We start from the raw sequence: 72,089 nt of genomic DNA on the forward strand, positions 1-72,089 counted from the left end.
GACACAGTTTCAGAAATACTTTCCCTCAAATTTCGATTCTAAAAAGGTAAGTGGGGTTCATAAACCATACTCAACTAAAATAAAAAACATCAGTCATCTGCCATTAAAGAATTTGCTGGGTTATCAAGCAACATAGGTTTAAAACTTGAATTTCCTAGAAAACCCTTACATGAATTTTGGCTCTGGATTAGAACAGAATTTCAAAAAAGTTGCGAAATGGTCCTAAACTTAATTCTGCAATTTTTTACTATGTATTTATGTGAAGCAGACTTCAGCATGGGTGATTATAAAATGAAAATATGTTTAAGATGTTTTACATCCTTCTGTATCAAATATTCTACCAAGATTTAATTCTTTAAGTAAAAATAAACAAGCACATCCATCTCATTAGTATTCAACTTTACTTTCATCTTTAATAAATAGGAATCATATGTCTACCAAAGAATTATTTTGAAATAAATTTCTTTATGATTTATTATCAGTAAATGTTTAATTTTTACACCTATTTTATATGCCTATATATCCAGGTCACATAAAATTTCTATGGTGAAAAGAGGTCACATGAGGAAACAGTTTAAGAAGCATTGGTATAGACAAACATCTCATATCATCTACCAAGATAAGGTCAGTTGTTGATTAAGCAGACCTCAACCTGGAAGTGTTTACTCTTTACAGGGACTAAATTTAGTTCCTGGGATTTTTCTTCTGATCTTCTGGGATTGTTCCAGGAGGGCCCCTGTTATGCCCCTATTCTTATTTTACTTTTACCTATGCTTTGTTCTCTCAAAGCTGCTATTTTATCATTTTTGTGGCAGACAATCTTGAGAGCTTGGAATTTTCTGACCTACTCTGTCATTTTTCCAGAATCCTCCCCCTCCAACCCACATGATATTTTGTAAACTTACTTCATTTCAATGGCATATTCTGGGAGCTTCTAAGCTAGATCACTCCCTATCTTCTTATAATTGTTGGATGTCTGTGGAGTGGAGATGATATTTTTCAAATTCATAATTGATTTTTAATTTAAAAGAAGAAAATCTGTTTTATAATTCAAAAAGAAATTAATTAACATCAACAACAAACTTCAGTGAAGCATCTAGTTCTTGATCTCAAGATACTTGAGTTCTACATATGTATACAGAAAAAGGAAATGAATGATACCAAAGTATGTGCTAAAGATGAAATGAGGGAGGATTCTGGGAAGGTAGTGGAGTAGGTCAAATAATTCCAAGTCCTTCAGATTTCTTCTAGAATAAAGACAAAACAGCACCTCAAGATGAATATAGACAAGCAAAAATGAACAAAAATTGGGACAAAACGGTATTCCTTCTGGGACAAGTGGGGAAAGATTCCAGGATGGAGGGTTGGTCAAAGTGAAATATAAATACCTACAGGCTAGCTCTGATGAAAGAGCAAGTTGCAAGTCCTGGGGACAGCTATGTTGAGAGGTAGTCTTGACCTTAGTCAAAGGAATTTTCACCTTCCAGATAGTGTGAGGAGCTGGGCATCTGAGTGGGGGAAGATTGAAGGAGCTTCTGCTGACAAGGATAGTTAGGCCCAGCTGTGCTGAAGACATATGATCCTTGGTAAGAATAAACCAGCACATACCTTGTGAATGCTGAAGCAGTGGGACATGAAGTTGCTGGCTGTGGGCACATACAAGAGTGCTGAGTTCTTGGTCTTAGTTCCAGAGTAGACAGGAAAACTAAAAATCATAGCCACTGGAGGGCTCTCAGGGAGCAAAAACGTTTCCAGCGCAGTTTTTCCACGAGTCCTCAATGTGTCTTAGAGTGGGAAAGGAGTACAGAGGTTGGACTCAGGTCAACGCTCAAAAAAAAAATAGCAAGACAAACCTGAGGCTAAAGTCACCATCTCCCACACCCCAGGATTAGAGGTAATTATAATACAACACTGTTAAAATTTAGTTTTAAAAAATGAGCAGGCAAAGGGAAAAGAACTCAACTACAGACAATTACTATAGGAATACAGAAGACTGGGATTCATCTTCAGACGAGGATACTGAGGCAAAACAAATAGGCTATCCTACCACAAAGAGTAATGTCACATGGTCACTTGCCTAAAATGAATTCATAGAAAATTTTAAAAAGGCCTCAAAAATCAAATATGAGAGATTGTGAAAAATGTTTTTAAAAAATAAGAACAATCCAAGAAGAATGTGATTATGAAAAGAAAGTCAACTGACTAGAAATGTAAATCCATAATTTTACAAAGAAAATTACTACTTGAAAATTAGAATTGGGCAAGGGGAAGCTGAAGAACTCGTAAGAGACCAAGAGACAATAAAACAAAATATAAAGAATGAAAAAATAAAAGAGAATGTCAAACATAAGAGAAACAACTGATCTGGAGAACTGTTCAAGAAGAGAAAAGAAAAGAATCATCAGACTGCCTGAAAGCTATGATCAAAAAAATATTGATACAATAATATAAGACATATTAAAGAAATTGCCCTTAAATATTAGAATAAGAGGGGAAAGTAGACATAGAACAAAACCACCAATCTATACCTGAAAGAGATCCTCAGAGGAAAACCTATATAAATATTGACAAATTCTGAAACCCTCAGCTTAAGGAGAAAATATTGCAAGCAGTAAAAAATGAAATGGACATTTATTGCTTTATATTGAATCCTCTCTTATGTTCTACTGTATATGTGGCAATGTTTCTTTTTCTTATTTTAAAGATTAAAATAAATTAAAAAAACTAAAACATGAGTTGTTCCAACTCTAAGTGCCAGAGATTGATGGAAAGGGCACTGTGGGCTCTAGACATCAGGGTAGTCTTGTTTGACTTGGGTATTGAAGGAGGTATAAAGTTGAATGAACGGACAGAAGAGAGATGTTCTTCAGGCAGGAGTTGCAAGTGTTGAAGAAAAGCTTCAAAGATGGGAATAGGCTTGGTATATGTAAAAAAATAAAGAGGTCAACTTATCTGGGCCAGGGACAAAGTCAGAAGAGTCATAGGAGAGTAAGTACTGGAGGTCTTAGGACACAAAGAGGGAAGAGAAATGATATACAGGTGAATAGACAAAGGGTAGTCCAAATAGATGTTCAGATTCCTTGGGAAAAGAAGGAGTGTTATGAAGTCAAGGCAGTTTGGGAGGTGATATCCGGCATTAAAATCTAAGTCTGAATGGGAGGAAGGTAATTCATGGATGAAATGAGAAAGCTTGAAGTAGACTCTGAAGCAGATCTCTCTGAAATATATGTATATTGCAGGAACCTACATGATGACTGTTATAAATTCCCAGACTATAGAATGCATTACTTAGTACTCTTTTTCTGAAGCATAGGCTCCAGGAAGCTAAGAGCTAGAAAGAGTGACATAACAATTATTGCCTTTTTCTCAAATGAGGAGTCATGAGGATCAAATGCCAGAGGCCTCCAAACTAAGTAAATATTCCTTCATTGAACTGATCCCTATTGTTCACCTCTAAAGTCTAAGAATCCAGGCACTAGTCCCCCATTTCCATAAACTTCACTAGGGAACACTCATAGCTTATGATCTTCTCATGTTAAAAGAAAACTGACTTTTGAATTTCAGTTTGCTTTCATCTAAAGCAGAGAAAAAGACAAAACACTGATGGTTAAAATTATTTGAGATTATTACTGACTAGCAGGGTAAGAATTAAGGGAGCATAGATTTGTATTAGATAGGTTTTGGGAATATCATTAAAAAATGAGACACTACCTAGAAGGAATTTCACTTTTGTAAGGATATGGCAATGCCCAAATTATTGCCATCCAATAAGTATGTCCCAGGGGAGATTGTGAGAACTTTCACCATACAGAGGGAATTTCTAACCATAGACTGCATATGATTGAGAGTAAAGATATCCACTGTGGGATGGGAGAACATAGGATTCCATTGGTTGATCAGCTACCTGGCTTTCCAAAATTAAGTCTGACCTGGGGATGGATAATTACTCTATCTACTTAGGGCTAGATTCCTGGATATCAGAGTTCAAGGGTATTTTTTAATCATCTTGATTCTCATATACATTTTTATACTTATTGCCAACAATCCTAGGCTACATTGGCCAAACCCTAACTCAATTAGTCCAACCTGCTGTGGTAGAGATGAATATGAAAAAAGATTCCAACGTTATAGGGTAGATTGAGTAGCCATGGATCAGATTTGGCTCTGGCATGTTCCTCCTTGGTCTATAGAGTAATGCATGTTTGCATAAGGCACAACCACCTGTACTATAACTTGCCCATCTGTCTAGCTTTTTTTTGGCATAGTTATACTTCCTCTATGTGTTCTGAAGGTATTATTTTCTTGTAGATTTTGTATGGGTTGATTCTGCCACCTAATCTAGTATATAAAGGACAGTTCCAATGTTTCATGGCCTTCTGCTTACTGGGACTGAGTTGGACAGAGTGGACTAGCTGCATTCTGATTTCCTTAATGCCTAGAATATTCCCAGCAGATTTGTGCCTGTCCTTACCCCATCATTCTATGGCAACAAACAATAGACTTCAATTCTGACCGCCCACTTGTGGAGTGTATCACCAAGGCAATATTCATAGCACTGCAGGTGACATGAAGATGCCAGTGTAGTTCTCAATCACAAAGTCTCCATGTAGAAGACCAAAGAAAAACATTATGGGGAGGAGCCAAGATGGTGGAGTATAAGGACAGATTTGATCTAGCACTGCTCCCATAACCCATAAAATAATTGTTAAAAATTACTTTAAATAAATTCTGGAGCAGCAGAAGTCACAAAATGACAGAATGAAAGAGAATTCCTGCTCAAGGCAGCCTGGAAGGCAGACAAGAAAGATCTATTGCCCACACTCAGAGCAGAGTGCAACCCAGCCTTGGCTTCACAGCAGGGCACTGACAGGACTGGAACAGGCTTCAGGGGGCAAAATCACAGGCAGCAGCTGCAGTTCCCAGATTTCTCAATCCCAAAATGTCAAAGACAGCTTCGAAGTTCAGTGAGAAATCAAGAAATATAAAGCAAAACCAAAAGAATGAAAAAATAGAAGATATTGTGAAATATCTCATTGGAAAAACAACTGACCTGGAAATTAGATCCAGGAGAGATAATTTAAAATTATGAGACTACCTGAAAGCCATGATAAAAAAAGAGCCTACACATCATGTTTCATGAAATTATCAAGGAAAATTGCCCTGATGTTCTAGAACCGGAGTTGAGAGAATCCACTGATCACCTAAAAGAGATCTGAAAAGAAAAACTCCTTGAAATATTGTAATCAAATTCCAGAGTTTCCAGATCCAGGAGAAAATATTGCAAGCAGCCAGAAAGAAACAATTCAAGTATTGTGGAAATACAATCAGGATAACACAAGGTCTAGCAACTTCCACATTAAGGGATCAAAGGGCTTGGAACATGATATTCCAGAAGTCAAAGGAACTAATATTAAAATCAAGAATAACCTATTCAGATTATTGGGTATAATACTTCAGGGGAAAAAAAATGGTCATTCAGTGAAATAGAGGACAAGGATTCTTGATGAAAAGACCAGAGCTGAATAGAAAATTTGACTTTTAAACGCAAGAATCAAGAGAAGCATAAAAAGGTATACAGGAAAGACAAATGACAAGGGACTTACTAAAGTTGAACTGCTTATATTCCTACATGGAAAAATAATATTTGTAACTCTTGAAACTTTTCTCAGTGTTTGGGTATTTGGAGGGATTATATACATACATACATACATATATACATACATACATGCATACATATATATACATACATACATATATATATATATAGACAGAGGACATAGGATGAGGTGAATAGGAAGGGATGATATCTAACAAAATAAAATTAAGGGTTGAGAGAGGAATATGTTGGGAGGAGAAAGGGAGAAATGGAATGGGGCAAATTATCTCTCATAAAAGAGACAAGAAAAACTTTTTCAATGGAGGAGAAAAGGAGGGAGGTGAGAGGGAAAAAGTGAAGCTTACTCTATCACATTTGGTTTATGGAGGGAATAACATGCACCCTCAATTTGGTATGAAAATCTGTATTACATTACAGGAAAGTAGGGGAGAAGTGGATGCATGGGGTGTGGGAAGATAATAAAAGGGAGGGCAAATCGGAGGAGGGAGTAATTAGAAGTAAACACTTTTGGGGAGGGACAAGGTCGAAAGAGAGAATAGAATAAATGTGGAGTGGGTAAGATAGGGGGAAACATAGTCCTTCACAACATGACTATTATGGAAGTCTTCTAAATAAGTATACATGTATGGCCTATATTGAATTGCTTGCCTTCCCAGTGGGGATGGGTGGGGAGGGAGGAAGGGAGAGAAGTTGGAACCCAAAGTTTTAGGAATGAATGTTGAGAATTGTTTTTGCATACAATTGGGAAATAAGAAATACCACCAACAGTATTTAGAAATCTATCTTGCCCTAAAAGAAAAGAGAGAAGATGGAGATAAGGGAAGGGAGGGGTGTGAAAGAAGGGAGGGCAGACTGGAGGAAGGGATAATCAGAATTCACAGTGCCTTGGGGTGGGGAGAGGGGAGAAACAGGGAGAAAATTAGAAACTCAAATTCTTGTGGAAATGAATGTTGAAAACCACAAATAAATAAATAATTTTGAAAGAAGAAAAACATTTATTTAGACACCAGAAAGTCAAATTCTAGAACCAGAAAGCAAAATCAGTCATAGTAGCCAAGAAGTCAACACACATTATCACCCCAGGGCCCAAAGCCATTCCCAAGCTTCTCCCCCCTGCTGGGGAGTTCCCACAAAGAAACTCTCAGAAACCTAGCTGTGCCTGCCTGCCTGTGAACTTCTCACTTCTGACTAGCCTGACTAACTTCCTCCCAATTCTTCTCCATCCTTCATGTTCCACCTGTTCAGCAAGCTCTTCCTACCACATGTGACTTAGACTTCCATGTGATTTAAGCAGGTAGCGTGGGTGTATTAATGAATGGGAAAGAATTTCCTATTTAAGTTACCATTACAGAGAGGAAGGGTTACTATAGAAAGGTGAATCACTATGAACCCAGGTGGTCATGTTCAGACTGAGAATTAAAAACCAGAGGGAACTGAGGCAGGACACTGGTATGAATGATTGTAGGGCTGTACCATGTTTGAAGGATAAGAGACAGGGATATAATTGAGGTTAGTACTGCACGCCCTATAGAATTCACTAGGGGGACAGAATAAGAGTAGCTAAAAGTGACTTCATCAACATTGGCTGAAACGTTTTTGAGGTTTACAGCCCTCATCAGCTATCAAAGAGGGAAGGAGTCAAAACTTGAGCGATAAGGGAATATAAGGGGAAAAAAGTCTGAAGAACTCTGAAATTTCTTTATCCAAACATAATGTGTAATCATTTCCCTTTCCCTTTGCCTTGCAAATCCTGTTTTGTTCTCTCCGTGACCTTCAATTTCTTGATCCCTTGAGTCTGTCACAGGTTACACTCTCCATCCTCTTCTATATCTATGCCAACAGTTCAAATCTACACTGTCTTCTTTTCTTCAGTCACTTGATCTTGCCCAAGCAAGACTTCCTCCATCTGCTGCCTTTTTTCCTGTTTTTATCATGTTGCTCAATTGAACTGGAGAAAATCTCAAAAACCATGCTGACTGGGTCTGTTACAAATTTATGTCACATAATCTGTAGTGGGTTCTCACAGTGGTAAGACAATTCTTTTGAATTTCCCTTATAAATTCACTATTCCATTCACCACAGTATCTTTTCTGAACTTTTTCAATCTTCCTACAAGTTCTCATGATTCCTGTTGTATCCATCCTCTCAGTGGAGAGCTCTGTCTCATATTTCACTAAAAAAAATGAAGCCATTTGCCAATATCTTCCTCTCCTCTCCACCTCATCTGACATCACTCAGATGCTTTCCTCTGCTATTTCCTCCTTCACCCACTGTATTACAAGAAGTGGCCTTTCTCCTTGGCAAGGTTACCTCCTCCTTATGCACAAGTGACACCATTCCATTCTGTTTTCTCCAGCAGGTTGCCCTACAAACCATCCCCACTCTCTTACTATAAATCTGTAATCAATTGTTGCCCACTGTCATCTTCCCTGCTGTCTAAAAACATTTCTATACCCCCCCAATCCTCAAAAAAACCCCCTCCACTTGATCTGTTCATCCCTGTTAGTTATCATCCTATATCTCTCCTCCATTTCATTGATAAACTCTTTGAGAAGTTAATGTCTTCACTTTCCTTTTGCTTTTTTTAAAATTTATTACCATATGGCTTTCACCATCATCATTCAAGTTAAACTGTTTTTTTTTTTCCAAATTTACCAATGATCCTTTATTTGCTAAATCTCATGGCCATTTCTCAGTCTTCATTATTCTTAAATTCTCAGTAGCCTTTGAATCTCTCCCTGATGCTCCCTTTTCTCGATTTCCATGATACTGCTCTCTCCTGGTTCTTCTCCTGTTTTTATGACTTCTCCTTCTCACTCTTCCTCACTATATCTTCATCCAAGACAAGGCCATTAACATTCAGTGACCCCAAGGTTCTGTCTCGAACCACCTTATTTTTCCATACTACATCACTTTTTGATCTCACTAGCTCCTATGGAGTCAATTAGCATCTCCATGCGGATGTTTATTAGATCTATTTATCCAAGTCTAATCTCCCTTGACTTGCACTTTCAGTCTTCCATAACCAATGGCTTATTGAACATCTCAAATTAGATGTCTCAAATCTCAGACATCTCAAAGTCAGCATATCTAAAGCAGAACTCATTAGATGATCTCTAGATTTACTTTCAGTTCTTAAAATTTGTGAAACATATTTGTGGTGTCAAAAAACAGTTCTTGTCTTTGTTTTTCCTTAAATAATTGTATCATCAAGTACTATATGGTTCTTGCTTGTGTTATACATATGTATATGTACATATTTGGGTGTATAATATACATAAACATGTGTGTGCATATGTGTGCCTGTGCTGTTGCATTTTAAATATAATAATGGCTTGGCTCATGAGTGGCATGCATAGATACTTGATCTGGGATCAGGCCTTTCTTCTCCAAGGAAGATGGCCATTTCCACATTTTGGATGAAATTTGTGACTGGGTACTTATTGCACTAGAATTATACCTAACAACCAAAACTCAAGCATTTGTAATTGAGGATTATAACATTTTGAGGCCAAAGATTGATGCCATATTACCATCAACTGGAAGGTAATCTTTAGCTTACTATCTCTATTTTAAGTCCTTTCTACCATGTTGACTACAGAAAAAAAAAGTATCTCAAATCATTAGTAAGTCTCTTCCTCAAAGTAAGCAATAAGTAGAAATCAGTGACAGTATACAGATTAAAAAAAGACCAAAGAAAACACAAGAGGAAATGAGCCCATCTGGGAGTGAGAGTTAGATCCTGCAAAGAAATGAGCGAGAGAGAGAGAGAGAGAGAGAGAGAGAGAGAGAGAGAGAGAGAGAGAGAGAGAGAGAAAGAAAGAGAAAGAGAGAGAGAGATGTCACAAGGGAGGGAGTCTGCTTTTACCAGCCTCCAGGGATGCAAATGCTAGAAGTCATGGGACATGCTTAAGAATTCACTTCCTCTATATGTTTGCTGCTCTGAGACCTGTAGGGAGCCATTCAAACATTATGTACTTGCCTTCTTGACAACTTTTTGAAGTTCAATCATTTGTAAAGCTCTCTTTTCCACTCATAAAATTCAGCAATACAACCCCTAATATTCTCTCAACCAATAATGAATCAAATTTTCTTACACATACCTATTGCAGCATTGTCACCTGGATGATAATTATCAATTTATAATATAGTTTGAGATCTGGCATAGCTAGACAACCTTCTTTCACAGTATTATTTCTTCAGTGATGGCTTTGATATATTTAAGCTTTTTACTAGATGAATTTTTATTATTATTTCTAGCTCTATAAAATAATATTTTTTGTAGTTTCATTGGTATAATGATAAATAAGTAAATTATTTTAGGTAGAATTGTCATTTTTATTATATTGGCTCATTGGCCTACCCATGAACAAGTGATGTTTTCCCAATTATTTAAATTTAACTTTATTTGTGTTAAACATACTTTGTAATTCTGTTTATATAGTTTCTGAGTTTGCCTTGGCAGGTAGACTCACAAATATATTATATTGGCTATAGTAATTTTAAATGGCATTTCTCTTTCTATATCTTCCTGCTGAACATTGTAGAGAATATATAGAAATACTATGAGTTTGTGTAGCTTTTTTTATATCCTCCAACTTTGCTGAAGTGGTTAGTAATTTCAATTCAATTTTTAGTTGAGTTTTTAGGTTTTTTTCATTATGTCTTCATATCATCTAAAAAAGTGATAGTTTTGTTTCCTCATTACCTATTCTAATTCCTTTAATTTCTTTTTCTTCTCTCATTGCTTTACTTAGCATTTCTAGTACAATATTGGATAATAGCAGTGATAATAGCATCTTTACTACATTCTGGTCTTGTTGGGAAGGCTTCTAGCTTTTTACCATTGCAGATAAAGATTGCTGATTATTTTAGGTAGATAATGTTTACAATTTTAAGGAAAGTCCTACTTATTGCTGTGTCTTTAATGGCAGTAAGTGTTATATTTTGTCAAATGCTTTTTTCTGCATCTAGAGAGATACTTATATGATTTCTTTTGGTTTTGTTATTGATATGATCAATTATGCTGATAGTTTTACTAATATTGAAACAGCCGCACATGACTGGTATGAATCCCATCTAGTCATAGAATCTGATCTTTATGATATTTTACTAAAATCTCTTAGCTAGTACTTTATTATTTTTAAATTGAATCAATATTCATTGGGGAATTTTGGCTTTAGTTTTATTTCTCTGTTTTCACTCTACCTGGTTTATGTATAAACACCACATTTATATTGTAAAAAGAATTTGGTGACATTTCTTCTTTGTTCATTTTTCCAAATCATTATTGGAATCAGTTGTTCTACAAGTGTTTGATAGAATTAATTTGTAAATCAATCTAGTTTTGGGGATTTTTTTTCTGAAAGAGATCATTGACAATTTATTCAGTGCTTTTTTCTAAGATATTTAAATATTCTATTTCCTCTACAGCAAATTGGGGACGTTCATATTTTTTAACCCACTAGCTTCTGCCCTGCTATGTACAAATATTTCCATACCTCCCCCATCCTGAAAAAAGAAAACAAAACAACTCTCACTTGATCTGTTCATCCCTGTTAATTATTACCCTATATACTCTATGTTGTGGACAAATTCATTGAGAAGTTGGTGTCTTCACTTTCCTTCCTTTTACTCACTTTTTATATGAACCTGAGTAAGTACAGGGAAAGCAGGAAGTGAAGACAAGGAGAACATTCCACATTTAGAGAAGAGCTAGTAAAAAGACATATTGGGAGTGTGTATTGTATAATAGGAGATCAGTGTCTCAGGATTATAGAGCATATGTAGGGAAGTAAAGTGTAAGAAAACTGGAAAGGTAAAAAGAGAATATAGTGTAAAGGGTCTTAAAACCCCAAATCATTGCCTTCTGGAGACCCAGCTTATAATTTTGAGTGTTTGGTTGTAGAGATGTGCCTGGTAGTTAGGAGACTGAAACATAATTTAGGGGTCCTTCATAATTTGGGGGTCCTGTTAGAGAGTTTCTCCATTGGAGACTTTCATTACTGAATTACTCATTCTTCAGGACCCCATTAGATAAAAACAGCATTTTTCATTTTACAAGTCAACCAATTCCTTTAAGATAACTTTTGTTTGTTTAAACGCTTTGTACAGATAAATGTTTTATTATTCCACTCATTTGTTCAAGAACACCAAACTATTAGACATATGTTGCAGTTAGTATAAGCAAACAGTATGGGCTTTTGGTCCCTATGATATTGCTGTCTAGTAGTTTGCTTACAGCATACCATCATAGTTCGGAAATATTCATTTTTACTTTTAGCTTTTTAAGCAGACACTGAGTACTTGATTTACTGAGACCCTTCTAAAGTGTAGGTCTATATGATAAGTTTTGCCTACTGCCTGATTAACCAGCTCTAAGTACACAGTTAACCATGTGGATAAGACTTCCTTGACCCTGTTTTCTTTCCTTTTGAACTTTTCCTATCTGTGTTATTGAGGAAAGAGTTTGAAATTCCATTCAAATTGTGTTTGTGGTATAGTTCAACTGTTTGATTGACAAATGGTGCATGTTGGATGAGGGTTTTTAAACAACAATCCCAGAAACCTAACCTTCTCAGTGTTAGCCCTGGAATACTGGGGGTGGGGGTGAAGAGGGGGGATTTGTCAGCTGACTTCTGATAATCCAACCTGTTTATGCAATTATCTGTTGGGGAGTGAGCCCAGAAAGGAAGATATGTCTATAAGATATAAAATTCCCCAAGTAACTGCACTCCTAAATAAAGACAAGAAAAGGAACTTGAACTAGTTTGAAAGGAATTACAAAAATATAACTTTTTTCCAGATGAATATACTTAAATATTTGAATAACAGAGAAATTATTCTTAAAAATTGAGAAAGAATACTAACAAAAACTTTTAGTAAGATAAATATAATTCTTATACCTAAAGTATGAGAGGATAAAGCTAAGTAAGAAAACTAGAAGCCATTATGATAAATGATTATGAATTCATTTTTAAAAGAAAAATCCTGGCAAAAAGAATAAAGCAATTTATTCATAAAGTCATCCACTATGCTTAAATTAAAACTATCAAAGGCACAAAGATGCTTCCATGAGGAAACTTTAACGTAATCATATTAAGATGTCAAACAGCCAAGATCGCGTGATTATATCAATAGATACAATTAAAGCCTTTGACAAAGTACATTTGTTCATGAAAAAGTCATTCAAAGTATAAGTATAGAATGGATGCAGTTTTCATATGATAAAAGTATCTATCTTAATTCAAAAGCTAGTATTGTGTACAATGCAGGAATATCAGCTACTTTTCCAAGAAAGAAAAAAAAAGAAAGAAGCCTACTTTCTTTCCCTTCCATTAGTGCACGAAGTTCTAGAAATGCTAGCACTGAAGGTAAAGAAATACAAGCAAAGGAGAGATAAAACTATCTTTTTGCTGAAAACATTATGTTTTACTTTTAGAAATTCTACAAGATTGACACAGAAACCAATGGAAGCAATCCTTCAACAGAATTGCAGGATGGAAAATAAAATCATAAATCAACAATATTTCTGTATATTAATGACAAAATTCAGAAGCAAATAATAAAATTAGATAAGCATTTATTCAGTGTCTACTTTGTGGCAGGGACAATGTGAAGTTCTTTGTAAATATCTCAACTGACTCTCCCAACAACCCTGAGAGGTAGGTGCAATTATTATCTCCATTTTATTGTTCAGAAAGAATTGTTGCATATAATAATTGTTATATATAATATTGTTCAAGAACTGAGGCAGGAAGAGGTAAAGTGACTTGTCTAGGGTAATACAGAATAAGTGCTTGAAACTGGATTTGAACATACATCTTCCTGATTCTAGGCTCAGTGTTTTATTCACTGTACCAACTTGCTGCCTCTGAGTGATATAAAAAAGAGATCTTGAGAACATTAAATGGTCATGAGGATTTTGGGTTTCTCATCTTGCTATTGAAATCCTGGCACCATCACCCAGAGCAGCAGCAGCTGGCAGTAGGGTCTGCATTAGGAGCTGAAAAGAGACTGGACACAATTTTAGAAGGCAGATTCCTGGCTGGACAAGGCATTGAACAAAGAAGCTATACCACAGCTAAGGAAACTTTTTAACTTCATTAATGGGAAAAAGACTTTCGACAAACAAATTTTTGCCACATGTACCTTCTAAGTTTGAGTCAAAATTTCTCTGAGTTCTGTAGGTATTGGTGGGAGAGTGTGTTCCGGAATCTGGGAGGAGATATTACGAAACAACTCTTGTTAGCACATTACCTTAATAAATATCACTTCCTAAAGCCCAATTAAGTCTGACTGTTAATTTATGTTAATTAATAATAATGAAAAGAATGTCCTGGAATTGAGACTCATGCTGCTAACATTAGGAAATCACATATGACCCCTCCCAAGTAAAACTATGACCCTCATGGAAAGATGTAGCTTTGCTCTGGAGAGCTCACCTTGCCAGTTCAAAAGGAGTAGAACTTATATAAGCTATACACAGAAAAGAACAGAAAAACTCCAGAAGAATCACAGAGAGGTATCATGGCTTGAAAAGTTACATGTTATTTAAGTAGCAAGCTGTAAAAAGTAGATTTGCATTTCTATGTGTAATCATATTTTAATTATTCTACCGTCTTATAAATTCTTTTTTATTTCACAAATTAAAAATAAAACAAATTTCAAAAAAGAAAAGTTACATGTTGAATTTATTATTATTATAAAAGGTAAGCAAGGTGTACATAATAAACACCTCCATTTTCAATCACAATCTCATTTTTTATTGAATATATATGGATATGTCTGATTTATGCAGTGTTTATTAAATTCAGAATTTCAAAAAAAATGTTTTTAAAGAAAACACCAAGGATTCAAAGACATTGTCCTAAAATTTTAACAGTTTTTATATCGTGAAATTTGGTAAACAGTGACAAATATGGATATTTCAACATACAAAAATAGAAAAATACATTTGCATCTGAAGCTATTCTTTTTATTCTGTATTAACTTCAACACTTTAGAAATATATTGAGCAATGAAATTCAGGTATATTTTTAAAAGATGGAGAAAATTGGGAAGGGCTCTTCTGACAGGAGGAAAAGAAGTCTAAGAAAAGATTCAAATGTGGAAATGACATTGGTATGCACGTGGAAGACAATGAAATCCAGTCTTCAGAATGGTCACGGGAGATAACAAATCCTGGAGGTTCCATGACACAAAAGGGGAAGAGAAAAAATATACAAGAGCATAATCAGGGCTTAACTCAAACCCATGCTCAAATGCCTTGTGGGGAAAGAAATAGTTCTGGGAGGACCTGAAGACAGTTTGCCAGGCTTGACATCTGGAAATAAGATCCAGGTTATTCAAGACGAAGAGGTATCACATGACCATAGTCAAGGTGAAGTTGAATGACCCCAAGGATTGTGTGAAGCAGAGCCTCTGAAGGAATGCCCCTAGGAAATATATTGATTCCAGTCATCACAGTTTCCCTTAGACACCAGCTTTTCCTTAGTTGGGACATAAGACTCAGGAGGATAAGGGCCAGAGAGAGATGGGAAAATTAATCCCTTCTTGTTAAGGAAGAGTTATAGGAAGGAGATCCCACAAGCTTCCAAGTGGAGTAAATGTTATTCTCTCTTGCATCTCTGAACTCAGTACGTGCAAAGTGCCTGGTGAACTTTCACAAACTGGGGAGATTCCTACAAACAGTTTATCCTTTTCTAAATGGTATAGGGGATAAAATGCTAAACTGAAGAGTCAGAAAGAACAGGGTACATATCCTATCTCAAGTATTTACAAGCTGTGGTGCCCTGGACAAATCATGTAGCTTATCTTGGACTCAGCTTTTCATCTGTAAAATGAGGAAATTGGATTTAATTATATCAAAGGTCCCTTCCATCTCTAAACTTATGATCTTATGATCTCCTAATTCTTTTGCAAATTACTCCCAGGCCAGGTGAGAAGAGGGTTAATTTTGCTGATGTTTTGGTTTTAATCGTGTTGTTAGATATTATAATCTGCATGATTAAGATGCCTACCTTGACCTGCTTCCTGTTCCTGGAACCTCATTTTTTTTTTTTAAAGATACAAGGCTACATGTTAGAAGTCTGAGTATGGAATCAATGCATATCTAGTGAAAGGAATGAATCTCCTTCCCCCTTCATTTCCACAGTCTTCCAAGGGATTAAGTCATTGTCTAAACCAGACCAGAGGGTCCAGCAATGCAGATGTTACTGCTGTCAGTTCCATAAAGGAGAGGTATGAATGAACTGTCTTTTAGTAGTTGAATTGAGGATTTACAAAGGCAGCACATCACAATTCATCATTCTTCCTTAGTGAGAGGGTTCACACTTGCAGTGTCTAGGTCATTGCTTTGTCCTTTTGTGAACAGTAGTAAGACCAGCATAATTAGATAAGTGCTGAAAGTGTAAATGGTACTTTCTTTTGAAGGAGAATTTCTTTTAAGTGTCTAGAGAGCTTTGTGTTGGAAGGAACTCTGTAATAAATCAATGTATAAAGCAAAGAATTCAAATAAGCTTGTTTTAATCTGCATTTCTTCAAGTATTCATCAGATTCAGACTATTTCTGAACTGAAAAGCACTTGCTCTATTGCAGCCACCCATCGGGCTCAGAATTTCCTCCACTGCATTCCTTACAGCTAGTAATAATTAATAATGAAAACAATAACTGTTATTTGTATGTGCTTTAAAGTTTCTGAAGGGATTTATATTCAGTTCCTCACTTCAGCTTTACCATAAGCCAGTGGTAAAGGAACTAAAGTTATTATCTCTATACTGCAGATGGAGAAACAGGGGTTTAGAATTCAAATGACCTGTCCATGGTTATATAGTTAGTATCAAAGGTCAATTCAAACCCACTTCTTCCTCACTGCACTTCCAGCCCTCTCTTTTGTTCCTCTTGGTCAGATGACAGAGTAGAGAAAACCTTGAGACTGAAGTCAAGAACACCTGTGTATCAGTCTTGCTACAGATTATCTTTGTCCAGGCTGTTTTGGGCTAGATAGTTCATACTTCCCCAATCGATTATCTCAGGAGGTTGTTGTGAGGATCAAATGAAATGAAGAATGAAAAAAGTTCCACACTTTCAAGCACTATGAAATGATAGAAACTATTCTTTATATTATTGTCATTACTTTGTCACACTGTCATCTAGTCTTTCTGTACATTTCCAGATCTGAGAACACAGAGTGTGAGAGGATGAGTGATGGGAAATCTGTCTGGAAGGAGGTTGCAGTTAGGTTGTAAAAGGCTCTAAGTGTTCAGGAAGTTTGTATTTTATTCTGGATGCAATGAATCAGGGAAATTTTGTGAGCAAAATATCAATGTAGTCATATATATGCACTAAGAGTATGAATTTGATAATTATATGGAGTAGGGATGTTAGATGAGAGAGGCTGGAAGATCAGTTATTTGCTGTCATCTATGAATGATTTGATAAGAACTTGAGGCAGAGTGGTAGTCATGTATGTGAGTAGAAAGCTACAGAGAAATCACAACAAATGGGTTAATAGTTTCATTGTACTTTGCTCCAGTCATAACATAGCAGGAGTATTTTATCTAATTCTGGAAATAATATATAAAAATTATATTTGCAAAATGGAGCTTATCCAGGTAATAGGGTCATCAATATGATAAGGTGAGAGGCCTTAGGAGAGCAGATTGAAGAAACTGATGAGAAAAGATGTCTCATAATGAATCATGATAACTGTTTTGAAGGATTTGTAGAGCTGCCTTGTAGAAAAACAATTAGAATTTATTTTCTGCTAACACTTAGAGGACTGAACTAGAAGAAATGAACAAAATTGTTTGTTTGTTTGTTTGTTTGTTTGTTTTTGCTTGATATAAGAGAAACACTTCCTAAAAAAGTAGCTGTCCATGAATGAAATGGGCTGCCCCAGGAAGTTATGGATTATTCTTGACTGTAGGTCTTTAAATGAAGTCTGGATATTATAGAGGGTATTTCTCTAAGGTTCCTTCTGATGGAAATTTTTATAAAGCAATTACGTCTCAGAAACAAAACTGTGGTGCCCAAAACACTCATAAAATTTTCCCTCTATTATCCATTCTGAGTTTTATAATGTGAATAATATGAAAGGGAGAAAGTAATTCATCAAAATATTTTGGGTCTTAGCTGTCTCACCTGTAAATGAAAAAGGATGGGGATTATATCTAATCACCTCTAAGATGCTTTTCAGTTGTAAAATTCTGAGTCTCTATTTGAGTACCACATGAAAATTCATCATCCATGGCAGTTAAAGGCTCATAATTCCCAACACAAAGGCAATCACAGCAACATAAACTGTGAAAGTGAGTATCAGGGCTGAGATGGTCCTTGTAGGTTCTAATGGAGAAGGAACTATTTGAAGTGTTCAGTCTAATGTTATGAAAATCTGATTTTTTACTTCTGACCAAAATATAATTAATCTTGTGGGAAACAAGGTTGTCATACTTGATTTATCATTATTCCTAGTCACTATGTCCTGTAAATCCATTAAATCAATCCAGTAAACATATATTAAGTGCTTCCTATGTGCTGGTGACACTATGTTGTTGAAATGCCTTTTCTGCTTTAGTGTACAAAGCTGATTCAGTCTCCCATTCCCATACCAACTATTGACCCAGACTCAAATAGCTGATGGTGATCTGGTCTTCTTCACTGTAGAGGTAAATAAATGGAATCTTCTGATTCGAAATATTAAGTGGAAGTCTTAGGGGAACAGGTCAGACTTCTCAAGGAGATGAAAGATTTCAGAAACAAAACTAGTCACTAAGTGTTGAATGTGATGGGGAAGGTCAGGGAACAAGTATTTCTATAATGCCTATTATATGTCAGGAACTTTTACTCCATGCCTTACAAATACTTTGTGATTTGATCTTCATAACAGCTCTAGGAGATAGGAACTATTAATTTCCCCATTTTACAAATGAGGAAATCAAGACAAACAGTTTGCCCAGGGCCATTCAACTACTTAGTGTCTGGGACTGAATTTTAACTCAGGTCTGTCCTAATTTTAGGCTACTCCACCTAGCTACACATAGGATAGTGAGAATATATAAAAGTATTAATATTTTTCTCTCTATAGAAAAATACTTTGACACTTATGTATATTTTACATATTTTTTTTCATAATTTGGAGGTATTTTTACATGAACATTATTGATTTTCTTTTCTCTGTTATCGTCTTCTTTCCTCTACAAAAATTTTCTCTGCCAAATTACGTGTCTTCCTTTGTAGATGATTAACTTTTGTTTCATGCTGATAAGCCCAGAGGACCCCATATGGATTAAGAATGTAATAATCCATGTTTTTTACTTCAAACAAGTAAGTTACAAAGGTAATTCTTATGCCTTCCTAATGAATAATTGAAAAAAATGTGCCAATGTTCTGTGCCAAACACTTTTGCTGACATGTCTTTACTCTTGACTTGGAACCATCAGTCCAGTTAATAGATATGGCTTTGTCATAAGGCCCCAAATGAGCCCTATCCAGATCAAATGCATTGTTCTTCCTTTTATTTTCCTCTTCCCTATAGTCTAATACATTTGAACAATGTTGTGTTTTATAGTCACATTTGGCCTTGGAGTTGGGGCAAAGGAGAATCTCTGCACAGAATCACTGAGGTTGAAACGATCAAGTTGAGGTAAGGATACTAAACTGATAAGCAAAGTTTTAATGCTTCCATTGACATTTATGGAAAATCAGTCATGTGGAGAGATTCCCACAGATTTGTTGTTGTATCAGTATTCCAGGGCTTGGGGATCAAACTTATTTTATGCAAAATACAGTAATTTTATTTCACAGAGGATGGATTGCATTTATATCATGAGTATTCAAAAACATAGATTTCAGTTATTTGCACAGATATTTTAACTTTATTCCATAATCAGTACAGGTCTTTTGAGAGTTCTGAAGATTTATTCATATTTTTACGTAAGGCAGATACCTTGGGAAGCAGAATGAAGGGTAGATTAATAGGGAAATGAGACCATGAGGAGTAGGAGGATTAGTTAAGGGATTTGGAATTTTTGAAGTAATTCATAATGTACTGGGGGGGGGGGTGGCAGTTAGAACTAGAAGGAAGAAGAAGTGAGTCAAATTGTGGAGGGAGGTCTGACAGATAGTACATGATGATTAATTATATGACAGTTCGAAGCAGACAAGAGAATTTGAAGATAATTTTTCAATGGAGAATAGCAAATTTTTTTTTTTTGCAGTTTACAGAAATGGGAAGTCAGAAAAAGGTGCATGTTTTAAGGAAAAGATCATAATTTTGGTTTTGGCCATGTTGAACATGAAATACTAGTGGATATATATTCAGAAATCGATGTGTTACAGGGAGTTTGAGATTTATGTCTGGAGCACAGCAGGAACATCAGGAGTAGAATTATTGAGTAGGGAATCATTTCTGCAGAAATTTTATTTGAAGGAAATTACGAGATGGGGGAAGAAAGAAGAGAGAAACAGAAAGTCAGAGAAAAACAGAGAGAGGCAGTAATACAGAGTGAAGGAGAGACAGAGAATGGGAAAAGAGACAAACGCAGAGAAAGACAGATATATAGAGAGAAACAGACACACAGAGAGAGACAGAGAAAGGGAGAGAGAAAGTAAGAAAGACAGAGATACAGAAACATAGAGAGAGGGGAGAGAGAGAGGGAGGAAGAAGGAGAGAGAGAAGGAGAGGGAGTGAGAGAATGAGAGAGAGAGAAAGAGAGAGAGAGAGAGAGAGAGAGAGAGAGAGAGAGAGAGAGAGAGAGAGAGAGAGAGAGAGAGAAACAGAGAGGGAGGAAGAGAGAGAGGAAGCTAACATCAAGCTTTGAAGAACACTGCCATTAGGGGCTTGGAACAAATATGAAGAAACAATAAAGGAGGTAGAGAAGAAGCACTAAGAAAAATAGGAGGCAAACAAGGAAAATGTAATGTATCAGAAACCAAGAGAAAGAAGTATCTATGGAATAAGGGTAGGCCAGTGATGTTAAAAATCACAGAGGGATCCAGACTTTTGGATTGGGTGACAAAGTTATAATTAGTGGGTTTAAGTAGGAGTAGAAATCATATAGCAATGGATACAGGAAAAAGCAATATGCAGGAAAAAATAGCATAAGTACTTTTAAATACACAGAAAAAATAAACTGAAATTCAAGAGGTAACAATAACAAATATGGCAATTTTAATACTGTGTTAAATTTAACATAAACTTTAAAAGTTCTTCTATAACAAAAGATGATTTATTTACATGTAGTCATTTATTTCCTTCTTTATAAATTTGATCTTTTATGTCTGTGGGTAATTGTTAAATTTATAATAAAAAGGAAAAAAAAATAAGAGAAAATCTATATACCTTGCTGGCCTAAAATGCTTGTAATAAGAATCAAAAGTGATAGATAATGTAAAGCTCTTTGCAACCATAAACCTAATTGTTACATCAATAGATTCATAAACAAGATGGAAACCAGCAACCTCACCTCGGTGATTGAGTTCGTCCTCCTTGGCCTCTCCAGCCAGCCTGAGCTCCAAGTCTACCTCTTCCTACTCTTCCTCGTGATCTATCTGATGATCTTGCTGGGAAATCTGCTCATTGTATTGTTGATAGCCCTGAACACATTCCTCCATACTCCCATGTATTTCTTCCTCACCAATCTGTCCATAATTGAAGTCTGTTATACAACCTGTGTGTTCCCACAGATGCTTGAACACTTTTTTGCAGAAAGAAAATCTATTTCCTACTCCTGCTGTGTCACACAGGTCTACTCATTCCTGTCCTTTGGCATTGCAGAGTGTTGTATCCTCTCAGTGATGGCCTATGACCGTTATATTGCTATTCGGGACCCCTTGAGATACTCAGTTACAATGAACAGGGGTGTATGTGTGAGGCTGGTGACCGGGTCTTGGATGGGTGGCTTTGTGGCATCTCTGGTAGCTACAGTAGCAACATTCAAACTTTCGTTCTGTAGGGACAATGTTATCAATCATTTCTTGTGTGAAATGCCTGCCCTGTTCCGTCTCTCCTGTACAGATACATCCCAGGCAGAGATTATCACACAGATCCTTTGTGTCCTTACTCTTCTGTGCCCTGTCATATTCATCACTTTCTCCTATATCCACATCATCAACATTGTCCTTCGAATTCGCTCTGCCCAGGGGCGCAGAACAGCTTTCTCCACCTGTTCTTCTCACCTCCTTGTTGTCATCCTATTCTTTGTGACTGTAATGTCTCTTTACATGAGACCCAAGTCCCTGTACTCTCCAGAGAAGGACAAGATCATCACTGTGTTTTATGTTGCCTTCACACCTACCTTGAATCCTCTCATCTACAGCCTGAGGAATAAGGAGGTGAAAATAGCCCTAAGGAAACTCCTAGATAAAGGTAGAGACACATAAAAACATGTTCCAAAACCTAGACCATCTGACAGAAAAAGTTACCACCACTGTGTGTATAATGCCACCCCAAAGCTTCCCATCTCCACTTTGTACCTCTTTCTCAGGAACTGAAGTTGAAGTCAACATTAATTTTATTACTTTTAAAGAATGTGCCAATCTGTTGTCCTATGACTTTAAATTTCTGTGATTTTGACTTATACTGTGTGTAGATTGAGATACTCCTCCATGTTCAGCATTCCTAACTTCCTTGCACTCATCTGATTGAGTCTTATCCTTTGAATTTCCCCATTCCATTCTTCTATAGCCTTCCACTGTGCCTCCTCAATCCCTGTGCTATTTTATGAATTTCCCTTTAAGCAACCTTCCCCCAGAAATGAGTTGCATGGATTTGGTATTTATTGATATGTCTATATGTTTGCCTTCAATAGAAGTAAGCTCTTTGAGAGAAAGGGCAATTTTTTTTATCTTTCTCCCTCCAGGATACTGCCTAGTGCATGGTAGGAACTTAATAAATACAGTACTTGTTGAATTGAATTGAAGGTCTCAAAGATCTCTCCTTTTATTGATAACTCTAAGTGTCTCACAAAATTGAACCTTGTGAAAGTTATTTGCTTGAAGTTATATAAGTAGGACTTGTAGACGTCAAACACAAGTGCTCTGACTTCAAATCCAATAGTGTTTTCTATAAGCTATTCTGCTGTTTGGAAGAAAAAAAGTAATTCCCACATATAGTTAGATCTGGAAGTCATTATCTTTGTGAGGATATTCCTCAGGGTTTGGTCCTGGGACCTTGTCTCTTCTATCTGTATACTCAATTCTCATAGGTTCAACTATCACATCCATTCAAATGACTTCCAACCAGTCATGTTCCTTTTTCTGATTTTCAGTCCCACATTACCAACTCCTTACTGTGCATTTCAAATTGGATGAATCATAGACTTCTCATACTCAACATAACCAATAGAGAATTCCTTATCTTTTCCCCTAAACTCACCTCTCTTCCTCACTTCTCAATTTCTATTGATGATGCCACCTTCTTCCAGTCAATAAAGTTTTCAGCCTTGGAGTAATCCTCAATGACTCAATCTTTCTCCTACTTCATTTTCCATCACTTGCCAAATCTTCTTAATTCTACATTCACACTACATTTCACATTTGTTCCTTTCTCTTTCTTCATTAGAGCACCACCAAGTTCGTGCTCTCATCACCTTTCACCTACTCTAATAATCTTTCAGTTGATCTCCTTACTTTGTCCTCATCAATCTCTTCTCCATATAACTCCCCAAATTATTTTTCTAAAGCACAGGTTTGACTATATCAATCTCCTGCCCAAGAGGAAGCTAAGCTCCTTCTTGCCTCTAAGAAAAAATCATTTTTTTTTCTTTTTTGAAACCCTTCCCAATCTGGTTCCAGCCTACCTTCACAGTTACTTTAAAGGGTACTCATCTTCATCTATCCCACATTCCAGCCAAATTGGCCTACTTTTTGTTCCCCATATGTGACATTCTTTTTTTCTGCCTCCCTGTAATGAACTCATGTCTATCTCATATTAATTTCCCTTTATGCTTAGTTCAGGAGCTACCTTCTGCATGAAGCCTATACTGATATCCATACTTACTAGAGAACTGTTCCAAAGAAATGACTTTTCATCAATTAATCAAGTGATTAAAAATCATTGAGTATCTCCTACATTCCAGGCACTTATGTGAATAGTCAGTCATAAGTAAGGGGTTGCCTCAAGCCTTGCCCTCCATAGTCAAGAGAACAATGCCTGTTTGACTGTAATCTGCCATGAACAGATAGAGTTGGGTGCTGATCTCATTGTGATCCAAGTAATGACAGTCCATTATTGCACTGATGATGTCATCCTATTTGGGCTGAGTAAGGGAACTCCATCTTAGACTGGAGAACATGCTAACTGTTCTCATTGATAATGGTTGGGCCACTAATCCTGATAAGATCCAGGGGCCTATTCACCAGGTCTAATACTTAAAAAGGGGGAGCACTGGGGATCCCCTCTAAGGTGAGAGAAAACCTACTTACAATAAATTTCACCATTCTTTTTTTGGCTTCTAGAGCTAGCACCATCTCCCCTTTTCCTGCCACCCTACCCTGAGCCCCAAGAATCATCCTGCAGTCCCTCTGTATTAGAGATGATGGCAAAGTATGCAGTTTCAGTGAAAGGTGACTTAGGAACCTTCGAAAGTACAATTGGGATGCTTTGCCCCTGGGATCTCTGGTCTAGGTACTATGGAATTGCAAACGATTACTACACTAATGATGCCACCTGGGTCACAGAAAGAGCAAGTTAGTCACTGTAGACAAATGACATGTTCCACATACATTTTTGGTGAAGCCTTGCCCAATGATATTCCTTTTAAGAAGTAGCTCCAAGTCTTTTACCTGGCCCTGATAGAAGTAAAGCCCCTGGCCAGCAGCATTCCAACCATTTTCATCTTGTAGTAAGTGTTGTTTAAAAGGTCCCACAAAGTCAGCCACACTTGGGAAACCTCTGTCATCAAATGGAAATTATATATATATATGGAATAATAATATATAATATATTATATATATATATGGAATAATGGAAATTATATATATATCCAGTTCCGTGATACTTCCTAGTTGACTCACTTCCTAGTGGACTTCCTAGTTGATCAGAGTCTTCCATTGCTTCTGAACACCCACTTTCAAAATCCATTGTAAGGTGGGCACCTAACCTCACAGCCATCCCTGAGGGAGCAGAGATATTATTCATCTCTTGTACCTTTCAAATAAAAAATGGTACCTCCAATGGAGTTCCCTAAATATGCATGCATCTAATGGCTGGGTAAAGATGGGATGGGTCATTTGTTCTTCTGGAAGATGAATAATATTAACCCTTGACTTCCCCAATGAGGTCTAAAATTTATCCAGATTAGTATGGCCGCATATACTGGCTATGAAGTCACTACTTTGTGGCTTATCTTGATTTCAAATTAGTGATTAAATACCCTTGACTCTCTGACATTTGCCTTCAAATCAGCTACCTTAACCACATCTCTAATAGCAATGATACCTTTTTCACTTCAATAATTAGCCAAAGAAGAGCACAGGAGCAATCTATTCACTAGACTTCCCACCTTCAAACTAGAGCCATAATGGAAAGATGAAATAATCTCTAGAACTCTGAAACCTCATGACCAGGTTCTTTCTATTGTTTGGATCACTTGTCCCATTCACTGTTTTTTTTTTTTTTTGATTCCTCTATACCTTGAAAAGAGCAGTTCCTTTTGGTTGGATTTCTGGGGTACCTACTATTAGGTAGAGATCCTCCCAATACTAGGAACTGAGAAAGATGTAAGAACTATATATTTAAGAACTAAAGATGTAAGAATATAGAAAGACTATGCTGAGAAAAACTGTAAGATTATACCTGAGCCAGAATTATTTTGGGCATTCCTGGATAGACCATTATTTTTTCTGTCTAGACCAAGGCCTAAGAGAATGCTTTTTGCCAGTTGACCCTACATCAACATGGAATTCAGACTCTAATGTAATGCCATCCTCTCTCATGACTGTTGTTGATGATCACCTTAAACAATTGTGCTTCCATCTTGTTCTCATTCTCTCAAATCATCTTCCCCAACATTAAGAGTGTCCAATCAGGGAGCCCCATAGTATAATGCACCTTGTGGACAGACAAAATTCACCACAGAAATTTCCTCCCCTCTGAGCAAGGAGTAAACCTTAAACTAACAGTCTAGGCCTTCACTCCTAGCAATAAGGGCCCTGGTAGAAACACTGACATCATCTGAAAAATCTGCTGGCAGGAGATCTCTGGGGTTGTCCCTCTTATGATAAGCCCCTGTGAGAGAATGAGACACCAAGGCTCCCAAAGCACAGGGCCGTTTTTCACCCAAGATGGCCCAGTGCACGTGGTTAATGGGAAGAAAGCTCCTTGCCATTCAGTGAGAATGAATGTGTCTGTTCTCCTACATGGACCATCACCCTGACCCCTCTCCTTAATTACTGCTAATGTAAGTGTGTGTGGGTGTGTGGGTATATACACTCCTCTGTACCACTGGTCTGAACTGCTCTGTCATTCCTACCTTTGTAACTTCTCCTGCAAGGTTAATATTCCTTTGAGAATTCCTAACCCTTAACTGCATGGGAATGAAAGTAAGGACCTCTATTGTGGGTAAAGGAGACAGGATTACACTGGTTAGCTATCCACAATCCAGACTGACCTGGAGATGGATGATTTCTCTAGTTAGGGCTAGGTTGCTGGGAGGGGGCGGGGCATAGTTTGATAGTGTCTTCTCATCAGTAACCTTGATTCTCATACTGATTTTTATGATACTTACTGGAAACAGTCCTAGGTTACATGGGCTAAACTCTAAGTCAATCACTCCAAGCTGGTCTCTTAGAGGTTAATTCACAAGGAAAAACTAAGATTCTGGAGCTGTTGGGTGTATTGAGCACCCACAGATCAGGTTTGGCTCTGGAATGTTCCTCCTTCACTTATAGAGTATAAGGAAGAACTATACTCAGTGTACCATAACTTCCCCATTTGTTTGACTTCCTTTGACATAGTTAAAATTCCTCTTTGTGGTCTGAGGACACTCTTCCCTTGCTGATTCATCCATGTTGGTAGGGATTGATCCTGCCCCCTGCAGTAGCCCACAATGGCTCGTTCCAGTAGTTCAGAATTTTCAAGAGGATTACATTCATCCCATTGTGTGTCAGGGCTACCACAGGCATACTTGCCCAGTGGAACTGAGTTGAACGCAGTAGACTACAAACATTCTACCCTCCTGAGTTGTGAGTAATGAACCTTTGCTTCCAAACTTTGCAAGGTTCAGTGTGTCCTTTCAGTCTGAACTCTTACAATACAATAGAGATACAGAGACAAAAAATTAAGCAGGTTCTGCTCTCAAGAAACTTTTATTAGAAAGCTTGTGTCAATATATACATAATTTTTACTTTGCAAATATTTTGCAGCAAATTTTACATATATTCTTGTTTTCTCCAACAGAATATAAGATCCACAGGAGCAGGAATTCTTTAACTATGTTTTTTTCATATCCAGCACCTTATACAATGTGTGCTTGGTTCATAGTATGTATGTATGTACTCATGGAATGAAAGATTACATAGAGAGATATGAAGGTATATAGATATATCACTACTTAAATGTTCACTATGAGCCACACTTTAGGGCAACAAAATCCATCAAGCAGAGTAGGGGGAAAACAACAGTGAAGAAGGCTTGGAAGGAGTAGTGGGATATGTGCATTAGCATGATTTGGAGCTGTCCAGAAAGGGATATGGATGTTGACAAGATAAGACAGAAGTTCACTTATTAGGTCAGGAGACCTAACAGGGGAGTCCAAGTTTCAAGAAGGAGAGAGAAGATCCAAATAGAGATGGCCCTGTGTGGAGCTGGTTGGGAATGCATTGCATAATCTAGTAGAATCTCTTGTATAGTTAGTTAAGGTCCAGACGTGATACAGCCTATCCAAGATCTCAGAGCTAGATAGTGGCTTTCATACTCTAAGGTCACTCCTCTTTCTTGTGCATTTTACTCTTCCTCTTTATTCACTCATTCATTCTTTCATTATTTTATTCATTCATTCATGAATGCTTCAAGACTTTATTGATTATTTCATCTAGGTACCCCTTTTCCCAATTCACATCTCAATAACTCCATATCTCAGTAACAGTATCATGCATTGCTGTGGCCAAAACTATTCACTACCCAGTGTCCAATCTTACAATGATAAATCATTTTGAAATTAGCAAGTCTGTCTGTTGACAAGAAATATGCGATTGACAGAGAGTCTGTACTATAAAGCTTTTCTAGGTTGGGAGAAACAACCAGAGCTTTATGCCATGGACTTTGAGAAACAGGTATCATTTATACCAATGATCAACCATGATAAAAACAAAACAACTTTAATGTTAGAGTGAATGAACAAATTAATGAAAAAATGAAATAAAAACATTAGGTAGAACTGAGTTTTGAGAAGTGATCCTCTTCCAAAAATTCATTTACTCTATCAAAACCGATATATGACATTGATGGTCACATGATCAACAAAAGGCAGAAGAACGAGATATTTCCCTCAGTCTTTGCCAAGAGTGTTTGAGTAAATGTTTAACAACTTATTCTCAGGGGGGAAATGTCTTCATGACATACTTTCAAGTGTAATATGCATTATTTACCTTTATCCATTACTTTTTTTAGTCAAGGCAACAAAAAAAAAAAATCAAGCCCTGACTTGCATCATTTTGTGTATTTCTGAGGTATAAATGCTTATAATCAAAATGTAGTATTTGGCTCTTGTGAATCAGTTTGAGCTGGCTCCAGCATACCTCTGCAAGTCTGCATAAACTCTCAAAGAATTCTTAAAATAGGAATATACAAGAGGCAAAATAATTCTAGGTCTTTTTGCAGAACATGAACTCATGAAGTCTCAGAAAGTAACAACCTTCTAAATGAGGAGAAGAGAAAGTTAATATTTAACATGTTTGCGCAGAATCTTTTTCTCACCAGTCCCTTTACTATGGCAGGAAACAACCTGACCACAGTCTTACACTCTAGGATTCATTCATCAATTTCACGGATATCGCTATAATCTTTGCCAGCAACCCTGCCCATTCCCTTACCTCATCATTCTGTGCAACAAACAATAGACTTCAAATCTGTCTGTTCAATTGTGGAAGAGGGGAACTACAGAAAGGTGGAACACCATGAGACTTGGAGATAACCAGAGAGTTAAAAAACAGAGGGAACTGAATCAGGAGACAGGTGTGCATGAATGTTGGGCTGTACTAGCTTTGAACAAGAGACAGGTATCCAACTGTGGTTGGTAGTGACCCCCTACAGTGACTAAGGGAAGAGAGTAAGACTGGTGAAAAGTGAATTCATCAATTTAGGAAGAGGCAAAAAATAGTTTGGAGTTGTAAAGTCCTTACTTGTCATTAAAGAAGGAAGGAGTCAAAAATTGAGAGGTAAGGGAATATAAGGGGAAAAAAAGTCTGAAGAACTCTGAAATTTCTTTATCTGAAAATAATTTATTATCATTCCACCTCTCCCTCTGCTTGAACCTATGCCCTGTTTTTATCCTCTCTGTGACTTCCAATTTCTTGGTCCTCTGGGTCCTTCCCAGGCCATCACCATTTCATTTGGCTACACTCTCTTCCCTTCCCTACCTCTCTGAAACCAGTTCAGCTCTATACTGTCCTCTCCTCTTGAGTAACTTGCCCATTTATCCTTTCGCTGATATTGCCCTATCAAGACTCAGCCTTTGATTTCATCTGCTGCCTTTTCACCTATTATTGTCATGTAACTCAGTCAAGCTTTTAACACCCTCCAGCACTGCAAGTGCTAGAAGTCATGGGACAAGTTGGGCAGTTGATTTCCCCTACATGTCTATGACTCTGAGAGCTCTTTGCAGCTATTCAAAAGTCTGTGTTTGTTTCCCTGGAACACCTTTTTTGACGTCATTCAGTTATCTGAAAAGCTCCCTTCTCCTTTCATAGAAGTCTGCAGTAAAAAGACTTAACATTCTCTCAACCAAAAATGAGTCAAATTCTCTTGCACATAAACACAATTGGGGCAGCATTGCCACCTGGATATCCTTCAGGGCGTTGCATTGCCCAAAAGAAGTGCAGCAGACAAGAGGTATAACACTTTTTATTGTTTTATTTTCTATATTGGTCTTTGAAGATCTTTGACTGCCTTTTTCTTTCCCTAGCAAAGATGCTTTGGGATAGTGGTCAGCACAATGCATGAAATCACCTCTTCATTCAGCATATGATGACATAAGTCATCACTCCAGAAGTAAAATAGAAAAGTTAAGGTGGAAGCAACTGAGAGACATAAGATCAAGATGCTATCTATCTATCTATCTATCTATCTATCTATCTATCTATCTATCTATCTATCCATCTATATTAAAGCATAGCAAAAAGGACACTCAATTTGGGGTCAGAAGACCTATGTTCAATTTCTACCTTTGACATTTATGAGTTATCTGACCCTGTGCAAATCACTTAACCTTTCTGAGCCTCCGTTTCCTCACTTAGAAATCATTAACTCATATTATATTATTTCTAATGTCCCCTCTATCTCTAAAGCTATGCCACTATGATATGAACCTTCAAATGTAATTTTCCATTTTTTTCCATTATCATGGGCACTTTCATTTTTATCAATAGTAGTTCCTAACTGTAGATCCTTGACAAGTTGAAACATTCATGCAAAGATTTACAGTCATTTTGTAAAGAATGTGAAACTAGACAGAGTCCTTACTGGTCACAGAAAAGGGAACAGTCATGTCCTTTTGGAGGATTAATTCAAACCATGAAAGAAACAGGAGGGAAGACTTTTGGGGAAACCAGAAAAAAGACTTGGGCCAGGAAGGAATGGAAATGCAAGACAAAATAATAGTATGGAGGATGAAAAATCTTTGAGGCAAATGACATGAAGCTTATTTGTTACCATGCTGGGTATCTGAAATTACAGACCTGAATTATTCTTGATTCCTACCATTCTGAAATAAAATGGCTTTTATTGTCCCAAAATTCTCAGCAACAGTATGTGTCCATGTCTTTTGTTGCTTGACTACTGAGGAAAGCAGATATACAAGTTAAGAATAGAGATGATGTGAAAGAGATATTTTTTGTACTTTAGTCATTTCAGTCATGTCTGACTTTTCATGACCAAACTTGGGGCTTTCTTGTCAGAGGTAGGATAGTGGTTTGCTATTCCCTTTTCCAGCCCACTTTACATATGAGGAAACTGAGGCAAACAGGGTTAAGTGAGTTGCCCAGTGTTACACAGCTAGTAAGTGTCTGAGATTGTATTTGAACTCAGGACAATGAGTCTTTCTGACTCCAGTACTGTCACTCTATACACTGTGCCACCTAACTGCCCCCAGAAGTGAGATTAGGCTTGCCCTTTTTACATTCAGAGGCTAAAACTAGGAGCAATGGACGGAAATTGCAAAGAACCAATTATAAGCTTCATGTAAAGGAATAGTTCCTAACAATTGTAGCTGTTAAAATGAGGATTGAGATGCCTTCAGTGGTATTGGGTACCTCCTCATTATAAGTTTTCCAGCAAAGGCTGCATGGTCACTTGTTGGACTTGTAGTGGGGGCATTTTCAGGTTGTACTAGGCAGCTACAACATTACTGGAGTAATACTGCTATTCTATGTTTCTTCAATTGAAGCTACAAGTCCAAGTAAAGAGCTTTAAGTCCTTCATCAAAGATCATGGGCTCATTATATCTTCATCATGACACTAGTTCCTATTCACCATGAATAACCTTGCCAATGATGCTTTGATTTCACGATTCTGCAGGCTATAAATGTAAGGGTTTAGTGTTGGAGCCACTACAGAGAACATGACTGTGGCCACCAGATCTTGATCCCTTCCCCGGGTGTCCAGCTGGCCTGGAGGCTGCAAATAAACACCCACCAGAGTCCCATAGAAAAGCCCAACCACACACAGATGAGACCCACATGTGGCAAGTGCTTTGCGTACACCCCCAGTCACTCGGACCTTGTACACAGCAGTACCAATATAGGCATAGGAAATGACAATACAGACAGCAGGTAAGAGGACGGTGGATCCTCCTTCAATTAGGGCAACCAGGAAGTTGAGGGAGGTATCAGAACAGGAAATCTGTAGCAAAGGATAGACATCACAATAGAAGTGTGGAAGGGCATGGTTGCTACAGAAGGACAAGTGGGCAGTGAGGACTGTGTGAAGCAGAGAGTGCAGGGCTGTGCCCACCCAGACAGCCCCCAGGAGGACCAAACATCGTGATAGGGTTACCACAGTAGCATAGTGAAGTGGTCGGCATATGGCCACATATCGATCCCATGCCCTGGCAGCTAACACATAGCTGTCCACATTGCCTGCCAACAAAAAGAAGAAGAGTTGGGTCAGACAGGCTGAATGGGTGATAGTCCTGTCTCCTGTCAGCAGGGCATGGAGAAGTCGGGGCACTGTGGTAGATGTAAAGCACAAGTCTGCCAGGGACAGGTTGACAAGAAGCATGTACATAGGTGTGTGAAGATGTGAGTCTGATCCAATGGCAAGAAGAATAAGCAGGTTTCCTAGGAGGGCTGCCAAGTATAGACCCAGGAACAGTGGTAACAGGATCTCTTGGTGACTAGAAAAAGCCAGGAGAAGGAACTCAGAGGAACTAGTCTGGTTTCTCACTGTTGTATTGCTGCTAGGTCTGAGGCTGGGTTGAGGAGGAGAAGAAATAAGTTAAGAAAGATACCTGCAATTATTTCCAAAACATCAATTCATTCAACTAAAGGTTGGTGGTGTGGTGGATAGAGTGCTGGACCTAGAATCAAGAACACTTGAATTCAAATCTAGCCTTAAATATTTACGATTTGTGTGACTCTGTGAAAGTGACTCAATTTCAGCCTGACTCAGTTTTCTCATCTGTAAAGTGGTGATAAAGGGATAAAAGCACTTACTTCCCAGGGTTGTTGTGAGGATAAAAGTGAGATAATAATTGTAAAGTGCTTTGCAAAGCCAGTTCTACTGGCATCATTGAGGCCATTCTTAAGAATGTTGCACAGTTTCTGAGTATCATTTCCAAAGTGGAAATCCAAATAATTTTCACCTAAGGTATCATTTTTGAAATTTCGCCAGTTTACTGATATACGCGGTAGCTTGCACATGGTAGGCACTTAATAAATGTTAATTGAATTAATGTATATTGTCAGTTCATTGAGTTGAGGTCACTGAGGATAGCACTATAGAAGTACAAATTGTAGTACTTTATACTTCTTTGTTTCTCCTATAATGTCTTCTATGGTGCTCAACTTCACCTCTGGATCCCATTGTCCCCTACCCCCAAGGAAACACTACCTAATCACTGATTTCCAGAACCTGGACCTAAACCCTTGCTTGCCTTTATAAGGAGTTCATTGATCTTGAGTATCATGTCCATTATCTCTAGAACAATCAAACTATAAAGACACTTCCCCAACTCAAATGAGCCTCAGAGTATTCTCTTGAAGATTTTTTTAATTCTTCAAAAGCCTTGAACCCCAGAATTTTAGGGGTGTCAGGCTTTTCATTTGAGCTTCTCTTTGTACTTTCCTGACCTCTGTACTTCCAAGATTCCCTAGCTTGCCTGTATGAATTTTGGTTAATTGGAAAGAAATATAGATGATAGATGATAGATAAATAGATAGATAGATAGTAGATCATAGATATATAGAGACAGATAGATAGATAGATTTATGACTGCTATTATATTCCAGGTACAATTTAAAGAGCTGGAGATACAACTACAAATACAAGTAAACAAGAAAATTCCAAATCTGAAAGAGCTCACACTCTAAAGGGGGTAGGGAAAAACACAAAAAGAACACATGAGAAGAGGAGAGGTATGCCCATGCCAGTATGATTTGGAACTGGATGTCAGAGTGAAGGGGAGGTCTGTTTCCCGGCAAGGGAAAGATAAACATCTATCAGACTCAACAGTAGTTTCAGGAGCAAAATAGGGGGTTCCTATGGGGAGGAGGTGGGGAGGATGGCAAAGGTACATGCAAAATGATTTAGAATCGGTGTCTGAAAAGTAAACTCTGGATAATGGTGTCAGCTGTGCTGTAGTGGAAAGGTCACTGGATTTGTACTCAGTCCTTAATTCACTGCCCTTTTTAACTACTTACCAGCTGTGTGAGTATGTCAGTCTGTAATAGTCTTCCTTGAGCAGGATTAGCAAGTGGTTACAAAGTCAGAAAGATGGAAAATGAGGTAAAAGATACTCAGAACCACCCAGGTTTTAGACAATGTATAACACTGCTTTAAACATACACATTAATTTATTAATTAACATGTAGGTATAAAATGATGTAAGTGTTGGCTCCAAGTCCCATTCCAGTAAGTTGACATAATACTGGGAACAAAACCTAAAACACATCAACAAAACCAGAAGATATAAAGAAATTTCAAATAAATGGGAGAATGGCCAACAGTTTCTTCATATCTTTTTATGGGACACTTAGGGATTCCAGCTTGAGATGTTCATGATGAAAATAAGCAAAAAGATGTTCATGATGAGAATAAGTAAAAAGCCAACAAACCAGTGAAGACAATTGAAGTATATATGACAAGATCTCCAAATCAAGTCAATATATACATTGATGCATACTCATAGCAGCCGTTGTCTACTTAGAGACAATGATTGCATACCCCCTTGGATGCTAGATTTGGGATGAGGAGAGGAGACAAAAATCCAAATCAGGTCCAGGTTCTAAAAGAGGTTTTTTAGCATAGGGCATATAACCCCCACTCACCTTTGTAAGAGACTCTTTGACCTCCCATTCACCTCCAGAGGGAGACTCCAACCCCAGTTCTGATTCATCTTAGGAAATCTTTCACTATCCTAAGCCCTGATAGCTGAAACTCTTCAAAAATAAGAAGTTTGGGCTCAAGCAGAGGGGTATGAGGAAGGAGATAAAGGAAAGTATAACATATATTTCTTACTTTGTGTCACAACTCACACTGTAGGGCAGAGTGAAACTATTTAAAGGGTTGGTATACTGAAAATTTAGCTTTGGCAGTAGCCAAAGAGAAAGGGACTTAGTCGCTTCCTCTCCAGGGCTTTCTGTTACTGTTTTCTCTTTCATTCTCCAGGGTTACCCAATTATCATATCTTTATCTCCCCATTGTCTTCATTATAAGAGCACAAGAACACCAAATACATCCTAGATATCCTCTGCTGGCACTCAGGATATCATTCCAACATTCATGCACCCTCTCCCAATTCTCATTCTTGACCTACCTCCCCGGTCACTCCAGGGCAGAGGGAGGGAGAGGGGGAGAGAGATCTATAGATATGTTAGAATGTGAACTCTAGCTGAATTTGGAGATGTCTATAGCTGCCAGAAACCACAGAACCAGCCTTGAGCAGCTCAAGGGCAACCTTAAGCAGCTTCTGCAGATTTAAGAGCTTACTTGGGACTTTCTAAACATCCTTCTCCCTGACTTATTGTGGCTACAGATGCGTCTAGAAACTATTAAGATTTTACCATTTTGCACACCCCCTCCGAACATTTGAGAACTCTCTCTCTCTCTTTCCCTTTATTCCCTTGGAAGCTCTTCTTTTTCAAGTGCTTTTCAGACAATAAATACTTTTGTAATGGGTGATTAGACTCTGTTTTGTTTAGGGTTCCCTTTTGGGTCTGAGTCTTTTATTAGCGTCAGCAAATCTGTGACAAACTGTTTAGACACAGGAAATGCTCTTATCTGTTTTATTGAGTCTTCTGGTAGTCATCATGCCTTTGGGCCTCTGCTTTTGTTGACTATCAATGTTTACATTGAGGATGATAAGTCTTTGATTGGTCCAGCACCACACATTGCTTTTGTCACTCTCACATCCTGTCTCTTCTCCTTACATTGACAGAATATAAAAAATGACAGATGCACTCTTGTGGCAAACATTGACATGTTTTATTACATTTAGGTAAACAGAAGACAGTATTGGTGATGAGAATATCATGAGATGCACAAGTCCTCAGTATTAAATTACTATTGCCATTGCTGTTTCCAACTCCATTCCTCCCAAGGACTTTGTGCCATGTCTGGTAGTCTGTGCTACTCTGGCCCAAGCCATCTCTGTACAGGAGTGTGACTACAGCTCCTAGTGTATCAGCACTTGTGACTTCATCATTACCTTGTTGCCACAAGACTTCAAGGTAGATAAAATAGTAACACAGTAAAATAATAAAATTGTACAATGATTTAATAATAACATAGTGAAATAGTAAAATAGCATGGATGATGTCTTTTGACTTTTTCCATGAATTGGATTTAAATGAGACAGAGTTGTGAGAAATCATCAGCTTCACTCTATTCCAGAGACATCAGAGCCCAGTGTCAAGACAAAAGTCAAGACCACTGCCATGGTTCTGGAACCAGTGGATGACCTTGGCATCTTCAGTTTCTGATCAAACTCTAAGCACTCCACAATGTCTGCTTCTGTCAACTTCACATCCCATTGAATCAAAATGTTCATTCTATGACTGTTCTCCTGGAAAAGTCTTCACTTACTTGAGATGGATATCCCTTTAAATCACCATCAGCCTTGAGGCCTATCAGCTATCTTCAACCTAGTTTAGGCCATCGAGTTAGATGGCTTTACTGGGGTATGGCCTCTGTGCATGTTACAGCTTCTTGGAGCCACAGGTAAGAGTTGGGTAGCAGATGGTACCAAAGGTGAATGACAGAACCAAAAAGGACTCATGAGCACTCACACCAGAGATACCAACACTCCCAGAAAAGCCCATAAACCACTTATCAGTATGCATATCTGAGGAAGAGAGATGAACTGTGAGTTGGGCCTGCAGATGAAAAGGGAGGGTAGAGCAGGCCAAATTGCTTTTCGGGAAATTGCAAAGTTCCTCTGCAACTTTGATAGGAATAAAGTTCTTTTTCTTTTTAATTAATTTATTTAACTTTTAACATTCATTTTCACAAAATTTTGGGTTCCAACTTTTCTCCCCCCTTTTCCCCTCCCCCACCCCAAAACACCGAGCATCCCAGTTGCCCCCATCACCCGTCTGCTCTCTCCTCTATCATCCCTCTCTGCCCTTGTCTCCATCATTTCCTCTGTCCTGTAGGGCCAAATAACTTTCTATACCCTTTTACCTGTATTTCTTATTTCCTAGTGGCAAAAGTAGTACTCGACAGTTGTTCCTAAAACTTTGAGTTCCAACTTCTTTTCCTCCCTCCCTCCCCACCCCCTCCTTTTGGAAGGCAAGCAATTTAATATAGGCCAAATCTATATAGTTTTGCAAATGACTTCCATAATAGTCGTGTTGTATAAGACTAACTATATTTCCCTCCATCCTATCCTGCCCCCAATTACTTCTATTATCTCTTTTGATCCTGTCCCTTCCCATGAGTGTCAACCTCAAATTGCTCCCCCTCCCCATGCCCTCCCTTCCTTCATCCCTCCCACCCTGCTTATCCCTTTACCCCCCACTTTCCTGTATTATAAGATAGGTTTTCATACCAAAATGAGTGTGCATTTTATTCCTTCCTTTAGTGGAATGTGATGAGAGTAAACTTCATGTTTTTCTCTCACCTCCCCTCTTTATCCCTCCTCTAATAAGTCTTTTGCTTGCCTCTTTTATGAGAGATAATTTGCCCCATTCCATTTCTCCCTTTCTCCTCCCATATATTTCTCTCTTGCTGCTTGATTTCATTTTTTTAAAGATATGATCCCATCCTCTTCAATTCACTCTGTGCACTCTGTCTCTATGTGTGTGCGCGTGTGTGTGTGCGTGTGTGTGTGTGTGTGTAATCCCACCCAGTACCCAGATACTGAATAGTTTCAAGAGTTACAAATATTGTCTTTCCATGTAGGAATGTAAACAGTTCAACTTTTATAAGTCCCTTATGACTTCTCTTTGCTGTTTACTTTTTCATGCTTCTCTTCATTCTTGTGTTTGAAAGTCAAATTTTCTTTTCAGTTCTGGTCTTTTCATCAAGAATGCTTGAAAGTCCTCTATTTCATTGAAAGACCAGTTTTTCCCCTGAAGTACTACATTCAGTTTTGTTGGGTAGGTGATTCTTGGTTTTAGTCCTAGTTCCTTTGACTTCTGGAATATCCTATTTTATGCCCTTTGATCCCTTAATGTAGAAGCTGCTAGATCTTGTGTTGGAATAAAGTTCTTAAGCCCAAGCTTTCCAACATAAAAAATTCATTAAACATGAACTAAGCATTTAGTATGTGCCAAATGTTTCCCCATGAAAGCAAAATTTTGACAGGCTAATTGAATCTAGCAATATAAAATTGATTAAAGACAAATATAAATTCTTCACATCACAAATACACGATGGAAAAGACATTGTTAGATAGGAGTTCATCTGAAAAAAATCTAGGTATTTTAGTGGACTGTAAATTCAATATGTGTCAATAGTGGGATATGGTAAGCAGGAAAACTAAAGGTATTTTAGGCTATGACAAATCTTTGTATCAGGTAGAAATGTGACATGATCCTTCCTGCCTCTAGAAAGCTGGTACAGTTCATTCCTACACAAGATCACTTCGGGCTGAGGTACAAACAAACGTGAAGATGAGATGACCTTCTTGCAGAGCTAAAGAGAGAACTGCAGCCAAGAAGGGCATAAAATTCAAGGTTAGAAAGAGGCACTCAAAATTGGAGAATTTTTAGGGGGGGCAGCAGCAAAAACTGAATTCTGCTACTGTATTCAGTGCCTGCAATTATAGTCCTGGATACTGATTCTCCATTTGTTTCAATGTGTGAAATAAAATTGCTTCTATTGCATAAAAATGCCTGACATGAGCATGTACATATGACTGTGTAAGTCACTTGGATGATCACTGAGGAAATGAATAAATGAGAGAAAAAAAAGGAAGGCTAGCTCCAGCAGTGATCCTATGCTGGCAACTTACTCATGATGAGCCTAACCCTAACTCTTCATAAACACCTTTGCCAGGGCTGATTTGATTTCTCGGTTCTGGAAACTATAGATATAGGGGTTTAGTATTGGAGCAACCACAGAGAACATGACTATGGCAACAAGATCTTGGTCTTCCATTTGGCCCTCAGCCTGCCTTGGGGGCTTCAGGTAGACAGCCACTACAGTCCCATAGAAAAGAAGAACAACTGTTAAATGGGATCCACAAGTGGAAAATGCTTTGCGAAAACCCCCAGGGGCTCGAACCTGACAAACAGCTACTCCAATGAAGACATAAGAGGCCATAATGCAAACTGCAGGCACAATGACTATAAAGCTACCCTCAACTATAACCATCATGTAGTTGAGGGAGGTGTCAGAGCAAGCAAGATATAACAAAGGGTGGACATCACAGAAGAAGTAGGGGAGAGCATGATTGCTACAGAAGGTGAGCCGAGCAAGAAGGGCTGTGTGGAGCAGAGAATGCAGGCCTGTGCCTACCCACACAGCCCCTAGGAGCTCTATACATCTTGGGAGAGTTACCACAGTAGTATAACGCAGTGGTTTGCATATGGCTACATATCTGTCCCATGCCATGGCAGCTAACACATAGCTATCCATGTTGCCTGCCATCAGGAAAAAGAAGACTTGGGACAGGCAAGCTGAATGGGTGATGGTCTGGTCCCCTGTCAGCAGGGCATAGAGGAGCCTGGGCAGTGTAGTGGAGGTGAAGCACAGATCTGCCAGGGACAGGTTGATCAGGAATATATACATGGGTGCATGTAGGCGTGGGTCTGAGCCAACAGCAACAAGAATCAACAGGTTTCCTAGCAGAGCTGCCAGGTATAGGGCTAAGAATAGCGGAAACAGGAGTTCTTGGTGACTGGAGAAGGCCAAGAGGAGGAAGTCATTGGAGCTGGTTTGATTCTCCATTGTTATGTTGCTGCTGAGTCTGAGCCTGGATTGGGAAATGAAGAGATGATTAAGAGAAACTCCCAACAGTGAACCCACCTAGAAGGCTGAATATTAAACATCATTATGGGCTTTCAAAAGTATGTTTGAAAACAATTTTTACAGTAAGTGGGTCTGATAAAGGCCTCATTTCTCAAATATATAGATACCTGAGTAAAATGTCTAAGAATGGTCAAAGGATATGAATAGGCATTTTTCAGATGAAGAAATTAAAGCCATATATTGTCATATGAAAAATATGCCTGAGTCACTATTGATTAGAGAAATACAAATTAAGCAACTCAGAGATATGTAAAAGCAAGCACCTTGACATATGCAGGATGACCTGCTGTACAGGTTCTTAGATTTGCTTTTCTTAAAGGAAAGCAACTTTTGGAGGTTCAACAATGACTTTAATCAAGAATATGTATCATTCATTTAGTTCAGGGGAAAAAGTAAGCACCCTGAACATCAGAGAACATACAGGAAACAAAGATCAAGCAACAGATAGGGATTACCATAAGGAATACACAGTTCAACAGACAGACAGCCTTTTGACCATATTATACATAGGTACCAGAGAGAGAAGCACCAACATCTGCGTCTTCAAAGCTGGGGGGCTCCTTAGAGGCTGGCCAAACAAATAATCCCAAAACAAAACATTACCTCAGAGTATATATACACGTTTCAGAGCCAGAGGGCATCACAACCCTTGAGAACCATAGCATTAGAAATTAACAAAATGTGTGGGCCTCCTGTAATCAAGTTTTTCTTAATGAGCAGGCCTACTAATGTGTGAGGAAGATCTTTAATCTCATTAGCATTACAAGGTAACAGTTTACACCTATCAGATTAGCTAACATGACAAAACAGGAAAATGATAAATGTTGGAGAAGATAGGGGAAAACTGGAGCACTGTTAGAGAAGTTTTGTACTGATCCTACCACTCTGGAGGCTAATTTTCAACTATCCTCAAAGGGATATAAAACTGTGCATATCCTTTGACCCAGCATTATCACTTCTAGGTCTGTATTCCAAAGAGATCATAAAAAAAAGGAAAAGGACTCACATACACAAAAATATTTATGGAAGCTTTTCTGTGGTGGCAAGGAATTGGAAATTGAGGGGACGCCCATCAATCACATTGAACATGTTGTGGTATATGAATGTAATGGAATGCTATTGTTTCATAAAAAATTATGAGCAGGTGGATTTCAGAAAAATCTGGCAAGACTTATATGAACTGACCCCCACCTGTACCACCACTGGAAACAGAGTACTACCTTGACAAAGAGTTAGAAAGTCAAGTGCCTGACTGGAAGATGAGTAAACATCATAAAAGAACTCAGGTTATAGAATCTCACTTTGGTCATAAGGAAGATCAGAGCATACAAGCAGAGGACAGCAGAGTCAAAGCTCCTGCATCAAAAGTCTCCAAGAGGAATATGAATTCATCACAGGCCACAGAGAAACTCAAAAAGAATTTTGAATATCAAGTAAGAGAAGCAAAAGGAAAAGTGGGAACAGAAATGTGAGTGATGCAAGAAAATCATGAACATTAAATCAACATCTTTCAAAAGGAGATACCCCAAAAATACTGATGAAAATAACAGTTTAAAAAGCTAACCCAAAAGGAAAAAGAAGACCAAAAAGCCAATGAGGAGAATTCCTTAAAAAGCAGAATTTGTGAAATGTACAAGGAATTCGAATAGCACACTGAAGAAAATAATTACTTCAAAATTAGAAAGAAACAAATGGGAGACAACTTTATGAGAAATCAAAACATTATAAAACAGAACCAAAAGAGTGAAAAAATAGAAGACAATATGAAATATCTCATTGGAAAAACCATGGACCTGGAAAATAGATCCAGGGGAGATAATTTAAAATTTATTGGACAACTGAAAGCTATGATAAAGAAAAGAACCTATACATCATCTTTCAAGAAATTATCAAGGAAAACTATCCTAATATTCTAGAGCCAGAGGGTAAATTAGACATGGAAATAATCCACTGATCACCTCTGGAAAGAGATTCTAAAAGGAAAACTTCTAGGAATATTGTAGACAAATTCCAGAGTTCCAGGTTAAGGAGGAAATATTTTAAGCAGTCATAAAGAAACAATTCAAGCGTTGTGGAAATACAAGTAGGATAACACAAGTTCTAGCAGCTTCTACAATAAGGAATCAGAGGTCTTGAAATATGATATCCTGGAGGTCAGCGGAGCTAGGATTAAAAACTAGAACCAATTAAAAACTGAGATTAAAGCCTACCCAGCAAAACTGAATATAATACTTCAGAGGAATAAATGGACATTCAATGAAAGGAGGACTTTCAAGCATTCATGATGAAAAGACCAGACCTGAATAGAAAATTTGACTTTCAAATACAAGAATTAAGAGTAACATGAAAAGGTAAACATAAAAAAGAAATCACAAGAGAATTATTAAAGGTGAATTGTTTACATTGCTATATGGAAAGATGATATTTTTAACTTATGAGACCTTTCTCAGTATTCAGGTAGTTGGAGGAAAATATTAGATACATAGATAGATAGATAGATAGATAGATAGATAGATAGATAGATAGATAGATAGATAGATAGACAGATAGACAGATACATACATACATACATATAGAGATACCTGGATGGCAAAAGGTGAGTTGAAAATGAAAGGATGATATCTAAAAATAAAATAAAGGGGTGAGAAAGGAATATATTGGGAGGAGAAAGGGAGAGATAGAATGGGGTAAATTATCACACATAAAAGAGAAAAGAAAAAGGTTTTACAATTGAGGGGAATAGGAGGGAGCTGAGAAGGAATGAGTGAACCTTACATTGGATTTGGCTTAAGAAGAGAATTACGTACACACACAATTGGATAAGGGAGAAATGGATAAGGTGGGGGTGAATGATAGAAGGGAGGGCAGATTAGGGGTGGAGGTAGTCAGAAGCAAACACTTTAGCAAGAAGGAAACACTTTAGAAAAGGGACAGGGTCAAAGGAGGAAATAGAATAATTTTGGGACGGGATAAGATGGAGGGAAATATAGTCAATCTTTCACAACATTACTATTATGAAGGTGTTTTGTCTAACCACACATGTATAACCTATATTGAATTGCTTGCCTTCTCACTGGAGCTGAGCAGGGAGGGAAGAGGGGAAAGAATTTAGAACTCAACCTTTTAAAAAATGTTTAAAAATTGTTTTTAATTGCAACTGGGAAATAAGATATACAGGTAATGGGTTACAGAAATTGAAGTAAAGGGGAAGGAGATAAGTGGGGGAATGATACGGACAGCAGACTGGGGAAAGGGGTAAACAGAATGCATACCCTCTCAGGGAGGGGGGAGGGGAAAGATGGGGAGAAATTTGGAACTCAAAATGTTGTGGAAATGATTGTTGAAAACTAAAAACAAATAAATGAATATAAATCTTAAAAAAAAAACAAAACTGATGCTTAGTGAAATGAGCAGAACCAAGAGAACATTGTACACAATAACAGCAGCATTGTGCTATGACCAACTTTGATAGACAACTCTTCTCAGCAATACAAGAACCTAAGAAAATTCCAAAACACTCATGATGGAAAATGCTATCCCACATCCAGAAAAAGAACTATAGAGTATGAATGTACATCAAAGCATACTTTCTCTTTATTTTTGGTTCCTTCTTTCTGGTGGTTTTTCCCTTTGGTTTTAATTCTTTTCAATATGGCTAATGTTGAAAAATGTTTAATAAATTTGTGCATATATTGCCTATATCAGGTTACATACCATCTTGAGGAGGCAGTAGAAGAGGGAGAATTTAGAGAGAAAATTTAGAACACAAAATCTTTTAGAAGGGAATGTTGAAAACTAAAAACAAATAATTAAAATTTAAAAAAGAATAATCTAAAAAAAGTATGTTTCATAGGCTGAAGTAATTTCAAAGACTTCCCAGCTATGGCAGAATCTTTGGAATAAGTGTATAAACTCTAAAGAGCTCTGATATCAAGTCATATGCAAAATAAATGCTGTTAAGTCATGGTAGGAAAAAAAAAGTCTTTACTTCTTTATTTCTCCCAAATGTTCTAACAGTGTCCTACACCCCTAATTTACCTGGAATTGCTACCCATTTCTCAACTCATTTCTACAATTTTTGCTTAAATTCTAAATTTCCACTTGCTTCTGGAATGTAATCAATGATTTTTCCACTAACAAACAACTCTAAAATAGTCATACTATAAAGAAACACTACAGGCAGGAAAGGGGAGGGGGCACTACCAGCTATGACTCAGACTCTTCCTGTAGATTATCGTTATTCCTTTATAATCCCGTGCCCCAGATCTTCTAGAGTTCTAGTCTTTACTTGGAAGGGTATCCTTCCAGTCTCTGGGTACAAAGATTCCCTCTCCAAAGTAAAAAATAAGTCTACCTTCCACACATGCCCTAACAATATGTTTGGATAAAAAGAACACAATTAAATGAATCTGGTTTATGAGAAAAAGACTTTTTGCTATCACAAGACGAGTTTCAATCTTAAGTCAACCACTTGCTAGCTAGGTGACCCTGGGTAAGTCACTTAATATCTGAGTATTTATAATCATACATTACTCTTTTGTAGGGCTGGTTAGAATCTCAAATGAGATAATATATATTTCCTGTTATGTTTATTATGCAGAAATGTATGCATATAGATATGTGTATAATATTTACATATATATTATTTATAAGATTTGCAACAAGGAGATCAAAAAGAAAATCTCTCTCATACATATATATGTATGTGTATATATATATATATATATATACATGTATATATATATATATATATATATATATACATGTATATATATATATATATATATACACACACACACACACACACACACATATGTGCATGCCTCTGTGTGTGTGTGTGTGAGTTCTTTTTGGGGTAAAAAAGTGGAAACAAAGAGACTATCCCCTGATTGGAGAATGGCTAAAAAGTTATGCTTTCTGAATACAAGAAATATCACTTTGACATAAGAAATGGTAAATTTGATGAATACAGAGAATTAAGGAAAACTTATACAAATTAATGCAAAGTAAAGTAAGAAGAGTTAAGAAAATAATATGCAATACTACTTCAACCAATGCCTGTAACTTCCCAGACCAAAACTCCCTTCCATGGCCAACATTGACCTTTGTCTTCTGTCTCTCCTAATTGGACTATAAGTTATCTAAGGGCTGGTATTCTATTTCTAACTTCTGTTCTTACTCTAGAACTTGGAATACAGTAAATGCTAATTGATAGCTTTCATGCATTCACTAATTTATAACAGCAAAAATATTAATAGTCATCCTAATCATAATGTCTAGTTTTATCAAATAGAATTAGGTACAAAGTTAGGAACTCATATCTTTCCCCTTAAACCCTCCCTTTCTCCTACCATCCCTCTTATTCAGAGGAAAACACCATCTTTCCAGTTTCTCAGGCTTGCAATCTAGGAGTCGTCCTTGATTCCTCACTCTCTCTCACCTTCCTGCCCACAAACCAATTTGTTACCAAAGTCTATTGATTTCATATTTACAAAATATCTCTATTGTGCCCTCTTCCCTCCTCCCACTGCTACCACTGTGGTGTACCCCATCATCACCTGATCCCTGAACTATTTTAATAACCTGCTTGTGGATCTGCCTATCTCAAGGTTCTCCCCAACCCCAATCCATGCTTCATTCAGGCACTTAAGTGATTTCCCTAAAGTGTAGGTTCAAACATATCACCATATATTCAGTAAATACCAATGGTGCCCTATTGCCTTCAGGATCAATAAAAATTCCTAAAAGTCCTTCATAACCTAGAGACCTCATAACTTTCCAGTTTTTGCACAATTTACTCCCCAAGATGGATTCTTCAAGCCAGTGACATTGGCCTCCTGGCTTATCCAGGAACAAAACACTTCATGTCTCCTGACCAGGCATTTTCTTTGGTCGTCCCACATTCCTGAAATGCTTGTCCTGCTCTGCTTTACCTACTGACCCTAGCTTCCTTTAAGTCTCAACTAAAATGCCTTTTTTTACTGGCAGCCTTCCCCAACCACTCCTAATTCTAGTCTTTTACTTTTGTTAATTATTTACTATTTAAATTCTATATTCATTGATTTGTGCATATTTGTCTGCATGTTGTTTCCCCCATTAGACTGTAAGTTCCTTGAGGACAGGGACTGCCTTTTGCCTCTTGTTGTATCCCCAGTATATTGCATATTTCCTGGCACATAGAACATGATTAATAAATGTTGGTTCTTTGGTAACTCAACAAGTTCATTGTTGTTTGGATTGTTAATACTTCTAATTACTAATGGCACAAATAAAAAAAAACTCATATTTCCTGTTTGATCAGTATATAGATAATACTTTGCTTCACAATCTGACTTAGAAAAGATATGAGTTTAGTCTATAATTGTTGTTTTTCAATGAATGCCAATTTAATTTTTAATGTTTTACTTAAGTAGAGCATCACTACTCTCCTACGTCCCAGATTTTGTCTTTCTTTTTCCCATTGCTCCTGGGGACTGTGGAAGAGAGACTGAGGCTCACAATTTCATGCAATTCTGTCTCACTTAAATCCAATTTATGTTCAACTTAAAAGTTATCACCCATACCATTCCACTATTTCAGTCATTTCACTATTGCAAAATTTAGACACATTTCCATCCCAAATGTTCATATATTATTTTGATCAGCTACAGTTGGACTTGTTAGTAAACTCTGAAATCATGATGTCATTTTGGTCCTCTTTGAGTACAAAGGAAAACAACATGCATAAAATGTGTATTCAAGCAGAAGGACTCAGTTAATATAAGTTCATTAAGAGCTTCAATTCATCCTTCACATTGTTAACATATTTTTCCTCTGCACTGGGATTCTTCTGTATTCCCCTGTTCCAAATCTGTTCATAGCTCCCTGCTGACATACTTAAAGTCCCTTTACCTAACATTCAATTCTTACCACATTCCAATTTCATTCTACCTTTCTAGATTTAAGCTATTTTCTCCCCATAATAGAGTATTCACATGAGTCTGCATATACCCTGGACTCTTTCACCACTGTACCTCTGCTCTCACAATTCCTTGTTCCTATAAAACCATTTCATAACTATTAAAATCCTACTTCATCATTTAAATCCAGACCAAAAGTCAATTTCAGAAAGAAGCCTTCTTTAATCCCTTGATCAGTAATAAATTTACATAATTTGAACTTCTTACTCATCAGGGATTACAGTTATGTGTACATATACCACTTCAATTAAAGCCTTATTGTGATGCCTTAGTGTTATCCAAAGGTTATGCTAGAAGAATAAAAATGCTAACAGGTTATGTCAAGCTCAAAAGGCTTTAAGTAAGGACCCAAAGTGTCTGTCTCTTTTCTGAGTGTAAGATCCCTTCTGGTGAAGGCTGGACTCTGGCAAGAAGGATTAAGATTCTAAAGAACTTGGGACTTGTATCTCTTCCCACTGACAGAAGAGAGGAGACAACCCAAGACCTGGACTGCACACTTGTGGTGGGTGGAGGGTGAGGATTTCAGGAGTTCTGGATGGGGATTGAAGGGAGGAAGTGATGGTTTCCCTCAATACATAAAGCAGTAACAGGATAGTAGCATCTGGTGACTCCCTTCCTCAGACTCAGTCCTCCAAGGGAGACCATGAATGGTGACAATGAAAGGAACAAGTAGTAAAGTTTTAAAATTGTGTTTATTAACATAGGCGCTTGCACCAGCAGCAAGTTAAGGGGTAAAAAGACACCGAGTAACTGAAGAATTGGTCTTCTTCACTCCCCTCACTCTGCCATATTGTAGAAGGATTCAACTGCCATCCAATCCTAATCATGACTTTTTAGTCTGTTAGAAACTGCATGTAATTGATCTGATATTATCTCACATCAACACCTATGTTTGACTCTGTCCTTATATATCTTTGAGTTCTTTCATTAGAAGCCTGAGAGTAGGGGACCACACTGGTAGCCACAAAGGAGAGAATGGCCTTTTTGAGTGCAGGCCTGGGATCCTAACCCCACTGTCAAAGAAGTTTGTTTGTTGGGGACAGAGCCAAGATGGCAGAGCAGGAGGATGGGCCTGTAAAAGTTCTCCACCATAGCCCATAAAATACCTATAAAAATTACTCTAAACTAATTCTACAGCAGAAGAAGACACAAAATGACAGAGTGAGAGATTTACAGCCCAAGACAGCCTGGACGGCCAACAAGAAAGGTCTATCACACCAAGGATGGAAAAGAGCACAGCCCACGTTGACCATGCATCATGGTAGGGATAGGACCTGAGCAGGCCTCAGGGGGTGGAATCCCTGGCAGCAACTGCAGTTCCCAGATTCCTCAACCCACAAACACAAAGACAGCTTCAAAGGTCAGTGAGAAAACTTTTTTACCTGGGTGAGAAGGGAACACTGTCTGATCCCATCAGCAGCAGCCATTGCAGTAGCAGCATCCATTTTTGGAGCTCTCTGCCTAAAGACCCTGGGGGAATTGAGGGGCTGATCTGCATCTCAGCCCTGAGTGGTGGCCTTGAGGTGAGAATGAGTGCACTGGCATGGTGAAACTGGAAGCAGTTGTGGAAAGGGAGTTCTACTCACACATAATAGGCAGAACAAATTTGGTTGCTTCCAGACCAGTGCACAGGCCAGGAGAGGGACAAACTCCACTCCCTTGATTGTGGCACATTGGAGGAACGAAGAACTGACAAGTCCCTAGAATATACCCTCCTCAAAAGTCAACTAATTGGCTGGGGAAATGCCCAAAATAGTGAAACAAAATAAGACTATAGAAGGTTATTTTCTTGGTGAATAAGCATTTTCTTCCATCCTTTCCAATGGGGAAGTGTATCATTAGAGGAAGACATAAAAGTCAAGAATTTTGCATCCAAAATCTCCAAAATAAATATGTAATGATCTCAGACCATGAAAGAGCTCAAAAAGGATCTAGAACATCAGGTAACAGAGGTGGAGGAAAAATTGGGAAGAGAAATGAGAGCAATGCAAGAAAAGCAAGTCAACAGCTTGCTAAAGGAGACTCAAAAAAATGCTGAAGAAAATAACACCCGTAAAAATAGACTTAAATCAAATGGCAAAAGATGTCCAAAAAGTCAATGAGAGGAAGAATGCTTTAAAAAGCATAATTACCCAAATGGAAAAGGAGATTCAAAAGCTCACTTAAGAAAATAGTTCTTTAAGAATTAGAATGGAGAAGATGAAAGCTAACAACTTTATGAGAAACCAAGAAATTACAAAACAAACCAAAGAAATGAAAAAATAGAAAGGAGAAACTACTAGGAATATTGTAGCCAAATTCCAGAGTTCCCAGGTCAAGGAGAAAATATTGCAAGCAGCTAGAAAGAAACAATTTGAGCATTGTGGTAATATAATCAAGATAAAACAAGATCTAGCAGCTTCTACATTAAGGGATTGCAGGACTTGGAATATGATATTCCAGAAGTCAAAGGAACTAGGTTTAAAACCAAGAATCACCTACCCAGGAAAACTGAGAATAATACTTCAGGGGAAAAACTGAGCTGTAAGAGGCTTAGAACAAGGGCAGAGTGGTAAATTTTTCAGTTTATCAACTGCCACAAACTATATAACAAATGGAAGAAGGTACACAAACCCAACAAGAATTCTTGAAAGAAATTAAAAAAGAATTTAAAAAATCAAATAAAAGAGACTGAGCAAAAAGTAGGAAAAAATTAAAACAATTCCAGAGAATTATTTTTAAGAAGTTAACAAATTGGAAAAAAGTGGTCCAAAATCTTAAGGAAGAAATTAAATCTTTGAAAACTAGAATGAGACAAGTGGAACTGAATGATATTATAAGACATCAAGATACAATATATAAAGTAAAAAATAGAAGAGAATCTGAAAGATCTCATTAGAAAAACAACTGATCTAGAGAATAGATCAAGAAGAGACAATATAAGGATTTTCAGACCATCTGAAAGTTACAATCAAAAAAGGTATCTAGGGGGCAGAGCCAAGATGGCAGAGTACAAAGATGCTCTTATTCTAGCATTTCCCCCAAAGCCCATAAAATACAAACAAAATAACTCTCAAAAAATACTAGTGCAGCAGAATCCACAGAATGACAGAATGAAAGAGATTTCCAGCCAAAGGTAACCTGGAGGGCTGACAGGAAAGGTCTATCCCATGGGATGCTGAACAGAGTGGAACCTAGCCCTGGCCATGCAGCACTGGGAGGAACAGGCCTGGAAAAAGCCTTCAGGGCAGAATTCCCAGTAGGGAGGGTCTCAGATACCTCAACCCACAAGTGCCAAAGGAAGCTTCAAAGATCAGTAAGGGGGCTTTCCCCACTGGGTGAGAGGGAAGCAGGGTCCCACTCAGCACAGGCCTCAGGCGGCAGGTAGCAGCAGGGGTGGGAGCAGCAGTACATGTCCATTTGTGAAACACTTGGCCTAAAACCCCTGGGGGAATTGAACAGTTGATCTGAACCTCAACCCTGAGTGGCAGCCAGACCCTACCTAAAGTCCCTGGGGGAATTGAGCAACTGATATAAATCTTAACCCTGAGCATGGTCCTGGAGTGAGAAGGAGCAGTAGAACCCTCTTCTTGACAAAAGATTCAGAAGTCAAGTAACTGGTTAAGAAAATGCCCAAAGAAGGGAAAAAATAAGACCAAAGAAGGTTACTTTCTTGGTGAACAGGTATTTTCTTCCATTCTTTCAGATGAGGAAGAACCATGCATACTGTCCAAAGAAGTCAAGGCTTCTGCATCCAGTGTCTCCAAAATGAATATGCAATGGGTTCAGATCATAGAAAAGCTTGAAAAGTGAGTCAGTAGCACTCCTTGCTAAAGGAGACTCCAAAAAATGCTGAGGAAAATAATTCCTTTAAAAATTAGCTAACTCAATCAGAAAAAGAAGTCCAAAAAGCTAATGAGGAGAAGAAGGCTTTAAAAAAAGCAGAATTAGCCAAATGGAAAAGGAGGTTCAAAAGCTCACTGAAGAAAATAGTTCTTTAAAAATGAGAGTGGAGTTCAGGGAAGTGAATGACTATATGATAAACCAAGAAGTTACAAAACAAAACCAAAGGACTGAAAAATTAAGATAATGTGAAATATCTCATTGGAAAGACAACTTATCTGGAAAATAGATCCAGGAGGGACAATTTAAAAATTATGGGACTATCTGAAAGCCATGGTCAAAAAAAGAACCTAGACATTATCTTTCATGAAATTATCAAGGAAAACTGCCCTGCTATTCTAGAACCAGAGGGCAAAATAAATATTGAAAGAATCCACCAATCACCTCCTGAAAGAGACCCAAAAGGAGAAACTCTTAGGAATAGTGTGGCCAAATTTCAAAGTTCCCAGATCAAGGAGAAAATATTGCAAGCAGCTAGAAAGAAACAATTCTAGTATTGTGGAAATACAATCAGGATAACACAGAATCTAGCAGCTTCTACATTAAAGGATCAAAAGACTTGGAATAGGATATTACAGAAGTCAAAGGAACCACGATTAAAATCAAGAATCACCTACCCAGCAAAAGTGAGTATAATACTTCAGAGAAAAAAAATGGCCATTCAATGATGTAGAGGACTTTCAAGCATTCTTGATGAAAAGATCAGAGCTGAAGAGAAAATTTGACTTTCAAACACAAGAATCAAGAGAAGCATAAAAAAGATAAATAGGAAAGAGACATCATACAAGACTTTCTAAAGCTGAACTGCTTATATTCCTGCATGGTAAGATAATATTTGTAATTTTTGAGACCTTTTTCAGTATTTGGGTAGGTGGATGGATGATACACACACACACACACACACACACACACACACACACAAAGCAGAGGTTGAATTGAATCAGAAGGGATAATATCTATAAAAATAAAATTAAGGGATAAAAGAAGAATATATTGGGAGGAGGAAGGGAGAAATGGAATGGGGCAAATCATAAAAGAGATAAGAAAATTTTTTTCAATGGAGGAAAAAAAGGGAGGAGGTGAGAGGGGAAAAGTGAAGCTTACTTTCTTCACATACGGCTTAAGGGGGGAATAACATGCTCACTCAATTGTGTATGAAAATCTGCCTTACAATGCAGGAAAGTGGGGGAGAAGGGAACAACTAGGATGAGCCGGGTGATAGAAGGGAGGGAAAATGGGAAAAGGGAGTAATTAGAAGTAAACACTATTGGGAAGGGATAAGGTCAAATGAGAGAATAGAATAAATGTGGGGCAAAATGATACTTCTATAGTCTGTATTGAATTGCTTACCTTCTCAGTGGGGATGGGTGGGGAGGGAGGAAGGGAGAGAGGTTGGAATTCAAAGTATTGGAAACGAATGTTGACAATTGTTATTGCGTACAACTGGGAAACAAGAAATACAGGTATTGGTGTATAGAAATTTATCTTGCCCTACAAGAAAAGAGAGAAGATGGGGATAAGGGAAGGGTGGGGTGCGATAGAAAGGAGGGCACATTGAGGGAAGGGGTAATCAAAATGCAAGGTGCTATGGGATGGGGGGAGGGGAAAGATGGGGAGAAAAATTGGAACTCAAAATTTTGTGGAAATGAATGTCACAATCTAAAAGTAAAGAAATAAAACTATAAAAAAAGTACCTAGATACAATATTCCAAGAAGTTATTAAGGAAAATTGTCCTATAGTTCTGGAACAAGAGAGAAAAGTAGAAACAGAAAACAAACCTACCATTTACCGCCTCAAGGGGATTCCAGGAGGAAAACTTACAGGAATGTCATAGCCAAGTTTTAAAACTCCCTGGCTAAGGAAGAAATATAGTAAGTAACGAGAAAAACAACAACAACAACTTATTAAAATACTCTGAAAATACAGTCAGTATTTATAAGACCAAATAGCCTCTACTCCAAAGGACTGTTGGTCTTGGAAGATATTTCAAAGACCAAAAGAGCTAGGGTTGCACGCAAGAATTATTTAACTAGGAAAGTTGAGTCTAACCCTGAAAGAAAAAAAAAAGGATATTCAATGAACTTTTAGGTATCTGTAACAAAAAGGCCAAATCTCAATGGGAAATTCAAATATGAAAAATCCATAAAACTATAAGGAAAACATTGAAAAATAGTTATAAGACTTACACACTCACTCACACACACATACAAAATCGATTTTCTTAAAAGTGTCATCATAAGAAAGCTAGTTAAAAAGAAATGTTGGTCCTGAGTTTTATATGAGGTGGTGATAATTGGTAGGAAAAGGTAAAAGGGAGAAGTTATATTTTAAAAATGGATCATAAAAGGAAGAACTAATAAAGAGGGAGCAGGTGCGGATGGAGAGCCGGTAATGTTGGAATCTTATTCTCCTCTGGGTTGAAGAAGAAATAGCATGTGCATCTTGAAGGATGAAGTTTTGTGAACATGTAGAAAGGTGAGAAAACTTGGGTACAGGGTAGAGGAGGGAATTTTAGAGTGGTGTATGGATTTGAATTTGGAAGGGTAGGAGGATACAAGGGAAGGAGTACTGGAGGTGTGTGTGTGGATTGAGATTGGGGGTGTGGGTGGAAGGAGAGGATGAGGGGACTCTTGGAGTAGTTGGTGAAGCACAAGGTGGGAGGATAGGAGAGAAGATAAGGTAATAAATAAAGGGTAAAAAGAGGCTGAAAAAGAATATAGTGAATCAAAATAAGATGGAGGGAACTTTACCAATAGTAATTATAATATTGAATGTGAATGGAAATTTTGTAGCAGTTCTATTTGTGGTGGCAAAGAACTAGAAATTGCAAAGACTCTCATCAATTAGGGGATGTCTGAACGAGTTGTGAAGTATAGTTATGAAACAATACTACTGTGCTATAAGAAATGATGAGATCATTCATCTTAGAAAACATGAGAAGACTTGTACGAAAAGATGAAGAGTAAAGTGAACAGAATCAAGCAAACATCGTACACAGTAAAATCAATATTATTTTAAGAACGACTTTGAGCAACTACCTCATTTCGACTATTCCAAATACACAAATTAAAAAAAAGACCATGTGAAGAAAGAACTGATGAACAGAAGGATGTGTAGAATAATTTTACTTATCTATACCTATTTGTGTCCAGTGTTAGCCATATCTTGAAGGGGCAAGAGGGATGGAAAAAAGTAATTTACTTGATACCTTTCTTGTACATTTGGAGGGAATAGCAAACTCCTCATGGAAGATTTGCAGTTTCATGGACAATCATCTTTTTTAAAATTATACTGTGTTGTGGTATTGCTTGTTTTGTTCTCCAAACTGAAAATTAAACAAATTAAAAAAATAAAGAAATCTTTGCCTGATTATTATCTTATATAGCTCTTTGAACTTTGAAATTCCATAGGTTTTATAATTTTTCCAAATTTAATAGAATTGAGAGGAGACAAAGATTAAGCCATTAAAGGCACATGCTATCTATCTGGATGAACGATTGAAAACCAAGACGTAAAATGATCAGAAAAACACTTCTTACTTTACCTAAAGATACATTTTATCTTCAATAGCCTGATATAATTCAGTATGTATCTGCCTTTGGAATGAAGGAGAGGAAAGCTAAAACAATTGGAAAAATATCATTTATTTTGACCCCCAGGACTCTATCCTCTTTTGGGTGTCGCAGGGACTTACACTCTACTTCATCCCTGTGATTGAGCCTCCCACTCCAACCCTCACATACATTTCAAGCAAAGGAATGGTCACTTGATCTTATTTCTGGAGAAGGCTTGCAATTCTCACCCAGTCGTCAACATTCCCATTGTGTAGGGTAGACCCAAAAGTAAAACACTTTTGAAAAGAACTACCAGACACTCAGACCACTCCCCACTCCTGCACCATTTAAAATTCACTCAATTTAGCAAAGCATTGCTGATCTTCCATAAACTTTAAGAGGGAGATTCCTACCTTGGCTATAATCCATATAGGAGAGTCTGTTTCAAAATATTATCCCCAAACATGCAGCTTTTAAAGATTACAGGTTAGAGATGAAGTGGAGAGAATGAGTATAGAGGGAATGAGAGAGAGCACAGTGCACTTCCTCTATCTTTATGCTGCAGTACCCTGACAAAAGGCAGAATGGGTATATTTATGGTGCCTGTTATCTGGAGTTGGCTCTGGAAGTGGGTGGGAACTCATGGGCTCTGCAGTTCCATCTCTTATTCTCAAGGGCCTCTCTGTTAATGTTTTCTCCCTTCACTCTCAGTTTCCCATTACCACACCCTTATCTCCCTAGAGGCCTCATTATAAAGAACATGGCAACACCAGACACTCCCCAGATACCCTCTGTTGGGGCCAAGGACTTCATGGCAACCTAAATGGTACCCCCTCATTAACCCAAGGCAGTTCTCACATTATGACTGGTTTCTTTTATTACTCCCTTTCCTTTCTTTCAAAGGTCCAGTGCTTAGTTCAATCAATTCTGGTTGCAAACACCTCTTATTTCAACAGGACGTAGTCTTATAATTTCTTTTTCCTCCTACCTTGCTCATAACTGCAGTAAAAAAGAATACATAGGAAGCTAGAGGATTTCAAGAGATCAAAATTCTCAGAAAAATATTCTTCCTAAGTTTAGGTCATTCAATTACTCAACTGCCAGTTATTAAAAATTTTGCTCTATAACTCAACAAATATTTATTAAGAAACTCGTATGTGCCAGACACTGTGCTTGGTGCTAAGGACTCAAGAAAAGATAGGAAGAAACCTCTCCCCTGAAGAGAATTGCATTCTATTGGAGGCAACAAAATGTAGATATACAGGTATAAATAAAATGGACACATATAGAAACTTATGATACCTAGAAAGCTCTGACAGGAAATAGGAAGTTTCAATCAAGACACTGAAGGACTTCAGAGTACAATGGTATTTTATTACATCTACTCCTAAGAGAAGAGACTTCTGTATACAAACATAAGCCTAGAGAAATACACAACCAGGCAAAGATATAATGTCTTGGAATGGGATTTGTATCTGGGCTACAAATAAAGGTTTAGGAATGCTGAATTCTTAGCCATGGATGGAGTATACCTAACAAGGACTATCAAAATCACATTCTCCTAGTAGCACCTGAATCTGATGAGGAAAACTTTAAAGAAGGGAATGAAGACAGCTGTTCATATATATCTCTAAGACACCTACCTTCAGAGGTATCAAACATGCAGCTCATGGGCATAATGCAGCCAGCTACAGTCCTGCAGTGCAGTTTGGACAAAATTAAAATGTAATTTAGAAATTGCTAACAAATAAATAAAAATACTATACAGTAAAGATAATCGTAATTTGTAATCCATTTCTATGTATTAGTTCAACTCCACTGTTATGGAGAATGGTGGGTATAACTATGGGAACGGTGAGAGGGACACTGTATATTCCTTTTTTGAACATAAGTAATGCCATTTTCCAAAAACTTACACTACAATTGTAAATGAACAGTCACATCTATTGACTCTGTTTTACCCTTCTTTGTGAAATGCCAATCAATATTCAAATAAAATTCACTTTCTTTGGAATCTCAAGCCAATGTCTATCAGAGTAAATCTGTCTCCTTTCCTCTGAAGTACAACAAAATACCTCCAAGGCCAGTGACTCTCTGGTTGTGAATGTAGCATGGTTTCCTTATACTATGTATTGTGTGGAAAATGGCTCATATTCAGAAACCCATTTTCCCCATTGAGACAAATGTCTTTTTCTCCCAACTGCTTTCTCCCTCCCTTGCTTTGTAACAATGTATAGAAAAGATCCTGGGGAGTGGGGTGGGGTGGGGTGGAGTCAAGATGGCAGAGTGAGAGCAACTACTCATCTAATCTGTCAGATAAACTCCTTCAGATACCTTTAAAAAGAGAACCTGACCAAATATTGCAGGGGCAGAATCCAATTGGAAACAGACTGTGGCAGATTCACAGCCCAGGACAGACTCAAAGGTCAATGGGAAGGTTTTGTTCCAAGGCAGGGGAGGAACACACAATGCATAGCTCGCAGCTGTACCATCGTGTCCCTGAGGTGGCAGGGCTGAACAGGAAGCCCCAGGTGGTCTGAGGCAGTAGATATACTGCAGAATCTCAGGCCTATGAGCTCAGGACAGGAGTCCAGCTGAACCGAGAAAGTGAGAGCTGAAGAGCCCCAGGAATCTACAGTTATTGCTCTTGAGACCATCAGTCCTCAGATAAGTCGCCTACTTGAACTTCTGGGAGCCAAAATGGCAGATTGATGGGTAAATACTCTCTCCTCCTCCCCTTGGTGACCTTGAAAAAACCATAAAATATTTCCCCAGAAAAATCCTGGAACAGTAGGATCAACAGAAGGGGCAAATAGTCTCTTAGCATGTGAGTCTAGGAAAATTGCTAAGGAGGATCGCTCTTGCTGTGGAGGAAAGGTACCAGTGGAGGACCAGAGATGTCCCAGAGAGCCCCATCTCAGCAAACCGTGAGGAGATCCAGAGCCCCAGGGTATGCAGCCCTGCAACCACCAACACTAGAACCCCAGGCACGTCTCAGCACTCCAGAGGAATTAGGAAGACACTAGGGTAACCAGGATCACCAACCTCTGAGCTTGCCTATGCAATTGCTCAGCAGAGGAGACATCCTGTGGTCAGACCATCCCTCCCTCACAATTAACAAGCTAGCTCCAGGGTAAATCTGGGGAAACAAAAAAAGACCTCACCTGATCTCCACTTTTTCATATCGGCCAGCTCAGCACTAGGTAAACTACAGCACTTTAACTTCTAGCTGAAAGAACAAGAGGCCACAACACCGAAAGCCTTATCATCATGAGTAAAAAGCAATGCAGTAAAGAAAAGACGACAGAATCTTTCTATGGGGACAAGGACCAAAACACGAATACCAAACAAGTCAGCATTGAGACTGTACTCCCATCTGAAACATCAGAAGGGACTAAGAACTGGTTATAAGCACAAAGAGCACTCTTGGAAGAGCTGAAGAAAGACTTTAAAAACAAAGTTAGAGAAACAGAAGTAAAACTGGCCACTGATTTTAAAAGAATGAAAAAAGAATTCACTGAAGAGACAGCTCCTTAAAAAAGGAAAATTGGACAAATGGAAATGGAAGCACAAAACCTAACTGGGAAAATTGGACATATGGAAAAGGACCTACAAAAATTAACTGGAGAAAATAAATCCTTAAAAAGCAGAATTGGACAGATAGAAAATGAGATGCAAAAATTAACAGAAGAAAACCACTTGATAAAAATTAGAATTGGGCAAATAGAAGCTAATGACTCTATGAGACATCAAGAATCAGTCAAAAAAAATCTAAGGAATGAAAATATACAAGAAAATGTATACTATCTAAATGAAAAAAGAAAAAACCAACTGACCTGGAAAATAGATCCAGGAGAGAAAATCTAAGATTTATTGGCCTACAGAAAGCCATGATGAACAAAAGGAGCCTGGACAATATCTTCCATGAAATCATCTAACAAAACTGCCCAGAAGTCCTAGACCCAGAGGGCAAAATAGTCATCGAAAAACTTCACTGTTCACCTCCCTAAGGCGATCCCAAACTAAAAACACCAAGGAATACCATTGCCAAATTCAAGAACTATCAAATGAACGAGAAAATACTACAGGCAGACAGAAAGAAACCATAAAAATATCGAGAAACTACAGTCAGGATCACACAGGAACTTGCAGCTTCTGGATTAAAAGATCGAAGGAATTGGAATCTGATTTTCAGTAAGGCAGTGGAACTGGGACTACAACCAAGGATCAATTGCCGAGCAAAGTTCAGTATAATATTTCAGGCAAGGAGATAGACATTCAGTGAAATAAGGGTTTCGAGAACTTCCTGATAAAAAGGCCACAACTCAACAGAAAATTAGATCTTCAAATGCAGGTCTCAAGATAGGCATAAAAAGGTAAATGGGGGCAGGGGGAGAACAAAACTTGCTACTCAACACTGGAAAACTGCTTACATCCCTATAAGGTAAGATGATATTTGCTAATCTTGAGACGTATATATTTATTATGAAATATAAAAGGGATATACATTGATAGAGAGAGCAAGTATAAAGTAAATGATGTGATGATAAAAATATGATTTAAGGGTGTAAAGGGATTGTAACAAGAGCTGTGAAAAGGACAAGGCAGAAAATGGTAAATTACATCACAGGAGGGGGCAGAAAATTATATTACAGTACAGGGAAAGAGGGGAAGAAGATGAACATTGTTTGATATTTACTCTCATCTGATTTGGTTCCAGGAGGGAATAAGCTGAATTAAGTATATAAATCTAGTGGCAGTAAGAGGGGAAGGGGGAAAGAAAAGGGAAGGGAGGCTGAAAGGGAGGGAAGAAGTAGTAAGAGTAAAGGGAAGTTAAAGTGAGGGGAGCTGAAAGAAGGAATGGAAGGCTATGGAAGGTGGTGGTCAAAAATTAAAAGTCTATTGTGGAGGGGAAGGGAGAAAAGAGAACTAAAAGCACAAAATGGGGGAAAGAGGATGGAGGGAAAGACACAGGTAGTAATCATAACTGTGAATGTGAATGGGATGAACTCTCCCATAAAACAGAGAAGAATAGCGGAATGGATTAAAAACCATAATCCAACAATATGTTGTTTACAAGAAACATATCTGAAACTGTGGGATACACACAGGGTAAAGGTGAAAGGTTGGAACAGAATGTATTGTGCTTCAGGTGATGCAAAAAAAAGAGCAGGAACAGCAATCCTAATAACAGACAAAGCAAAAGCAGAAGTAGATCTAATCAAAAGAGATAAGGAAGGAAACTATATTCTGTTCAAAGGCACCATAGACAATGGAGAAATATCATTACTAAACATATGTGCTCCAAGTGGTATAGCATCCAGATTCTTAGAGGAGAAGTTAAGGGAACTAATACATAAAACCAAGACTTAGTTTTATGAAAAAAACAATAAAATTGATAAACCTTTGCTCAATTTGATTAAAAAAAGGAAAGAATAAACCAAATTACCAAAGGTGAACTCACCTCCAATGAGGAAGAAATTAAAAGAATAATTAGAAATTACTTTGCCCAACTGTGTGCCCATTAATTCGACAATCTAAATGAGATGGATGATCATTTTTAAAAATATAAATTGCCCAGATTAACAGAAGAGGAAGTTGAATACTTAAATAATTGCACCTCAGAAAAAGAAATTGAACAAGCCACCAATGAACTCCTTAGGAAAAAAAATCTCCAGGGCCAGATGGATTTACAAGTGAATTCCATCAAATATTTAAAGAACAGTTAATTCCAAAAATGTGTAGACTTTTTGAGAAAATTGGAGAAGAAGGAATCCTCCAAAATTCTTTTTATGATACAAATATGATTTTTATACCTAAACCTGGAAGAGCCTAAACAGAGAAAGAAAATTATAGACGAATTTCTCTAATGAATATGTATGCACAAAATTTAAATAAGATTTTAGCAAAGAGAATACAGCAACTTATCACGAGAATAGTACATTATGATCAGGTAAAATTTTTACCAGGAATGCAGGGCTGGTTCAGTATGAGGAAAATTATCAGCATTATTGATCGTATCAACAACAAAACTAATAGAAACCACATGATTATCTCAATAAGTGCAGGAAAAGGTTTTGACAAAAATACAACACTCATTCCTATTGAAAACACTGGAGAGCATAGGAATAAATGGAACTTTTCATAAAATGATGAATATTTACCTAAAACCTTCAGCAAGCATCAAATGTGATGGGAATAAGCTAGATATATTTCCAATAAGATCAGAGGTGAAACAAGGATGTTCATTATCATCACTGTTATTCAACATGGTAGTAGAAATGCTAACTCTAGCAATAAGAGAAGAAAAAGAAATTGAAGGAATTAGAATAAGCAAAGAAGAAACTAAGTTATCACCCTTTGCAGATGATATAATGATATACTGAGAGAATCCCAGAGAATCAAGTAAAAAAAAAAAAAAACTACTTCAAACAGTAAACAAATTTGGCAAAATTTCAAGTTACAAAATAAACCCACACAAATCTTCTGCATTTCTATATATTACTAACAAAGCCCAACAACAAGAGATAGAAAGAGAAATCCCATTTAAAGCTAGGGTAGACACTATAAAATATTTGGGAGTCGAACTGCCAAAACAAATCCAGAGACTATATGAACACAATTACAAAATGCTTTTCACACAAATAAAGTCAGATTGAGTAAATGGAAAAACATCAGTTGCTCGTGGGTAGGCTGAGCCAATATAATAACAATGACAATTCTATCTCAGTTAATTTACTTATTCAGTGCCTTATCAATCAAACTATTAAATAATTATTTTCTAGAGCTAGAAAAAAATAATATTACAATTCATCTGGAAGAACTAAAGGTCCAGAATATCAAGGGAACTAATGAAAAAAATTCAAGGGAAGGTGGCTTAACTCTTCTTGATCTCAAATTGTACTATAAACCAGCAATTATCAAAACCCCTTGGTACTGGCTAATAAACAGAAGGATAGATAAGTGGAATAGGTTAGGTACTCAAGACCCAGTAGTCAATGAATATAGCAGTGTACTATTTGATAAACCAAAGGACCCCATCTTCTGGAATAAGAACTCACTGTTCAACAAACTGGATAACAGTGTGGTGGAAACTTGATATAGACCAATGCTGACACCTTACACAAGAATAAAGTCCAAATGGGTACATGATCTAGGTATAAAGATAGATACTATAAACAAATTAGTGGAGCAAGGAATAGTGTATCTATCATATTTATGGAGAAGGGAAGAATTTTTCACTAAGCAAGAGATAGAAAACATTATGAAGGGCTAAATGGATAATTTTAATTACATTAAGTTGAAAAGCTTTTGCACAACCAAACCCAATGCAATCAAGATTAGGAGGGAAGCAGAAAACTGGAAAAGAATTTTTGCAACTAGTGTCTGTGATAAAGGCTTCATTTCTAAAATATATGGAGAACTGAGTCAAATGTACAAGAATACAAGTCATTCCTCAATTGATAGTTAGTCAAAGGATATGAACAGGCAGTTTTCAGAGGAATAAATTAAAACTATTTAATATATATATATATAATAATATATATAATAATATAAGAGAAAATGCTCTAAATCACTGTTGATTAGAGAGATGCAAATCAAAACAGCTTTGAGATACCATATCACACCTTTCAGATTGCCTAACATGACAAAACAGGAAGATGATAAATGTTGGAGAAGATGTGGTAGAGCAGCTAGCATGAGTGAGTGAGAGAGAGAGAGAGAGAGAGAGAGAGAGAAAGAGAGAGAGAGAGAGAGAGAGAGAGAGAGAGAGAGAGAGAGAGAGAGAGAGAGAGAGAGAGAGAGAGAGATTTTTGCCTAGGGAGCCTGTTTGTGGGGAGGCATAATGCAGGGAAGGCTTGAGGATGTCTTTAATCTCTGGATTGGTGATATGTATAAACAACACTAATTCATTGTTCATACAGCTGTGGGCTGATCCAATCATTCATGTGAGCAATTTGGATCTATGCCCAAAGGTCTAAAAAATGTGTATTCCCTTTGAACCAGCAATATTCTTTCTAGGACAGCATTCCCAAGAGATCATAAAAATGGTAATGGTTCCCACATGTACAAAAATATTTATAGCAGATGTCTATATCGTGGCCAAAAACTGGAAATGAAGAGGATGCCTACCAATTATGGAATGGCAGAATAAATTGTGGTATATGAATGTAATGGAACACTATTTTGTTATAGTAAATGATGAACAGGAAGACTGCAGAGAGGCCTGGAAGGATTTATATGAACTGATGCTGAGTGAAAGGAGCAGAACCAGGAGAACTTTGTACACAGTAACAACCATAGTATATGAGGAATTTTTCTGGTAGACTTGGTACTTCAATGCAATGCAAGGACTTAAATAATTCCCAATGGTCTCTTTAGGCAAAATGTCTTCCACTTCCAGAGAAAGAACTATGAAATTTAATCACATGATGAAGTGGACCATTTTCTTTTGTATTCTGTTTTGGTTTGTTTTATGATCTCTCTCATTCATTTTAATTCTTCTATGCAATATGACTAAGGTGAAAATGTATTTAATAGGAATATATGTGTAGAACCTATATAAAACTGTATGCTCTGTTGGGGAGGGAATAAGGAGTTAGGGTGAGAGGGGTGGAGGGAGGAAAAAATCTAACATAGATGGAAGTGATTATAGAATACAAAAACCAAATTAAATAATAATAATAAATAAATAAAATATTTTTCCCCTTCACAAAAAAGAAAAAAGAAAAAAAATCTTTTTACTGACTTCTTGTAAAGTGTAAAAATGTCAAGTCAAGAAGCATTTATTAAGCACTTATGATATTCCTAGAATCCTGCTAAGTGTTAGAAATAAAAATCCAAGCAGACAGGCCATGATTACATTCAAAACACATAATAATTCAGGTATCATGACATTAAATGAAGAAGTACAAGTTCCAGTTTTTGAGATATATTAGGCTTGTACTTTTCCACTTTAAATCTTTTGTACTAAGGAATCCTAATCTTTTAAGACCACCTTCATTGAAAGGCAATTTGTTCTGGATGACCTTGGAGGAGTGAAAAATACAGGGAATTAGTGGCTGGGGGTGGGAGCTTTGGGTTTCCATGTAGCCAGTCACACTACAGTGACGTTCTCCATCGGTTACTATTGAGGGATTTCAGCTAAGATGAGTTTTTTCTGTAAGCATTGTTAAGCATTAATCCCTGGATTGGTGATATGTATAAACAACATTAATTCATTGTTGGTAGAGCTGTGGGCTGATCCAGTCATTCATGAGAGCAATTTGGATCTATGCCCAAAGGTGTCAGCTCCTGTACGTCCCCAGGATTAAAGGTAAGAAATGTTTCTCATCATTTTTTTCTTTGATATGTCTACTAATTTATCAGTGTTCTTGGGACTTAAGAAAGGGAAAAGGCAACAGTTTCAGTGAAGGAGCAGGCCAGTCTCCAACATGAATAATTCTGCTAGAAAATACCATTTGGTGGTGCCAGACTCTAGGAACCTAAATGCCAATTTGGCAAATCTTTTGTCATCTCTTCCTAGTTACATTTTGATAAGGTGGAGAAAAACTTCAGCACCATTGCAATAAATAGAAAATAGTTAAACATTCAGTTTGTATAATTAACTTTTGTTTTCCTTATTATTTTTAAGGAAGTTTGAAAATTTTTCTTTGGAATAAGAAGAGGCCTTTACTAGTAAAGATGGTTCCTCTAGTAATCGTGACAGTTATTAGAGGCAGTAATTAGATAGAATGCTAGGCTTAGAGTTGGGGAAACGTGTACTGAATTTGGCTCTAGATCATCCTAAGCTGGGCAAGTCAATTTATTTCTGCCTGCCTCAGTTTACTCATCTGTAAAATGGGTATAATTGCATGAACTTCCCAGGGTTGTGATGAAGATAAAAAGTGAGATAATAGTTGTAAAGCACTTTGTAAACATAAAAGTACCCTGCAAATACTACCTATATATGGTCCATTGAAGACATTATTAAATGTTTGGCTTTAGGTAGTTTGGAAGGTCAGCTCTGAAAAAGAATTAGAATGTTAGGTCTATCATCTCTTTGTGGGTTTTTGTGACATAATAAGCATGTTATGTTGGGGCACCTCAGTGAAGATATTCAGTAAAAGGAAAGTCAAATACTTCTGTCAACTGCTTATGGAATGTGTCTCATTCTGCATCAATAAACTGAAATGAAAGTCTATCAAGATGCCTTCAGGCATCTTTAAATGGATGACAAGTGGGCATCTGAAACTCAACTTGTCTAAAACTAATTATCTTACCCCTTGAACCCTCTCCTCCCTCCTTATTTCACTATTACTGATGAGGGCAACATCACCCTCCCATTCCACCAAATTCTCTACCAAGGTGTTATGCTAGACTGCTCTCCATCTTTCATCCCTCATTTCTAATCTGTTGTCAAGGCCTATCAGTTTCACCTTTGCCATGTCTCTTTAACATTCCCCTTTATCTACTCTGATAATGTCATTACTCATCATTTCACACTTGCTCTCTTAGAAGAATCTGCTGGTGGGTCTCCTTGTCTCAAGTCTCTCTACTCCAATTCACCTTCCATTCAAATGCCAATGGGATTTTCCTAAAGTTTAGGCCTGACTATATCACCAGGTCATTATTCAATAAACTTAATTGTCTTCCTATCTCCTCCATGATCAACTTCAAAACATTCTTTTTGGCCCTGAAACTCCATTATAACCTGCTCCTCATTCACTCCACCCAATTTTCCAATCTTCTTCCATCTTCTTCACTAATACATATTTTTGGATGTACTATCACTGGCCTCTCTGCAAAAACAGGACAATCTGATCATGACTGTGGATTTTCTCTGGCTATCCCCTCTGCCTGGAATGTGCTCCCTCTATATCTCTTACAACTGACTTCCTTTATTTCCTTTAACACTGAATTTAAGCCCCATCTTTTACAGGAAGCCCTTCTCAAACTATCTCAATTCCAGCATTTTCCATTAATTATTTTATGTTTATCTTATGTATAGCATATTCATATAAATTTTTGTATATGTTGTCTCCCCCATTTAGACTGAAAGCTCCTTGAGGGCAGAATATATTACCAATGTGATACCCATAGCAACTTCTATGAATATGCATGCATATTAACAGAGTCGAATCAAAAAAATATAAGGATCTCTCTTCCACAAAGACAAAACCAAGATATCTAGTCAGATATGAAAAAGCCAATTCTACCATGGTAACAAATTTTATATAGATAGACGGACAGACAGATAGATAGATAGATCACCATTCCAGGGATTACAAACATCCCCAAACCTTCCCTGTATTAGGCCTCCCCATAAACAAATTCTCTAGGGAAAATCCCTCTCTCTCTCTCACTCATGCTAGCTGCTCTGCCTCAGCTCTGCCTTGCTCTCTCCAAGCTCACCTCACTCTCACTTCCTGCTCCACGCCATAGGCAAGCTTCTCTCACTATGCCATATGACTCAGGCTCCGTCACAGCAGTAAGTTGGGCAACAGCTCAAAGCAGATCACATAGACCTATTTATTGACAGGAAAGATCTTCCCATCCATTAACATTATGCAAACCTGCCTTTTGCCTCTTTTTTATATCACCACTACTTAGAGAGTCTGGAACATAGTAGGTGCTTAGTAAATGTTGATTATCTGTTTCAATGCCTGGGAAACTGCATCAGTTGAGATAGTGGCAGTAAGAAGAGGGAAGATGAGATTAATGGAAGAGATAATGTCTCTAATTTTTCTTTGTTTGAGACTTTTTAGGAACCATTTGTTTAGTGCTTTTTAATGGCAATTAGATTAGGATCTTTTCCTGTTTTTGTTTTACAAATAGTGCCTTTGATTGAATGTGATTAAAGAAGATCTTTCCCACCCATTGATGAGCCTGCACATTACAGGAAGTTTGATTAGGGGAATTATTTTGCAGGAAGGTCCCAAGTATGTTTTGTTTTTTTGCATTGAGGCACTGTGTCAGAGCGTCACGCCCTCAGACTTTGAAAAGTGTATAAACACTTTGAGGGTAAGGTTTTATTTTGGGGCTAAATGTTTTGTAAGAGTGTTTGTTTGGCCAGATAATGACTCTGGGAAGCCTCTAAGGAGCCCCCTGGCTTTGAGAACCCAGATGTTGTGCCTCCCTCTCTGGTAATTATGGTCATACAGTTGGAACTGTCTGCTGAATTCTGGCAGAGGAAGCCATGTCTGTTGACCTTTTGATTTCTCTGTATTTTCACTGAAGTTCAGATGGCAGTCTCCCCTGGACATCATACAGTTCAGTCCTGCACAAGATCACTTTAGGTTGAGGTAGAAGCAAATATGAAGATGAGATGATCTTCTCATAGAGTTGGAGAGAGGAGAACTGAAACCAAGAAGGGGAAAAAATCAAGGTTAAGAAGAGGCACTCAGAACTGAAGGATCTTTTAGGAAGATTAGGAGAAGGAATTATAGTTGTAGATATTCATTCTCTCTTACTCTGTCTTTAAGGCAGAAATAAAATATCTTTCATTACATTAAAAGTGCCTGAACTGCGTATGTGCACATGTATGTGTAAGTCTATTGGGGAAAAGATTAGATGAGAGAAAAACAAAAACAAAAACAAAGGAAGGCTAGGTCCAGTAGGGATCTACACTGATCATCTAACTCCCCATAAACACTTTGCCAGCATTACTTTGACTTCTCAGTTCTGTAGACCATAGATATATGGGTTTACTATTGGAACCATGACATATGGCGACAAGATCTTAGTATAGCTTTTATCCTTTAGCTTCTCCTGGAGTCTGAATGTAGACATTCATCACAGCTGCATACTACATTTATATGACCATATATATACATAAACATATTCATACACATATATACTACAGTTAAATACAGTTAAATGGGATCAACAAGTGGAAAAAGGTCTTGAGGGAATTCTCAGGTGCTTAAACCTGACAAACAGCAGCTCCAGTGAAGACATAAGAGGTGATAATAGAAAAACAGGCACAATGATCACAATACCATGCTCAATTATAACAGTAATGTAGTTGAGGGAGGTGTCAGATCAAGCAAGACATAGGAAATGATGGCTATCACATAAGCATGAGAGGGCATCATTGCTACAGAAGGTGAGCTGAGCAAGGAAAGTTGTGTGGAGCAGAGAATGCTGGGCCATCCCCAGCAATACAGCTTCCAGCAGCACTATATATCATGGCTAGGTCACCACTGTAGCATAGTGCAGTGGTTTGCTTATGGCTGCATATCAGTTCCATGACATGTCCTGTGGACAAATAGCTGTCCATAGAGCCTACCATCAAAGAAAAGATGACTTGGGTAAAACAGAGTCAATGGGGAGTGGTTTGGTCCCCTATCAGCAGAACATAGAGGATCCTGAGCAGTGTAGCAGAGTGCAAACATAGATCTGTCAGTGACAGGTTGACCATTCATGGGTGTCTGAAGGCATGGGTGTGAGCCAACATCAAGAATCAGCAGTTTCCATAGGAAGACTGCCAGGCAAAGAGCTAGAAATTGTGGGAAGGAGAATTCTTGTTGACTTGAGAAGTCCAGGAGGAGGAACTCATGGGTGCTGATATGACTTTCCCTGGTTATGTTGCTGCTGAGTATGAACCTGGATTGCTGAAATGAAGTGATGGATTGAGAGAGAGTTGCACAGCTAATTCACCCACAAGTCTGGATATTTAAGCAAGTATTCGTTTTTTCAAAGTACGTTTTTAACCTAAAGCAATCTAAAAACATCTTGGCTATGACAGCAGTACTGAAATAAGTGTATAAGCTCTAAAGATAATTGATATCAAATCTTACATAAAATATATATTGTTAAGTCATGACAGTAAAAAACATTTATTTTTCTCAAATGTCCTGACAGTTTCTTACATTTCTATTTTCCCTGGAATGGATACTCATGCCCTAACTCATTTCCAAAATTTTGCTTAAATTATAAATTTCCAGTTACTTCTGGAATGTGTCCACATTTTGACCATCAACAAACCACTTCTAGAATCATCATCCTGTAAAGAAATAAGTACAGGCAAGAAGGAGGTAATACTGCCCCCTATGACTCATACTCATTTGCTACAGATCATCTTTATTCCTTTAAAAACCTGTGCCCCAAATCTTCTAGGGTTCTACTCTTTACTTGAAGCTGTTTATTTCTGGGGTCTGGGGTCCAAAGATTCCCTCTCCGAGAAAAGGAAAAAAAGTCCATCTTCCCCAAATACCCCAGGTATAAGTTTGTAGAAAAATAAAACTTAACTAAACAAATCAGCTCTGGTTTATGGGAAAACCACTTTTTGTCATCAGAAGACTGTTGTTCCAATCTCAAGTTAACCACTTGCTAGTTATGTGCCCTGGGGAAACTCACTTAATGTCTGAGCCTGCAAAATCATGTCAAGAGTTTCAATACTCTTTTGTAGGGCTGGTTAGAGTCTCAAATTAGAGAATATCCATTTCCTGCTATATTCATTATGCATATATGTATGTATATAAATATCTGTGTATATGTGGATATATGTTATGTATAAAGTATGCACCAAGGAGACAAAAAATAAAAAAAGAAACTCATATTTCTGTGTAAATATAGACATATATACACATGTGTTTATGTATGCACATACACATATCAGTTCTTTTTGGAGGTGAGAAGTTGAACAAAGAAACTGTCCTTTTTTGGTGGAATAATTGAACAAATGATGCTGTATGAATGCAGAGCATATTACTCTCCTTTAAGAAATGAGAATTTTGTCTACAACTTATAGAAAACTGGGACAAATTTATAAGAATACAAGTCATTCTCAAAATAATAAATAATCAAAGGATATGAACAAGCAATTTTCAAATGAAGAGATTAAAACTAGATACAATCATATGGGAAAAAATGCTCTAAATAACTGTTGAATAGAGAAATACAAATTAAAACAATTCTGAGGTACCACCTCACATATCAGACTTGCTAACATGACAAAACAGGTAAATGAAAAATGTTAGAGAAGATATGGGAAAATTAGTACACTAAGGTATTTTTGATTTAGTTGTAAACTGATCCAACCATTCTGAAGAACAATTTGGAAGTATGCCCAAAGGGCAACAAAACTGTGCATACACTTTGATTCAGCAATACTCCTGCCAGGGCTGTACCCCAAACACATCATTAAAAAGGGACAATGACTCAAATGTACAAATATACTGATAGTAGCTTGTTTGTGGTGGTAGAGAATTGGAAACTGAGAGGATGCCCATCATTTGGGGAATGACTGAACAAGTTGTGGTAGATGGATGTAACGGATATTATTGTTCCACAAAAATGTTGAACATGCAGACTTCAGAACATCTGGAAAGCCTTGTATGAACTGATGCTGAGGAAAGTGAAGTGAACCAGAACACTCTACACAGTAACAGCCACATTATGTGATGGCTGACTTCCGACTTAGCTCTCCTGAACAATGTAATGATCTAAGAAAATTCCAGAAGTCTCAGGATGGAAAATGCTATCCAAATCCAGAGAAAGATCTATGCAATCGGCATGATAATTGAAACACACTATTTTCTCTTAATTTTGTTGTTGTTGTTTTCTTGGTTTCTCATGGTTTCTTCCTTTTTTTTTTTGCTTTTTCTTTTACAACATCACTAATATGGAAATATATTTAATATTATCATACTCATGTTGCCAATATCTGATTGTATGCTGTCTTGAAGAAGGGGCAATTGGTGGGGAGAAGAATTTAGAACTCAAAGTTTTTTAAAAGCAAATGGTGAAACCTAAAAATAAATAGGGCAATTTAAAAAAGAATTAACACATATGTTGAATACAGAAAATTAAGACTCAGTGTAAAGTAAGGTAAGCACAGCCAAGAAAATAATATATACCATTACTTCAACCAATTCCTTTGACTTCCCAGACCAAAGTCCCCTTCCAATGGCTGTCACTGACCTTTGTCTTCTGCCTCCGCTCATTAAAATATAAGGTAACTAAGGGCAGATGCTATATCCTACCTTCTATTCTTACCCTAGAGTTTAGATTATAATAAATTTTAATAGATGATTTTCATGCATCCAAGAATTTATAATTATATAAATTTCAATAAATCATCATAATCATAATCGTCACATCAAGTTTTATCAAGTAGAATTAGGTACAAAGTTAGGAACTCATCTTCCCCCAATCCCTCCCTTTCTTCTACTACCCCTCTTACTTCAGAGTAAAACATTGTTCTCTCAATTTTTCAAACTTGTAATCTTGGAGTCATCCTGAATTCTTCACTCTCTCTCTCAACCTCCTACACCCTCCCCCACAAACCAGTCTGTTGCCAAATCCTGTTGATTTCACCATTGCAACATCTCTTGAATGTTCCTTTATCCCTCCTCTGTCATTGCCACCATTGTGGAACAGCCCATCTTCAGCTGATACTTCAACTATTGTAATAGCCTGCTTGTGGGTCCTACTGTCTGAAGTCTCTCACCCACCCCAATCCATCCTTCATTCAGGCACTAAAGTGATTTCCCTGAAGTGCAGGTCTCAACATATCACCCCATATACGATAAACTCCAATGCTTCTCTATTGTCTTTAAAATCAGTCAAAAATCCTCAAAGTCCTTCATAGCCTAGACTGATTCACCTTTCCAAGTTTTTTACAGCTTATTCCTCAAGACGTACTCTTCATATCAGTGACACTGTCCTCCTGGCTGTTCCAGGAACACTTAATCTTTCATGTCCAGGCATTTTCCTTGACTGTTCCACATGCCTTTGTGCTTTACCCACTAAGCTCCCTGGCTTCCTTTAAGTCTCAATTAAAATCCCATCTTTTACTGGAAGGCATTCTCAAACACTCTTATGTTTAATGTTTTCCTGTGAGTAACAGTGAACACCCCAGCATATACAGGGGGCATCATCTATCATAGGTTCTTAGATTTGCATTTACAAAAGGAAAGACAACTTTTGAGGGCTCAACAATCACTTCAATTACATTCAACATGCAGGGAACAACAGACAGGCTTCCAATTGACCATTACATACATATATACATAACGACCAGAGAGGGAAGCAACAACATCTGGATTTTCAAAGCTGGGGCACTGCTTAGAGGATTACCATAGTCTCATCTGGCATGCAAAACTTCTTCCAAAACTAGGCCTCAAAGCAAAACCTCCCCTCAGAGTATATATACTTTTTTCAGAATCAGAGGACATGACCCCTAGAGACCCAGTGCCTCATTAGCAATCATCAAACGGTGTGGGCCATCATAGGAAACAAGCCTCTCCTAATCAAGCCTCTCCCAATAGCCCCACCTGAGATCTGTTAATGGGTAGGGGAAGATTTGAAACTCCCACTACACTCTTATTTATTTCTCATTTATCTCCTATGTAGCTTGATTTGTGTATATTGACCTACATGTTGTCTCCCCCATTAGACTATAATTTCCTTGAAGACAGGAAAATGTCTTTTCCTTCTTGTTGTATCCCCAGCACATTGCATAATCCATAGATATAGAAGATGGTTAATACACATTTTTTCTTCAATTGCTTAACAAGTTCCTTGTTTGAATTGTAAATAGTTAAAAGTACTAGAAGCACAAATAAAAAAAAAAATCATGTTTCCTGTATGTATTGGAATATAGACAATCTTTTCCTTCATGATCTGACTTAGAAAAGATGTATTTAGTTTATAACTGGTAATTTTTTTAATGAATGCCTAGTTAATTTTTACATTTCATTTAAGTTATAGATCTTTTACACACCTACTTCACAGTCATTTTTCTTTATCTGACAGCTTCTGGTGACTGGAAGAGATAGTGAGGTTGACAAATTTATGCCATTCTGTCTCACTTAATTTCAATTTATGGTGAAATCAAAAGACATCACCCATACCATTTCACTATTGCATTATTGTAAAATTTAGAGACATCTCCTTCCCAAATGTTTCTATGTTCCTATGTTAGTATGCTCAGTCATATTGGACTGCACATTTACTCTGAAGTCATGATGTCATTTTGGTCTTCTTGGAATACAAAAGAAATTATGGGTGCATAAGGTGTATATTCAAGCAGAACCATTCACTCAGTTAATATAAGCTCCTTATGGTTTTCAATTTATCTTTCACTTTGTTAACATATTTTTCCTCTGCATTGAGATTCTCCTGTTTTCTCCCTGTTCCAAATCATTTCATAGCTCCCCCCTTACAGACTTAATATCCCTTTGTCAGACATTTAATCCCTTCAACATTCTGCTTCTATCCTACCCTTCTAGATTTAAAC

The 72,089-nt window shown here is 37.5% G+C and overlaps 3 protein-coding genes across 3 annotated transcripts; 1 reads left to right on the forward strand and 2 right to left on the reverse strand.

Moving 5' to 3' along the window:
- The first annotated feature begins 21,064 nt into the window (after positions 1–21,064).
- Positions 21,065–22,000, forward strand: LOC140519721 (olfactory receptor 2F1-like). The gene has a single exon (XM_072633037.1). The coding sequence runs from the start codon at positions 21,065–21,067 to the stop codon at positions 21,998–22,000; it is 936 nt and encodes a 311-aa protein (XP_072489138.1).
- Positions 22,001–31,292: 9,292 nt separating this feature from the next.
- LOC140519724 (olfactory receptor 1G1-like) lies at positions 31,293–32,054 on the reverse strand. Its single transcript, XM_072633052.1, has one exon. The coding sequence runs from the start codon at positions 32,052–32,054 to the stop codon at positions 31,293–31,295; it is 762 nt and encodes a 253-aa protein (XP_072489153.1).
- Positions 32,055–38,465: 6,411 nt separating this feature from the next.
- On the reverse strand, positions 38,466–39,386 carry LOC140519730 (olfactory receptor 1f45-like). The gene has a single exon (XM_072633065.1). The coding sequence runs from the start codon at positions 39,384–39,386 to the stop codon at positions 38,466–38,468; it is 921 nt and encodes a 306-aa protein (XP_072489166.1).
- Between the last annotated feature and the right edge of the window lie 32,703 nt (positions 39,387–72,089).

Source organism: Notamacropus eugenii, chromosome 1 (assembly GCF_028372415.1).
Source record: "Notamacropus eugenii isolate mMacEug1 chromosome 1, mMacEug1.pri_v2, whole genome shotgun sequence".
NCBI classification, from domain to species: Eukaryota; Metazoa; Chordata; class Mammalia; order Diprotodontia; family Macropodidae; genus Notamacropus; species Notamacropus eugenii.

Bases quoted from the DNA above. Each gene is read 5' to 3' on its own strand.
- LOC140519730 (XM_072633065.1), bottom strand. From the start codon at position 39,386: ATGGAGAATCAAACCAGCTCCAATGACTTCCTCCTCTTGGCCTTCTCC.
- LOC140519724 (XM_072633052.1), bottom strand. From the start codon at position 32,054: ATGCTTCTTGTCAACCTGTCCCTGGCAGACTTGTGCTTTACATCTACC.
- LOC140519721 (XM_072633037.1), top strand. From the start codon at position 21,065: ATGGAAACCAGCAACCTCACCTCGGTGATTGAGTTCGTCCTCCTTGGC.